This window comes from Electrophorus electricus, chromosome 2 (genome assembly GCF_041902795.1).
Source record: "Electrophorus electricus isolate QZ-2024a chromosome 2, ASM4190279v1, whole genome shotgun sequence".
Lineage (NCBI taxonomy): Eukaryota > Metazoa > Chordata > Actinopteri > Gymnotiformes > Gymnotidae > Electrophorus > Electrophorus electricus.
In genome coordinates this window covers 3,033,296-3,104,702 of record NC_137498.1, presented here as the reverse complement: position 1 = coordinate 3,104,702, position 71,407 = coordinate 3,033,296, and the positions used below count along the sequence as shown (strand labels likewise).

General features: G+C 39.4%; 6 protein-coding genes and 2 long non-coding RNA genes across 9 annotated transcripts in view; 4 read left to right on the top strand and 4 right to left on the bottom strand.

The window, feature by feature from the left end:
- The window catches only part of LOC118241851 (uncharacterized), a 4,907-nt gene extending 2,018 nt beyond the window's left edge, over window positions 1-2,889 (bottom strand). Inside the window, exons 1-3 of the mRNA XM_035529159.2 lie at window positions 2,835-2,889; window positions 2,500-2,693; window positions 928-1,082 (exon numbers count right to left, since the gene is read on the bottom strand). Coding sequence (XP_035385052.2) covers window positions 928-1,082; window positions 2,500-2,693; window positions 2,835-2,850 — 365 coding nt within the window. The 5' untranslated portion in view covers window positions 2,851-2,889. The remainder of the gene's footprint in view (window positions 1-927; window positions 1,083-2,499; window positions 2,694-2,834) is intronic.
- Window positions 2,890-7,978: 5,089 nt separating this feature from the next.
- Window positions 7,979-10,402, top strand: LOC145659957 (uncharacterized). The gene is made up of 2 exons (XR_014126153.1): window positions 7,979-8,385; window positions 8,820-10,402. It is a non-coding gene; the product is annotated as an uncharacterized LOC145659957 (long non-coding RNA).
- Window positions 10,403-14,552: 4,150 nt separating this feature from the next.
- LOC118241929 (uncharacterized) lies at window positions 14,553-22,206 on the bottom strand. The gene is made up of 7 exons (XM_035529491.2): window positions 22,122-22,206; window positions 21,954-22,008; window positions 21,619-21,812; window positions 17,499-17,653; window positions 15,654-16,117; window positions 15,156-15,361; window positions 14,553-14,981 (listed from the first exon to the last, which is right to left on the bottom strand). The coding sequence occupies exons 2-7, from the start codon at window positions 21,967-21,969 to the stop codon at window positions 14,784-14,786; spliced, it is 1,233 nt and encodes a 410-aa protein (XP_035385384.1). The 5' UTR covers window positions 21,970-22,008; window positions 22,122-22,206; the 3' UTR covers window positions 14,553-14,783.
- A 6,410-nt stretch (window positions 22,207-28,616) lies between these two features.
- LOC145659956 (uncharacterized) lies at window positions 28,617-30,724 on the top strand. Its single transcript, XR_014126148.1, has 3 exons — window positions 28,617-28,733; window positions 29,196-29,518; window positions 30,535-30,724. It is a non-coding gene; the product is annotated as an uncharacterized LOC145659956 (long non-coding RNA).
- Window positions 30,725-34,863: 4,139 nt separating this feature from the next.
- On the bottom strand, window positions 34,864-39,303 carry LOC145643404 (uncharacterized). Its single transcript, XM_081694546.1, is given in 7 exon segments — window positions 34,864-35,292; window positions 35,466-35,671; window positions 35,960-36,212; window positions 36,214-36,409; window positions 37,776-37,930; window positions 39,061-39,254; window positions 39,300-39,303. Coding segments are annotated over 7 exon segments (1,206 nt in total). The 3' UTR covers window positions 34,864-35,094.
- Window positions 39,304-43,972: 4,669 nt separating this feature from the next.
- On the bottom strand, window positions 43,973-49,476 carry LOC118241892 (uncharacterized). The gene is made up of 7 exons (XM_035529357.2): window positions 49,100-49,476; window positions 48,932-48,986; window positions 48,601-48,794; window positions 46,921-47,075; window positions 45,074-45,537; window positions 44,576-44,781; window positions 43,973-44,401 (listed from the first exon to the last, which is right to left on the bottom strand). Exons 2-7 carry the CDS (start codon window positions 48,945-48,947, stop codon window positions 44,204-44,206), a joined length of 1,233 nt encoding a protein of 410 aa, XP_035385250.2. The 5' UTR covers window positions 48,948-48,986; window positions 49,100-49,476; the 3' UTR covers window positions 43,973-44,203.
- A 6,504-nt stretch (window positions 49,477-55,980) lies between these two features.
- LOC113569286 (uncharacterized) lies at window positions 55,981-60,977 on the top strand. The gene is made up of 7 exons (XM_035528775.2): window positions 55,981-56,041; window positions 56,155-56,209; window positions 56,351-56,544; window positions 57,892-58,046; window positions 59,429-59,892; window positions 60,183-60,388; window positions 60,564-60,977. The coding sequence occupies exons 2-7, from the start codon at window positions 56,194-56,196 to the stop codon at window positions 60,759-60,761; spliced, it is 1,233 nt and encodes a 410-aa protein (XP_035384668.1). The 5' UTR covers window positions 55,981-56,041; window positions 56,155-56,193; the 3' UTR covers window positions 60,762-60,977.
- Window positions 60,978-70,024: 9,047 nt separating this feature from the next.
- The window catches only part of LOC118241850 (uncharacterized), a 5,534-nt gene continuing 4,151 nt past the window's right edge, over window positions 70,025-71,407 (top strand). The window contains exon 1 of one of the 2 annotated variants that reach the window (XM_081695375.1): window positions 70,025-70,947. The gene's annotated coding sequence lies outside the window, so the exon portion shown is untranslated. The other variant, XM_081695374.1, reaches the window with a different exon arrangement.

Sequence of the window (71,407 nt, the reverse complement as noted above, 5' to 3'; positions counted from 1 at the left end):
TATGGAGACATCAGAACGGCAACCCCAGTCATCCTCTGCAGCATTACCCGCATGTGACTCCTACACATTGTGTTGACTTTTCAGGGGTGGCAACAGCCTGCAGGGGTTCAGGAATGTTGGTTTATTTTTGATTGCTGAACAGGTACATTATGTTGGTGGTTTGCTAGCTAGCAAGCAAACAAGCAATTTATTATTGATTTGGAATTTAATGTTATCTTGTGTATTGTACAAGGTAAATGTTAAGCTGTTTTAGCTATGTAGCCAATGTTAGCTGGCAAATTCGCTAATGTTATGATATAATCACTTTGCTGACAGTGTCTTTTTTGTTTCAGAGTTTGTCCTCTTATGTCTGAACAAGGAAAGCCTTTAAACTCTCAGATTATTTCCAGTGCTACCATCTCTCTCATTTCATGTATGCAACGATAACTTTAAATGAAACTTGGCTAACATTTCACCTGTGCTACCAGGCTGTCGCGTACCTGCTGGATGATTACAAGAGTAAGTTAGATAATGCACTTACATCCTGACAGAGCATTCCAGAGAGATCTGATCAAATTCTCTGTGAACACTCCTTTAACATGAATGCTCTCGCAATCATCAGATAAATTCACTTGGGGAAATGGAAGGCAGCACAACCAACTTTACAAAATGTTCATGATTCATGCGGTTGCATACTTCCACCAGAGTGGTCGCCAATTCTAAAAATCTACATAGTGCAGCTTTAAAGTACTACATATCAATCTTCACATCAGCACAGGCGTCACAGACACCAGAATAAAACTGAAATTGAAGAACTCTAAAAGCTAATAATTATTTAACTTTCAAACTATTAATCTGACATGCATTTCTCTACTAACAGAACAGCACTGCTTCACACCATTTCTATACATCATGGTGATCTAGGCTGCAAAAAATACATGTTGTTACCTTTGCACCATCTTGTCCGCATCTGCAATAAGTTCATCAATCCAGGTTCTTGCTTTTTCCAGGTACTTTACTGCCAGTGTTGGTTTGTTTTTTTCAATAGCATGTATCAGCATTGGAAACAGTGATGAAACCAGGGTATGACTGGTGCCCATACACTGTGGTTGAAGGAATAACATAAGATATGCAGAATGTAATTTAGCATTTACCTCCCACCTTATATGACCTTTGCTGCTGCTGTTCCTCCATGTGATGGACATATTGGCTACAACCCAGTTACTGAGCTCATTAAGGATTCAGAGACATTTATGGTGATGTGATTACAAACATCTCGCCTCCTGCCTTTCAAATTGGTTCTGTGGTACTTGAGCAGGTCTGATTACTGAAGATCATCACAGTTTCTGTTCTGGAGCGTCAGTTACTGAGGCAGTAGAGTAGCAGCTTTTATTATGTCTCTCTTGTAAAACATTTTAACTTGATATGGACTGTGAAGCACTGAGGTGCATAGTTTATTAAAGTGGTGAAATAATTTGATCATACTGATTGGTTAAACCTTTTTCCTTAATGTACTCTGACACTTTGTGACCTTGTAGCTGTAGTACTTTTAACTCTTTGTCTAGATTGATCATATAAGAATAAGTACACAGCAGATCACATCAATCTCCTAATAACATGAAGAATTTACACGGAACCATCAACCCCATCCGCCTCACCTAATGAGGTGGGGATTATCACCCCACCTGTTATGATAATCAGCCCCAAGAGGAAGGAGTTTATAGACTTTTGACCAAGGCAGAGGGTCTGTCTCATCTTACACCACTCTTTCTCCTGAATTGTAAAAGCAGACTTCCAGCTAACAGAGAACATGCTCTGATTACATGCTCTTCAAATATAGAAACAGATGCTATTATGTTACAAAACCTCTACTACTGAACATGTGTCAAAATTGTGATCTTCATTTACTTTGTTTTTCTTCCATTGATAACACTTTTAAAATAAACTGTCAGTTTAAGGATTTTTATTTCAATCTGTAATTACATTTTTTTTTTCCCAAATGAGAAGACCATAATTTTATTTAATGTGTCATTATGGCAATGAGAGAGTCCTTTTGAAATAATCAAATTTGTTCTATGGAGCAAAAGAGATTGTACAAAATAAATCGATTGTACAAAATGGACAGGTTGATTCCAGAGTTCTGACTCTATTTTGTTATTCTGAAAATGTAGCGTTCTACTAATAAGAATGCTTTCAATTTGTAATATTTCTCTTCTAAGGCTAATGTTAATTATGGTTGCATGTAGTTTTGAATATCGCTTTATATTAATTTGCAAAATAATTTATCAACACATTTTCTAGAAAACTTTAAACTATCAGTTTGATATTTTTTTTTGCTATGTCTGATATTTTAAGGTGAAGTGTTGCTGTAAGTTCACTAGAATATCCAATCTGTCATTATAACTTTGGATTCCAGTGTTTTACACAATACAGTCATTGATTGTTATTAATTCATTATAAATTATTTTCTTCCTGACAGACAGAAACGACCAGAGATCTCACCCTACACTGACACCATACCTTCAGCAGAAGAGCTTCAGAGGATCCAAAGAGAAGTTGGGTTTCCACAGCACGCTTCCTGAGGAGCCTCTCCAAGTTTGGAAACTTAGCCAGACACAGGTAGGAGATGTGGTACAGCAGGGATATCTGCTTAGAAGTTGGGAGAAGCTCCTCTGTGAATCCTGGACTCCATACGGAGTTGGTTGGCACAAGTTCTGTGAATCGGTTAAAACATATTTGAATGAAACATGTGGTCAACCACCCTTGCTGGTATAATGTCTAAAACGTCTCATGTCCTAAAGAATTGGAAAAAGTACAATCAATCACTCTGAAAAAAATAATAAATTAAAACTTGCCTTTGCTGTTAGCCATTGTATGTAAGACCAGGTAAGACTTGTATACAGTGTTATCCTATAATTCAGTAAAAGAGATTAGAATGAGATCATCAAACAGAACAACTGGACTATGTTTTGGTTCGTGAACCTAAAATAAAAAATGTGCAAATACTAAGAAGGTTACCTTACCTGTAACTCTTTGTACGTCTTGCTGGTTGAGTGTGTTGAGGTCTCACTGGAGAACCTTTATACCACGCACACCCCGCCTCTTACACAGAAAGAAATTGCTGTCAAAGGTCTGAGGAAATCCAAGACAAGGTGATGAAAGATAAAGAAAAAGGAAGTTTCCCTATAAAACTCTACTTTCTCCAAACTTCTGTACATTTGCATTACATTTCTGTACTTGGAAAAGGCACATCTTTGTCTGAATAGTTAACTGGAATGTTGATAATGCTCATATTGAATGACTGATTGCATAATCAATGTTGTTGGGTAGGTGTGGTTCCTGGCTGAAGACATAAAGCCAAGGTAGAACTTTTTGGCTTAAATGAAAAGCATTTTTTATTTTAATAATGTGTAATATTGTATTATTTGCCTTTAGGTTAATATAGGAAATACACCAGAAATTTAATCCCCCCTCCCCATAAAGTCCTGTGCATTATTTAAACAAAACCTTTTGCAGGCTTGCCACAATGACCTATTTCAGATATCATATTGTTACAAAAGTGAGGAGGACCAGTCTAACTAGAAAATAGAGGCGACACCTTCTGCACCTCGTTTGTCAACAGGTTCACTGGAAGACATGCTGAGGGATGCATTTCTTACATTTTTTCTATCAAGTCCTATAGATAATTCAAATATGAGGTTGTGCTGGACTGCCACAAACCGCCTATTTCAGATTTGTCACGTTATATATTTATTTGTTTATTTGCTTCGTTCTTAATAAATTTAATCCATTTAGTAAATATAATACAATCATCCACTTTGCACCATTGTAGATTCTATGACATTACTGACTTTCCACATTCAGCTGAAAATGGTCAATTGTGAAGTTTATATCTGTGTATCCCACAAACTCCTGAAGGACAAAGCCTTGTGTTTGAAGATGTTTACTATACAAAGACATCTACAGGACACTCATTCACTCATTCAGGACACTCATTAACACAGGACACAGGTCTTTTTATCTCATGGATATGCGTGGGAGGAATATGATGCAATTTAATTTATGTTTAAGGAGTGTTTGCCATTGCAACTTTTTCAGAATCACACAGTAAGATGGGAGTGATAAAATGGAACTGCGAATTTAATGCAACTTGTACAAAAACAGAATATCATAAATGATATCATGAAAGTAATAATGTGATGGCAAGAACAGCTCTTTGATCAGGAAATAGACTTGGCAGATGCTAAAAGTCTCTGTTAAAGTTCTTATCAGTTAAAGGTCTGAAGAAAACCAGAAGTTCTGAAAGAAGTTCTGAAGAAAGGCCACCTGGTCTTTGAAGTTTGATTAGTCTCAGATGCACTTGTTACTGTCACAGTGGCATCAAAAGAAACCATTTTGAACAGTTTTGCTTGTGCAGTTAGTGTTGGGCTGTCGAGCTGATGCAGGGGTTTCTCATGAGCAGGTCGTCTGAAGCACAAGAACAGTTTACGTTGTGCATTTTCTCAGGATTCTTTAACAATCAATCTGGTTTGGTCTTAAACTGGCTCTCTTTGTGCATAAATTCTGCTCTTCATTTAAAAATCAAAGTGTCTATTATGATTTCTACATAAATCCAAGGTAGAACTTTTTGCCATAAATGAAAAGCAATTTTTATTTTAATAATGTGTAATATTGTATTATTTGCCTTTAGGTTAATATAGGAAATACACCAGAAATTTAATCCCCCCTCCCCATAAAGTCCTGTGCATTATTTAAACAAAACCTTTTGCAGGCTTGCCACAATGACCTATTTCAGATATCATATTGTTACAAAAGTGAGGAGGACCAGTCTAACTAGAAAATAGAAGCGACACCTTCTGCACCTCGTGTGTCAACAGGTTCGCTGGAAGACATGCTGAGGGATGCATTTCTTACATTTTTTCTATCAAGTCCTATAGATAATTCAAATATGAAGTTGTGCTGGACTGCCACAAACCGCCTATTTCAGATTTGTCACGTTATATATTTATTTGTTTATTTGCTTCGTTCTTAATAAATTTAATCCATTTAGTAAATATAATACAATCATCCACTTTGCACCATTGTAGATTCTATGACATTATCGACTTTCCACATTCAGCTGAAAATGGTCAATTGTGAAGTTTATATCTGTGTATCCCACAAACTCCTGAAGGATAAAGCCTTGTGTCTGAAGATGTTTACTATACAAAGTCATATACAGGACACTCATTAACACAGGACACAGGTCTTTTTTTTAAAAGAAACCATTTTAAACAGTTTTGCTTGTGCAGTTAGTGTTGGGCTGTCGAGCTGATGCAGGGGTTTCTCATGAGCAGGTCATCTGAAGCACAAGAACAGTTTACGATGTGCATTTTCTCAGGATTCTTTAACAATTAATCTGGTTTGGTCTTAAACTGGCTCTCTTTGTGCATAAATTCTGCTCTTCATTAAAAAATCAAAGTGTCTATTATGATTTCTACATTGCAACTATATTTCCTTGATTCATAGTGGGCAGTGAAGTCAGGCTAGTCTACCTTCTATAGGCCTAGTTAGCCTTAATGTCCAGGTGGCAGGTTAACTGTGAATAGCAGGGATGTATGCATTTCTCTTCTGGGGAAGAAAAGCACACCTCTGATGAAACAACATGTCTTTCCAGTGAACCTGATACAATCTAGATGCAGGTGAGAGGTTGCTCATTCTACTATCTAGTTATTCCGGACTTCCTCCCATCTGTAGAATCCATACATCACTCTGTAACTCATGACGCAAGTCACCTGTCAAAACTAGATAGGACAAGGCTAAACTCCTGCTGAACCTGATCCAGACTAAGTAAGGAAGTAGTGGCGAAACAAGCAGGCCTTGTGATGGTGGATAAGATGCAGAAAACAGAAGTGCTAATAGATGTAAAGTACGACAGGACAGGTAACCTAGTGGGGGATGGAATGTGGCCCTTTCATAGTGTTTAGATTAGTTTTTTGTTCTGTGTTTGTATTTCACATAAGTCCTATGTGAAATAGAATTAGAAACATTTCTGAAATGAAGGATACCACGCTACAAATATAATAGCACAGCGATACCTGGTGAAAATGGCAAACCCAAAGTAAACCGCTTGCTTGTTTAAAAACAACAGATCACAAAGATCTTCCACAGTGGGCACGGATGTTCTCTAAACTTCAAGAGATCGAATGTTTGTCTCATGGGCTTCCTAACAGAGAAACAAACACATTTTCTTACATCCATGTTAATACCATAAAAAACCCCAAATCTTTGACCTTAATATTGCAGAACACTGCATAATACTTAAATGTGAAAATTATTTCATTGGAATCAGTTTATTACTCTATTAGCTATGTCCTAAATTTTATTCTTTGACTGTTTACATTTATCTGACTCTTTTATCCAAAGCAACTTACAATTATATAAGAATACAACTTGGGCAATTGAGGGTCTTCTCAGGGGCCCAACAGTGGTGGAGCTTGAACCAGCAACCTTCCAAGTTTCAAGTTTCAAGTTTCAAGTTTGGTTTATTTGTCACATACATAGTCATACACAGTACAACACGCAGTGAAATGGTGGAGAGTGCTCTGTCCAAACTGAGGAAGAGAACCAGGGGTGCATAGAGAAAAAAATATATATACAGATAAATATATATATTCTATGTATGTAAGAATTCTATGTATATTCCGATTACAAGTCAAGTACCATAACCACTGAGCTACCATTACCCACTGTTGTTGTTACTCAATCTAAATAACTCTTACAGTTTCGCTTATATTTATAGTTTTTTGGTCAGTTCTCATTGCCACTGAATACGTCTTTTATCACAAAGGTGTCTTGTCATGTTTTATCATCTAACAATTAATTATGTGAACACAGAAACTTGTGGCAAGTTGAACTAAAGGACTCTTTGACTAACTTGATCAACACACTGTTTAAGTTTAAATTAAAAATAATAAAACCCTCTAAAATGAAACAAAAAGAAACATCTATATTTTCCAATGCCCAGCAGTATGTTTGACCTTTGACCCAGGAGATCTTGTAGTAACCAATGCAAAGCCATGAAAACACACACAGTGTGATCACTTTGTCAGGCTGCCCTACCCAACAGCTGCACCAAACAGGCTGACAACCGTATTACAGTCAGCATTTCATACACAAAATTCCAACAACCTTGAGATTTCTTTTTGTACTTTGACTTCTCCCTACAATTTCCTTTCAGTGCTTAGGAGAAAAGTGTAAGCAACACACTGCTGCTGTTTCAGTGTTCAGTTTCCGATTCTATTTACTTAAAACACAAAGAGGACATGATCAGACTGCCGTTTGTTTCTCTGATGGGCTGATGAGTGGTACAGACTGACACGATTGTCCTCAAATTATATCCTAGCATGTCTCTCTCTAGTCCACAGAGGTTGGAGTTAAGACACAGGCCAGATGCATGAAAGGAAGAACCAGGAGACACAATGACAGAAATGAGTAAAAGCCCTCCATGTATTAAATGACCAAATGTAAAACAGTGTAGTATTTGGCCAAGCTGTTACTGCCATGTTAGTGCAGTTGTAGGCCAAAGGGCTGAATAAGGTTAAGCAAACACTAAATCTATTCAGGTCATCACAGGTTACTTACATGGAGTCCAAGGTTCACAACACACACACACACACACACACACACACACACACAGAGTAAGAGAGAGCATTTCAGCTGTGGGATGAGCCATGTCAGAACCAGGAGACACAATGACAGAAATGAGTAAAAGCCCTCCATGTATTAAATGACCAAATGTAGAACAGTGTAACAATCACAGATGGAATATGCATCAAATACCATATGTGCAATGGTGGAATACATTATATCATTTCACTGAATATTCTGAGAGACCGAATGTCCATTCATATGTACAATATGTTTTACTATTGTAGTTGCCTTCCTTAGATATAATTGTTGATATATAGGGTATTAAAATGATGTGTGGAATTCTTGATTTGGCAAGATTTGGGATAAACTGACTGTCCCACTAAATCTCTATACACTAAATAAATGTGGGTACATATAAACTAAAGGCTGATTAATTCAGGGAGTACTCTAATGAACTGACAGAACACATTTTATTGCAATTTGGCCAAGCTGTTACTGCCATGTTAGTGCAGTCTTGTAGGGCAAAGGGCTGAGTGAGGTTAACCAAACACTAAATCTATGCAGGTCATCACAGGTTACTCACATGGAGCCCAAAGTTCACAACACACACACACAGAGTGAGAGAGAACATTTCAGCTGTGGGATGAGCCATGTCATCGCTGGCTGTGCTCCTGAAACACGTACCGGCCTGGTTCCTCTGTGGTGGAGTTTTTCTACCTGTGACTCTTCTTTTTCTGCTGGTGATTGCTCACCTGAGATGGAAACTCCAGGAAGGTACCAAACGCAACACATCAACACTTATTGTAACGTGTGTGTGTACGTGTGTGTGTGTGTGTGTGTGTGTGTGTGTGTGTGTGTGTGTGTATAGTAGTAGTAAGAGTAGTAGTAAGTCTGTACTTTTACCAAACTACTATGGGCGGAAAATGGCTTTAGTAATGACTAGCACAGCCTTGGCTAGGTGTCACCCAAGTGATTAAAACTGAATACAAGCTGTTTAATAGTCACCACGTGTCATATTGTAGGTTTGAATGTCCACAAATTAAAGATCTCGGTCTGCTTCAACAGTCTTTAACTATGTTCTACTGACAGAGAGAGAGAGAGAGAGAGAGAGAGAGAGAGAGAGAGAGAGAGAGAGAGAGAGAGAGAGAGAGAGAGAGAGAGAGATGTAATGTATAGAAATTGTGTGTCCATGTCCATTTTTGTCTTAGTGGAGGTGGAGATGTCTGTACTTCAAGACCCACGTGAGGCAGCACACCAGCTGTTCTGCAGGCCCAGACACAGACCAGTGGAGAGGAAGCACCCCTGCCCCACTCACACACCCACGCAGAGGCCCAGACACAGACCAGTGGAGAGGAAGCAGCCCTGCACCACTCACACACCCACGCAGAGGCCCAGACACAGACCAGTGGAGAGGAAGCACCCCTGTGCCACTCACACACCCACGCAGAGGCCCAGACACAGACCAGTGGAGAGGAAGCACCCCTGCACCACTCACACACCCACGCAGAGGCCCAGACACAGACCAGTGGAGAGGAAGCACCCCTGCAAATGAGTGACTGCATTGCACTTATTACATTATACCTACTTCAGTGTAAGTTACTTTTGGGTATGAAATACTATGAAGCCTATTTTGGTGTTTTAATGTTTGGTAGGCCATCCAAGGCTGATCTAAGCTTTCTAAGAGTTTATGAACAGATAGCAGTCAGAAGAGGATAGATTTAGTGTGTTTGGTTCCTCCCCCTTTGAATCTTGATGCCTCTCAAGGTTTCTTCCTCCTGCTCTAGGGAGTTTTTAATTGTCACTGTCACCCTTGGTTTGCTGACTGGGGGTTTGGACTTGGACATTTGTAAAGCTGCTTTGTGACATCTGTTGTAAAAAGTGCTATATAAATAAATTTGATTTGATAGTTAAGTGCAGGAAGTGAAAAACATGATTTGACTGATGTGTTGTAATTCTTACTCAAAGTAACTCACAAACAAGGTAAAGTGTTCCACAGGTCTATATAATATGCACGAGAGAGAGAGCATGTGAAGCTAGGTGAAGTTAGCGCTCAGCGCCGAGCACCTCTGAGACTGCTGCAAGTGCGCTCTCTGGTGGAGCAGCAGCAGAACTGCAGGGATTCCCCAGACCAGAGAAACAGGCTTTACTCAAAAACAGACGTGAGGTCCTTTTCTAAACTCTACAGGGTTATACAGTGGAAAAAGAAGGAGGAGTGGAGAAGAGCTGGGGGGGGAGGGAGGGAGGGAGAGAGAGAGAGAGAGAGAGAGAGAGAGAGACAGACAGACAGACAGACAGACACACAGACAGACACACACAGACACAGAACACAACACACAAAGAGAGTGTGTGAAAGATGTGTGTGAATGAGAGAGAGGTAGGTGTACTTCCATCAGATAGAGCAAAGACCAAACTAAAAGACAAAGGTAAAGGATATTCAGGCAAAGAGACTGTGTCTCTAACAGCCACTAGTGTAATGCTGATGTCCATGTGCAGTGAAAGCATACAGCTGTGAAGAAGTCCCAGTATGAGCCAGACACTAGGTTAGATTAGCAGGTCCCTCAAACATGCACGCGTTGTTTGAATATTCTGAATCTTCTGTAGCGCTGCACAGCTGAGAACACAGAGCACCACGCACTGTCCAGACGGCTTTCACTGTCTCTGTGATGAGGTCTCCTGTCTCATGTAGGACTCCACTGATCTTTTCAACCAGAATGACTCCGGATGGTGACTCTGTAATTCTTGTTAACGTTAACCTGCAATAAAGGATTGACCAGCAGTTCTCTTCTATTAATTCTGAAGTCTGCATCATCATTTTCTATTTGAATGATTAATTTTAAAACTAGCTGACTGGGGATTTAGGAACGACATTTATCGGTGGCCCGTACTACGGGAACTTTGTCTGTGGACCCACACTGTTATCAGCACAAACTGACAGATCACCTAAAAACTGCATTGTTCTGTGTGTGATGGCTGAAATTGACAGAAGCGCACGTTTTGAAGGTAAGATGATGCCTTTTAAAAGTTCTGCATAGTTGGAAATTTCAGACTTTTGTTCAGCGAGTTTTGTAGTGGTTGGGTCTCGGGATCATAGAAAGTGCGGACTGAGTGTTGGTGAATGAGAATAGATTGTTAACGTTATAAAAACAATTAAAAGGAGTAACAGTGCACAAAAATGAAAGTGAGACCTTATGCAAACTTAAATGATTGTGTGTGAAAAAAATCTGTATGACAAATAACTATGAAAAAGCCATCCTATAAAAATTTTAAAAAGTAATAGCAAACACCAGCTTGATAAAAAACATACAACTATGAGATGAACAACTGCTCAGAGAGAGATACATACAAAAGAGCTCAGAGTAAAAAGGCAAAAGCACACAAAGAGATAAATGTTAAATGTAGTTGATTGTGTTTGTCTAAAGTGTTCACCTAAGTGTTTGTCGTTTTGTTTGTCTAAAGTGAAGTTAAAAGCGAATTAGGTCATCTAAACGGCTTAGAATTCTTGGTTTTGAAGAACATATGAAAAATACTTATGCATAGTAATTTATTGATTGAAACACTGGGAACTCAAACTCATATCAGACTTTGGCTATTGAGCGAGTGACATACCTTAAATAACGCGGAAAACCGCTTTTCTTCACTTGAGGAAAAAGAAAAGCTATTGCTACCAATGTTTAACTTGTTGTTATCTAGCCATTTATCATTAAGGGCAATATTAGGTTTGGAACTTTTGCCATGGGGGCAGGTGAACCGCTGCCAACTCCAGCAAACAGGTGATGAGCAAACAAATCCAACAAGGAGCAGAAAAAAGAGTTGACCTTTAATGACCTTATAAAATGCAAAAACATTTTGTGAGGCTGTGAGGCCGTAACAAGGAAAAAGAAGGAGAAATGGCTAATGTAATGGAAGTTGTGAAAAAGTGAGCAGCAGCAAAACAAACAGAAGCACAAATGGAAGGGGTTTTCAGTGTATTTTACAGAGCTTATCATTCATAAACAAACAATCATACTGGTGCAACTGTCTTCAGGAGTGATGCAAGCCAAAATAGCAAACAAAACCCAGACTAATTAAATAAAACTACACACTAACTAATCATAACAACACAACTCCCTAACTCCCTAACACAAAAACAGAAACAAAACAAACGGCCAACAAAAATAGCAGTCACTCCCTACCACTAGTGTCCAACACCAAAATACCAAACAAACGATATTTACACAATCTATATATATGTATATAGGTATATATACACAACTGCCGAAGCAGGAAGGGCGAAGCCAAAGACGAAGTCCAAAAATGAGGAAACACTCACTCACTCACTCACTCATTCATTCATTCATTCACACACTCTCTCTCTCTCTCTCTCTCTCCTGGGAGGGGCCTTTAAATAGCCAACACAGTTGGTTGGGAAAGCCGGCAAGGAAAGGGGCGGAGTCTCAATCAGGGTGGAAATCCTGGCAGTGGATCTGGAGCACACACACACATCCATCTTTCCGTAACACATATGTGACAGGAATTATGTGGAATCCATTCTAAATCCACTCTTATTCGTTATATAAGTCTAAACAGTGGTTTGAATGTTTTTTATATCTTTTTTATAGATTTGGTCAGCTTTTGGTGGTTTCTGTTATAAAGTCGCTAAAATATTCACAATACAGTGAAAAGAGGCCTATCTGTTCTGGGAGATCAATCCATCATCCCTCAGACGCCGTGTGGCAGAAAGAGTCTGACAGTTTTATGGAACAGCTAAGGAAAACAAAAGTTTTGGACCAGACTTCAGCAACCATCCAACACTAATACACTAAATGCTACTTTGCATTTCCCCTGTGAGGCTGTCAAATCAAATAAACTGTTAATTGGTGGTGGACATGATCAGTCAAGACATTAAAGTTTAACTTGGACACATGAAATTGACTAATGGTCAAAATAACAAAACAGTTACAGAAATTTCAGACCACAAATAATGCAAAGAAAACAAGCTCATAATCATTTATAAACAACACAGTACTAATATTTCAACTTAGGATGAGTCAACAAATCAATATTTGGTGGAATAACCCTGATTTTTAATCACAGCTTTCATGTGTCTTGGCATGCTTTCCACTAGTCTTTCACATTGCTGTTGGGTAACTTTATGCTACTCCTGGCACAGAAATTCCAGGAGCTCGGTTTTGTTTGATGGCTTGTGATCATCCTTCTTCCTCTTGATCACATTCCAGAGGTTTTCATTGGGGTTCAGGTCTGGAGATTGGGCTGGCCATGATAGGATCTTGATTTGGTGGTCTCTCATCCACACTTTGATTGGCCTGGCTGTGTGACATGGAGCATTGTCCTGTTGAAAAAAACAACCATTACAGTTGGGGAACATTGTCAAAGCAGAAGGAAGCAAGTTTTCTTCCTGCACAGTTTTGTAAGTTGCTTGATTCATGCGTCCTTCACAAAGACAAAGCTGCCCGATTCCAGCCTGGCTGAAACACCTCCAGATCATCACCAATCCTGCACCAAATTTCACAGTGGGTGTGAGATACTCTGGCTTGTAGGCCTCTCCAGGTCTCCGTCTAACCATTACACGACCAGGTGTTGGATAAAGCTTAAAATTGCACTCATTGGAGAAGATGACCGTATTCCAGTCCTCTACGGTCCAGTCGTAATGGTCTTTTACTAACTTCAGTCTGGTTCTTCTTTGCTTCTCATTGATGAAGGGCTTTTTTCTAGCTTTGCACAACTTCAGCCCTGCCTCCAGAAACCTGTTTCTCACCGTCCTCGCTGTGCAATTCACCCCAGCTGTTGCATGCCACTTTTTGTAGGTCACTTGACATCATTAAGTGACATTTGAATGAGGTGGCGATCATCACAGTCGGTAGATAGTCGAGGCTGCAAGTGCGGGTTAGGAAAGTGTTCTATTCGGCGCGAACAGACACAGGAAAACAGCAGCGGTGCAGCAGTTAGTGATTCGGGTGTTTTCTTTTTAACGTGACCCGATCCCGGGGCTGGTATGGAGTCGAGTTTGTTTAAGGTGCTGATGTATTTGTTTTATAGGCAACTTGGGAGCAGCTTGCATCCTGAATGAAAGGAGGGCGGTGGGAAAAGTAAAAACGTTTTGAGCGGGTGAACGCAATTTTGGTAAAAATGGAGTATGATGTAATGTGTTTTGTTTGTTGATTTTGTGCTTACTTTGTCGTGATGTGGGATAATCTGTTGTGTATTTTGTGTGCAGGGAGCTGAGTCACGTTTTTGTTCCCACTATGAGTATTTCCTGATTCTGAGTTTTTCAGTAATGTAAGGTTTTATTGGGTGTGGTGTGGAAATATTTATCAGGAATTGTACTGATGAAGTGATTCATGTACGTGTGATGGTGACCACGTTAAAAGTCATTGAAGCCATTTGTGCTTAAACTCAGAACCAGATTTTCCACTCATTGTGTGTTTTAGTGTTATGGTTTTTAAATTGTATTAAACTTGTGTGACCTGGTACTGGTGGTGTTGCTGTTTTTTTTTAAAAAAAAGGTGATACCTGTTGCACATACACAGATGGAATTTGCATAAAATACTGTTTAATGGTGGAACTCTCCCAAAAAGGCAACTTCTGTTCTTAAAGACTCAAGGTAATCTTTCACTGATATGGGTATTTTGTGTTATTTTCATGTTATGTGGCTTCATGTGACCTGTCATACTACAGTTGTCATAGCAACACCAGGTCTGTTTACAACACTACTACATTAGTTGGAGCACTTGGAGCTGTTGCGTCTATATGCTCCTGGATTTCCTCACACATGATCTACTGCCACCTCATGATTTACACAAGCGCTGGCCACAAAGATTTGGAAGTAGGTGGCTCTGAAAAACAGATTCATTGAGCTGCTGTAATGGCCAGTTTCACATGGCAGTAAAGTTCATTATGGGAAATTAAAAGAGGAGAAAGATTTTTTTTTCAGCCTTGAATGATTTGAGGCTTAAATGAGAAAGCTACGCTATTTTAATCAGGTACACATACATTGTAAATTGTGTATGACTGACTACAAGGTCATATAGTTCTGATTAAAAAAGGAATGACTGATTGTACCTAAATACAGAAAATCAATATTATCTATAAAAATTACCAATATATGACCACCAATTAACAGAGTATTTGATTTGACAGCCTCAGAGGAGAAATGCACAGTAGTATTTAGTGCTTTAGTTTTGGATGGCTGCTGGAGTCTGGTTCAAGACTTTCATTTCCTGTAGCTGTCCCATAACACTGTTATACTCTTCCTGCCACACGGCGTCTGAGAGAGACGATGGATCAATCTCCAGGAACGCATAGGCATCCTTGGACTGTATTTTGAATATTTCAGCAGCTTTACCACAGGAACCACCAAAATTTGACCAAATCTGTAAAAGAGATACAAAAACCATTTGGACAACTGTTCTGACTTACATAATGAACAATAGATTCCACAATATACTTATCAAGCATTACTCTAATGTGCAGTGTTTTTGAATTTTAAAAAATGTCATTGTATATTGTAATTTTACTTTACTGTAACTGTTTCATATATCAGTTACCTCTGAAGCCTTTTGGATTGAATTCACAAATTCTTCTTTAAGTTCAGGTTCATCAACAAGATCTTCATTAACAAATGTCTTTTTCTGCATGACACCCAACATACTGTGCACCTTTTGCCAGAAGTTTTTGATCTGAATCAGAATGTTCTGGATTTTAGTCAGATATCGCTGGACCTCGTTCAGGTGGACAGGGCTGGGTATAGAGCCTGGTACACACAAACAGAAACACAGACTGCTTATTTAAACCAACAATGAGTACAGGACAGGAAAATTGTGCAGTGTTTTGCTATGGAAGTGTTTTCAGAGCTCTGTGTACTTTTGTATTCTTAAAAATAGATTGTTTACAGTCTCATTTACTAATGTACATGTGTGGAGATGAACTGGTCCAGTAACACTACACACAGAACCCATGAGCTTATTCAAAAAACTGTTAACAGACAGACAAGCATACATAACCAAAAACAGTCATCCAGCAGACATCACCCAATCATCACTCACCCTTGTCGATTTTTACTTTGGCCAGTTTCATCTGTAAGTCAATCTGCTGGACCTCAATGCTCCACTGTTGGTTCATCAGAGCCGTCTTTTGAGAGGTGAGCTGATTCAGCTGGTTTTCAAGAGCTTTGATTTTTGCAGCAGCAGCGGGGGATGTTGCGGCATCGTAAATGGACTTGACGATTGGCCCAATGAACGGCACAATCGCAGCGAAGATTCCGAGGCCTGAGCTTTTGCTTGTCACGTCCCTTACATAACTCTCAAGTTCCAGGTTTTTGGCATCTATCTTCCTTTTGGTGTCTTCAAGCTCGTTCCTAACTCCGGCAAGCTTTTCTTCAAGGGTCTTTATAGCTCCCTCCATTTCCTGAACTTCCTTGGAAAGCTGCTCAGACTTGGCCTCAGTGTTTGCCTTTTCAGTGATGATGTCACTGGTAGTTGTGGCCACATCTTCGTTGTGTTGAACATAGCTAAATATTAAAAGTGTGAAAATAGTCAACATTCATTTACTTTGTGTGTCTGTAGGTTGAGAAGATTCCAGCTATTTGTTATCAGTCTATGTCACTGTGTCATTAAAGCTGCACTAGGTAACATTTGTTTGTTAAAATTGAAAGAAGTCACATTACTAAGCCAAGAGGAAAAACCTTCTGCTAAAATATAGTGTCTTTCTGCAAGTCACCCTATAAAGCATGAAATATTCATTCAGATTCAGAACTGTTGGGGCGGATTTGGCAAGTGTTTTCTGAACCACATCAGATGTTTTTATGAATTAACGAATCACACGCACAGGATCAAAAACAAGGTCCGGCTCGATTGGCCGTTTCCCTGAGTAATGTTACAGGGGGCGTGGCTCACAGTTCTGATATACCTGTGCATGTGTACAGTGCTGAAAGTCAGTGAATTGAAGGATAGAGATACTGCCTCATATGGAGACATCAGAACGGCAACCCCAGTCATCCTCTGCAGCATTACCCGCATGTGACTCCTACACATTGTGTTGACTTTTCAGGGGTGTCAACAGCCTGCAGGGGTTCAGGAATGTTGGTTTATTTTTGATTGCTGAACAGGTACATTATGTTGGTGGTTTGCTAGCTAGCAAGCAAACAAGCAATTTGTTATTGATTAGGAATTTATTGTTATCTTGTGTATTGTACAAGGTAAATGTTAAGCTGTTTTAGCTATGTAGCCAATGTTAGCTGGCAAATTCGCTAATATTATTATATAATCACTTTGCTGACAGTGTCTTTTTTGTTTCAGAGTTTGTCCTCTTATGTCTGAACAAGGAAAACCTTTAATCTCTCAGATTATCTCCAGTGCTACCATCTCTCTCCTTTCATGTATGCAACTATAGCTTTAAATTAAACTTGTCTAACATTATGCCTGTGCTACCAGGCTGTAGCGTATCTGTTGGATGATTACAAGAGTAAGTTACATAATTCACTTACATCCTGAGAGAGCATTCCAGAGAGATCTGATCAAATTCTCTGTGAACACTCCTTCAACATGAATGCACTCGCAATCATCAGATAAATTCACTTGGCAAATGGAAGGCAGCACAACCCACTTTACAAAATGCTCATGATTCATGCGGTTGCATACTTCCACCAGAGTGGTCGCCAATTCTAAAAATCTACATAGTGCAGCTTTAAAGTACTACATATCAATCTTCACATCAGCACAGGCGTCACAGACACCAGAATAAAACTGAAATTGAAGAACTCTAAAAGCTAATAATTATTTAACTTTCAAACTATTAATCTGACATGCATTTCTCTACTAACAGAACAGCACTGCTTCACACCATTTCTATACATCATGGTGATCTAGGCTGCAAAAAATACATGTTGTTACCTTTGCACCATCTTGTCCGCATCTGCAATAAGTTCATCAATCCAGGTTCTTGCTTTTTCCAGGTACCTTACCGCCAGTGTTGGTTTGTTTTTTTCAATAGCATGTATCAGCATTGGAAACAGTGATGAAACCAGGGTCTGACTGATGCCCATACACTGTGGTGGAAGGAATAACATAAGATATGCAGAATGTAATTTAACATTTACCTCCCACCTTATATGACCTTTGCTGCTGCTGTTCCTCCATGTGATGGACATATTGGCTACAACACAGTTACTGAGCTCATTAAGGATTCAGAGATATTTATGGTGATGTGATTACAAACATCTCACTTCCTGAATTCCATATTGGTTCTGTGGTACTTGAGCAGGTCTGATTACTGAAGATCATCACGGTTTCTGTTCTAGAGCGTCAGTTACTGAGGCAGTAGAGTAGCAGCTTGTATTATGACTCTCTTGTAAAACATTTTAACTGTTTAACTGTTTACTGGTGTACTGTGAAGCACTGAGGTGAATAGTTTATTGAAGTGGTGAAATAATTTGATTATACTGATTGGTTAAACCTTTTTCCTTAATGTACTCTAACACTGTGTGACCTTGTAGCTGTAGTACTTTTAACTCTTTGTCTAGATTGATCATATAAGAATACACAGCAGATCACATCAATCTCCTAATAACATGAAGAATTTACACGGAACCATCAACCCCATCTGCCTCACCTAATGAGGTGGGGATTATCACTCCACCTGTTATGATAATCAGCCCCAAGAGGAAGGAGTTTATAGACTTTTGACCAAGCCAGAGGGTCTGTCTCATCTTACACAACTCTTTCTCCTGATATGTAAAAGCAAACTTCCAGCTAACAGAGAACATGCTCTGATTACATGCTCTTCAAATATAGAAACAGATGCTATTATGTTACAAAACCTCTACTACTGAACATCTGTCAGTTGTGATCTTCATTTATTTCATTTTTCTTCCATTGATCATATGTTATGCAAGTGAATTGATGATGTTACTGTCTCCAAGACCATCACCACATGCCCCAACCAGAAGCCATGGATGCCTGCTGAGGTGCGCATGCTACTGAGCACCCGTGACTCAGCCTTTAGAACAGGTGACAGAAAGGCTCTCAGAAAAGCGAGAGCCAAACTGTCATGTGCGATCAGGGAAGCAAAGCGTGCACACGCACAGAGGATCCATGGACACTTCAAAGACACGGGTGACACACGGCGCATGTGGGAGGGCATTCAGGCCATTACTAACTACAGGAAAACATCACCTTCCTGTGACAGTGATGCCACCCTCCCAGATGCACTGAATGACTTCTATGCACGGTTTGAAGCGCAGAACAACGTTGCAGCAGAAAAGCCCATCCCTCCGCAAAACGACCAGGTGCTGTGCCTGACGGCGGCTGATGTGAGGTGTACTCTGCGTGGAGTTAACCCATGGAAAGCTGCTGGACCAGACAACATCCCAGGTCGTGTGCTCAAAGAATGTGCTGACCAGCTTGCAGATGTCCTGACAGACATCTTCTATATCTCTCTGAGCTGCGCCATGGTCCCAACATGCTTCAAGATCACCACCATCGTCCCCGTGCCTAAGAAGCCCGTGGTGTTGTGTCTCAACGACTACCGTCCCATTGCACTCACATCCATCATCACGAAGTGCTTCGAGAGACTTGTCATGAGACACATCAAGACCCAGCTTCCCCCTTCTCTGGACCCCCTGCAGTTCGCGCACCGCTCCAACCGCTCTACAGATGATGCCATCTCTACCACACTTCATCTGGCACTCACACACCTGGATAAAAAGGGCACCTATGTAAGAATGCTGTTCATAGACTTCAGTTCAGCATTCAACACCATTGTTCCTCAGCATCTGATTGGAAAGTTGAGCTTACTGGGCTTGAACACCTCCCTCTGTAACTGGATCCTGGATTTCTTGACTGGTAGACCTCACTCAGTCAGTCCGGATTGGGAGCAGCACTTGCAACACCACCACACTGAGTACTGGTGCTCCCCAGGGCAGCGTACTCAGCCCTCTGCTGTTCACACTGCTGACTCATGACTGTGCAGCGATGCACAGTTCGAATCACATCATCAAGTTCGCCGCTGACACGACCGTGGTGGGTCTCATCAACAAAGACAACGAGTCAGCATACAGAGAGGAGGTGCAAGAACTGGTGAACTGGTGTAAGGCCAACAACCTGTATCTGAATGTTGACAAGATAAAAGAAATGGTTGTTGACTTCAGGAGAGCAAGGCAAGATCACTCCCCGCTTACCATCAACGGCTCCTCAGTGGAGATCATCAAGAACATCAAGTTCCTTGGTGTTCACTTAGCGGAGAACCTCACCTGAACCCTGAACACCAGTTCCACCACCAAGAGAGCCCAGCAACATCTTTACTTCCTTCGGAAGCTGAGGGAAGCCCATCTCCCATCACCCATCCTCACTACCTTCTACAGAGATACTGTAGAAAGCATTCTGAGCAGCTGCATCATTACCTGGTTTGGGAACTGCACCGCCTTTGACCGCAAGACCCTCCAGAGAATAGTGAGAACAGCTGAGAAGATCATTGGGGTCTCTCTTCCCTCCATCACGAACATCTACATAACACGCTGCATCCGGAAAGCCACCAACATTGTGAAAGACCCCACACACCCCTCACATGAACTGTTCACCCTTTTGCCATCTGGAAGAAGGTACCGCAGCATCCAGTCCCGCACCTCCAGACTGTGCAACAGCTTCTTCCCAGAAGCCATTAGACTCCTGAACACTGGCTAACTACAATTCCAATTCAGATTCCAAAATCGGCACTTTTATACATGCTTATACACAGTCACACACACATACACACACACACACACACACACACATACGCACTCACACACACACATACATACATACATATCTATACACACACTCACACATTGTTTTGCATCGGACTAGTGCTGAAGTCAAACCTCACACAAATAAACTATGCACTCCTGTTGCAGTCTTGCACATTATCCTACTTGCTGCTAGAGTACTGTACTAAACCAGCACTGTACTCTGAACTGTTCTGGCTGCTACTGGTGACTGCTATGTTCAGGGTAGCATGTCACTGATTCCTATGCACAACTCGCTTTACATATGCCCAGTACTGTGTACTGCACTAAATAATTGCACTGTCTACTCATTTTGTATTTGTCCTGTTCTGTATTTATTATTGTTTATTTAATGTTTATTTAATGACATTTTTGCACTATATTGGAGTGTTTGCACTTGTGTAGCATGTTGTCTGTTGCACTGTTGTTTCATGTTGCACTATGGTCCTGGAGGAACACTGTCTCATTTTTGTTGTGTATTTGTATATAGCTGAAATGACAATAAAACCTCTTTGAATTTGAACTTTGAACTTGAACTTTTAAAATAAACTGTTTGTGTTATTTTAAGGATTTGGATTTCAATCTGGAATTAAATTTTTTTTTCCAAACGGGAAGGCTATAATTTTATTTAATGTGTCATTATGACAGTGAGAAAGTCCTTTTGAAATAATCACATTTGTTCTATGGAGCAAAAGAAATTGTACAAAATAAATCGTTTTGTATTTTTAATATTTGGTTTGTTCATTTTATATATTTAGTTAATCAGCTATTTAAATCTATTGGATATTTCATTACATTTTCTTTAGTGTTTTAGAGGTCACTGATTCAGTTCCTGGACAGGTTGGTTCCAGAGTTCTGACTTTATTTTGTTATTCTGAAAATGTAGCGTTCTACTAATAAGAATGCTTTCAGTTGGTTATATTTCTCTTTTAAGGCTAATGTTAATTATGGTGGCATGTAGTTTTGAATATCGCTTTATATTAATTTGCAAAATAATTTATTAACACATTTTCTAATAAGAAAACTTAAAACTTTCAGTTTGATATGTTTTTGCTATGTCTGATATTTTAAGGTGAAGTGTTGCTGTAAGTTCATTAGAATATCCATTCTGTTCATCAAATCTGTTATTATAACTTTGGATTCCAGTGTTTTACACAATACAGTCATTGATTGTTATGAATTAATTCTAAATAATTTTTTTCCTGACGGACAGAAACGACCAGAGATCTCACCCTACATTGACACCATACCTTCAGCAGAAGAGCTTCAGAGGATCCAAAGAGAAGTTGGGTTTCCACAGCACGCTTCCTGAGGAGCCTCTCCAAGTTTGGAAACTTAGCCAGACACAGGTAGGAGATGTGGTACAGCAGGGATATCTGCTTAGAAGTTGGGAGAAGCTCCTCTGTGAATCCTGGACTCCATACGGAGTTGGTTGGCACAAGTTCTGTGATTCAGTTAAAACATATTTGAATGAAACATGTGGTCAAACAACCATGCTGGTATAATGTCTAAACCTTCTCATGTCCTAAAGAATTGGAAAAAGTACAATCAATCACTCTGAAGAAAATAATAACTTAAAGCTTGCCTTTGCTGTTAGCCATTGTATGTAAGACCAGGGAAGACTTGTAAACTGTGTTATCCTATAATTCAGTAAAAGAGATTAGAATGATATCATCAAACAGAACAACTGGACTATGTTTTGGTTCGTGAACCTAAAATAAAAAATGTGCAAATACTAAGAAGGGAACCTTACCTGTAACTCTTTGTACGTCTTGCTGGTTGAGTGTGTTGAGGTCTCACTGGAGAACCTTTATACCATGCACACCCCGCCTCTTACACAGAAAGAAATTGCTGTCAAAAGTCTGTCAAGATGAGGCAAGAAAAGAGAAAAGACATGTTCGAACAAAACTCTACTGGAATGTTCATAATGCTCATGTTGAACAGTCATTGCATAATCAGTGTTGTTGCATATGGGGTGATTCCTGTCTGAAGATATAAAGTCAAGGTAGAACTTTTTTCCTTAAATGAAAAGCATTTTTTATTTTAAAAAAGAAATGTGTAATATTGTGTTATTTGCCTTTGGGTTAATATAAGAAATACACCAGAAATGTTATCCTTAATAAATTTGATCCATTTCCTAAAAATAATACAATCATCCACTTTGCACCATTGTAGATTTTATGACATTATTGACTTTCCACATTCAACTGAAAATTGTGAAGTTCATATCTGTATATCCCACAAAATCCTGAAGTGCAATGCCTTGTGTCTGGAGATGTTCCCTAGACACGGACATTTAAAACAGGACACTCATTCTCTGGGAGGAAGTGAGGGCATTGCTAAAGGAATTACACAAAAGCAACTCCCTGTCCTTTTATTTTTGTAAAGAAGACACTTTTCCTTTCAATTTAAAAAAAGGAATAATAAATGAACATAGGATGTAATTTAATTGACTTTTAAGGAGTGTTTTCCATTGTGACCTTTTCAAAATCAAACAGTAATATGCATGTAATGAAATGGAATTTGGAATTTAATGCAGTTTGTATAAAAAAATCGTAAATGATATCAGGAAAGTAATAATGTGACGGCAAGAACAGCCCTTTTATCAGGAAGCAGACTTGACAGATGCTCACCAAACTCGAATGCAAAGCACTGGAGGGAGGCAACTGTGGGACTGAAATATGTAACAGGAAATGTGAAATAGGTGAAGGGCATAACTATTAATAAATAAATATGAAAGTGTAAGTGGAATGACTAATAATAAACAAATATTAAAGTGTAAAGGGAATGACTAATAATCAGGTGATTGTGATGGGAGAATTGAACGTGGATGACCTTTCGTGGATGGTTGGATAATTGGTGACTAAATTCTCACTGGCCACTTAATTAGAAACACCTACTGGTTAATACAATGTAGGTGTTTGTAATAAAGTTGCCAGTCAGTGTATGCATATACATATATATTGTTGAACGTAAAACTTAAAAATGTGCAAACACTATGAAGTGAAAGTTACCTGTAAGGTTTTGTGCTTCTTGGTGGTGCAGTGTGTTGAGTCCTCACTGGAAGACTTTTATACTGTGTGTCCTTCACATCTTACATGACCAGAAATTAAAAGTCTCTGTTAAAGTCCTTATCAGATAAAGTTCTGAAGAAAAAACCAAGGCAAAGCAAAGGCAACCTGCTCTTTGAAGTTTGATTAGTCTCAGATGCACTTGTTACTGTCAAAGTGGCATCAAAAGAAAACATTTTGAAGAGTTTTGCTTGTGCAGTTAGTGTTGGGCTGTCGAGCTGATGCAGGTCGCCTGAAGCACAAGAACAGTTTACGCTGTGCATTTTCTCAGGATTCTTTAACAGTTAATCTGGTTTGGTCTTAAACTGGCTCTCTTGGTGCATAAATTCTGCTCTTCATTTAAAAATCAAAGTGTCTATTATGATTTCTACATTGCAACTATATTTCCTTGATTCATAGTGGGCAGTGAAGTCAGGCCAGTCTACCTTCTATAGGCCTAGTTAACCTTAATGTCCAGGTGGCAGGTTAACTGTGAATAGCAGGGATGTATGCAATGATCATTCGATATAGGTGATAAAGTGTTAGTGCTTTTACCAGTGCCTGGTTCAACCCTTCAGACCCGTTTTTCTGGTCCATATGTAGTTCAACAGAAACCCACAAATTATGTTGTGAGATCGAAGACGTAAATCTCGTGTTTGTCACATAAATATGTTAAAGCCATATGCTGATCGTAATGCTGAGTTGAAGGTTACTGCCACTGCTACTGTAGCTCATTCTTCGCCCTTTCCGAATTCAACCACTGTAATGTCAGATTACATTCCAGAACAAGGTGGTCTTAGTTTGGGTAGAAACAGCATTCCTACTGCCAGATTACCAAATTCAGAAGCATTGAAACAATTGTCTACTAAGTTATCATATTTATCTTTAATGGCTCAGTCTGATCTCTTCGCATTCATTGACTGGTACCCTTCTCTTTTTGTTGATGTACCTACCCGTACATCGGTTTTAGAGCATGATATTGATGTACAAGGTCATTCGCCAATTAAACAGCATCCCTATCGTGTGAGCTCTCAGAAACGATTGTTGCTGAATAAAGAGACTTAATATTTGTTGGCAAATAATCTTGCTAAGCCCAGTAGTAGTTCCTGGTGCTCACCATGTCTGTTAGTAACAAAGTTTGACGGTACTTTCATTTTTTGCATGGAATACCGGAAAGTGAATACCGTTACAGTACCGGATTAATTCCCTCTCCCCAGAATGGAAGATTTTGTAGATAGAGTGGGTTCTGCAAAGTTTGTCAGCAAATTAGATTTACTTAAAGGTTATTGGCAGGTCCCTCTTACTGATCGTGCATCAGAGATCTCCACTTTTGCTACACCGGATACCTTTCTGCAATACACGCCTTTTGGATTGCGTAATGCCCCTGCTACCTTCCAAAGGCTTATGACTATTATTTTGAAAGGTGTATTAAATTGCGAAACTTATCTCGATGACCTTGTTGTATATTCAGATACATGGCAACAGCATTTGAGGAAACTGGAGACTGTATTCTCTAGGTTGCGAGGTGCTTCGTTAGTCTTAAAGTGTGAATTTGGGAAAACCGTGATTAGCTACCTTGGAAAAATGGTGGGTCATGGACAGGTGCGTCCCTTGGATGCTAAGGTACAAGCCATCAAAAGTGTTCCGGTTCCTAGGACAAAACGGGACCTACGTCGGGGATGACTTTTGGGGATGGCTGGCTACTACCGTTGCTTCTGTAAAAACCTTTCAGATGTTGTCTTAACGTCGACTCCTACAGGAGGATTCAGCTGGTATTGACCACCCTGTTTGTTATTTTTCAAGAAGTTTGTAAAACATCACTTAGCTTATAGTACCATTGAGAAAGAAACCCCTGTACTGCTTTTTGCTCTGCAACACTTTGAAGTTTATCTTGATGGTAGTTCAGATCTAATCACTGTTTATACTGATCCTAATCCTTTGGTGTTTTTGAACCAGATGTGTAACTCTAACCACGACTCATGCGATGGTCAATATAATACAGGGATTTCCTCTCAAGATAGTTCATAAAAAAGGTTTAGAGAATGTGATTGCTGACAACTAGTTGAGAATTTAAGGTATGCTGGAGTCTGTTTTTTTTTTTCCCCTACAGGTCTCACACATAATGGGGTGGGGGGTTACACTCCTGGAGTGCTGCAGTGTGCTCCTGGTCAAGTTCGGGATTTGTGGCTGTCTGTGCACCTTGTTGCTGGTCCCGCCCATCGTTGAGTGATTGCTGTGATTGCTGTGGCTTATATAAGGACCCTGCTGCTGGAAAACGACGGTGGCTTGCCCAAGCTCATTCTTGAATTGGTGCACTGCTGTATGATTTGTGAGTTTGTAATCTTTGCTGTGCTTACCTTGTCTTGTGATACCCCTAGTTAGCTTGTGTTTGCGTATGTGTAGATCTGTATGTGAGCATTCCCTGTGTTTTGCTTATTATTGTGATCCCTGTGATAGATGAAAGGTTTTTGTGTATGTTTATATGTATAATTGCTGATTGTAGGGAGTGGTGCCAGTTTGTTTGGGTTCGGGGTTATTGTCTGTTTATTGTCAGGGAGTTAGTGTAGGATTGTATTTTATTTTTGTCCTGTAAAGTGTAGTTAGTTGTGGTGCTTCTTTTGGTAGTGTGGGTTTTGTTTGTTGTGTTGGCAATTAGCCACTCCTATATATATTAGTGTGTGTGTGTGTTCACCATTGAAATACACAAAATTTCACCTCGTCTGCCAGTTCAGTCCAGTGATTAATCATTCCACATGCCATCCTGCTACCAATATTTTCACAGTGCTGTTGCGACCTCACCACCTAGAGAGAGTCATAACACAAGGCTAAACTCCTGCTGAACCTGATCCAGACTAAGTAAGGAAGTAGTGGCGAAACAAGCAGGCCTTGTGATGGTGGATAAGATGCAGAAAACAGAAGTGCTAATAGATGTGACGGTGCCAAGTGATGGAAACATCTAAAGAAGGAAAATGAGGAGTGAGAAAATACCAGTGACTGAAAAAAGAAACAGATTGTGGAGGGTTAACACCAAGAATGTCCCAGTGTAACTTTATTTATCCTTTTTTAATCAATCTTAACTTTATTTTTGATAGTCCATTTAAATTTGAGGATCAACTTAGCACTGTTGTCAATTGCTCAACATCCAGCCTTTGCAATACTCCTTCGCAAAACAGGAACCTGCTTGTCCAAACGCGTCTGTTGCACCATCCATATGTTGAAATATTGTCTCCTTGGTATGTAAGTCATTACAGCCACAGGCCCATCTCCATGGAGATGTAAAGTATGACAAGACAGGTAACCTAGTAAGGGATGGAATGTGGCCCTTTCATAGTGTTTAGATTCCTTTTTTGTTCTGTGTTTGTATTTATGTGAAATAGAATTAGAAACATTTCCGAAATGAAGGACACCACACTACAAATATAATAGCAGAGCGATACCTGGTGCAGGTGATAAACCCAAAGTAAACAGCTTGCTTATTTAAAAACAGAACAGATCACAAAGATCTTCCACAGTGGGCAGGGATGTTCTCTAAACTTCCAGAGATTGAATGTTTGATTCATGGGCTTCCTAACAGAGAAACTAACACATTTTCTTACATCCATGTTAATACTATAAAACCCCCCAATTCTTTGACCTTGATATTGCAGAACACTGCATAATACTTAAATGTGAAAATTATTTCATTGGAATCAGTTTATTACTCTATTAGCTATGTCATAAATTTTATTCTTTGACTGTTTACATTTATCTGACTCTTTTATCCAAAGCAACTTACAATTATATAAGAATACAACTTAACAATTGAGGGTCTTGCTCAGGGGCCCAACAGTGGTGGAGCTTGAACCAGCAACCTTCCGATTACAAGTCAAGTACCATAACCGCTGAGCTACCATTACCCACTGTTGTTGTTACTCAATCTAAATAACTCTTACAGTTTCGCTTATATTTATAGTTTTTTGGTCAGTTCTCATTGCCACTGAATACGTCTTTTATCACAAAGGTGTCTTGTCATGTTTTATCATCTAACAATTAATTATGTGAACACAGAAACTTGTGGCAAGTTGAACTAAAGGACTCTTTGACTAACTTGATCAACACACTGTTTAAGTTTAAATTAAAAATAATAAAACCCTCTAAAATGAAACAAAAAGAAACATCTATATTTTCCAATGCCCAGCAGTATGTTTGACCTTTGACCCAGGAGATCTTGTAGTAACCAATGCAAAGCCATGAAAACACACACAGTGTGATCACTTTGTCAGGCTGCCCTACCCAACAGCTGCACCAAACAGGCTGACAACCGTATTACAGTCAGCATTTCATACACAAAATTCCAACAACCTTGAGATTTCTTTTTGTACTTTGACTTCTCCCTACAATTTCCTTTCAGTGCTTAGGAGAAAAGTGTAAGCAACACAATGCTGCTGTTTCAGTCTTCAGTTTCTGATTAAAATATAGTTGACAATCAGATTCTATTTACTTAAAACACAAAGAGGACATGATCAGACTGCCGTTTGTTTCTCTGATGGGCTGATGAGTGGTACAGACTGACACGATTGTCCTCAAATTATATCCTAGCATGTCTCTCTCTAGTCCACAGAGGTTGGAGTTAAGACACAGGCCAGATGCATGAAAGGAAGAACCAGGAGACACAATGACAGAAATGAGTAAAAGCCCTCCATGTATTAAAAGACCAAATGTAGAACAGTGTAGCAATCACAGATGGAATATGCATCAAATACCATATGTGCAATGGTGGAATACATTATATGATTTCACTGGATATTCTGAGAGACCGAATGTCCATTCATACATACAATATGTTTTACTATTGTAGTTGCCTTCCTTAGATATAACTGTTGATATATAGGGTATTAAAATAATGTGTGGAATTCGAGATTCGGGATAAACTGACTGTCCCACTAAATCTCTATACACTAAATAAATGTGGGTACATATAAACTAAAGGCTGATTAATTCAGGGAGTACTCTAATGAACTGACAGAACAAATTTTATTGCAATTTGGCCAAGCTGTTACTGCCATGTTAGTGCAGTCTTGTAGGGCAAAGGGCTGAGTGAGGTTAACCAAACACTAAATCTATGCAGGTCATCACAGGTTACTCACATGGAGCCCAAAGTTCACAACACACACACAGAGTGAGAGAGAGCATTTCAGCTGTGGGATGAGCCATGTCATCGCTGGCTGTGCTCCTGAAACACGTACCGGCCTGGTTCCTCTGTGGTGGAGTTTTTCTACCGGTGACTCTTCTTTTTCTGCTGGTGATTGCTCACCTGAGATGGAAACTCCAGGAAGGTACCAAACGCAACACATCAACACTTATTCTAACGTGTGTGTGTACGTGTGTGTGTGTGTGTGTGTGTGTGTGTGTGTGTGTGTGTGTGTGTGTGTGTGTGTGTGTGTATAGTAGTAGTAAGAGTAGTAGTAAGTCTGTACTTTTACCAAACTACTATGGGCGGAAAATGGCTTTAGTAATGACTAGCACAGCCTTGGCTAGGTGTCACCCAAGTGATTAAAACTGAATACAAGCTGTTTAATAGTCACCACGTGTCATATTGTAGGTTTGAATGTCCACAAATTAAAGATCTCGGTCTGCTTCAACAGTCTTTAACTATGTTCTACTGAGAGAGAGAGAGAGAGAGAGAGAGAGAGAGAGAGAGAGAGAGAGAGAGAGAGAAAGAGAGAGAGAGAGAGAGAGAGAGAGAGAGAGAGATGTAATGTATAGAAATTGTGTGTCCATGTCCATTTTTGTCTTAGTGGAGGTGGAGATGTCTGTACTTCAAGACCCACGTGAGGCAGCACACCAGCTGTTCTGCAGGCCCAGACACAGACCAGTGGAGAGGAAGCACCCCTGCCCCACTCACACACCCACGCAGAGGCCCAGACACAGACCAGTGGAGAGGAAGCAGCCCTGCACCACTCACACACCCACGCAGAGGCCCAGACACAGACCAGTGGAGAGGAAGCACCCCTGTGCCACTCACACACCCACGCAGAGGCCCAGACACAGACCAGTGGAGAGGAAGCACCCCTGCAAATGAGTGACTGCATTGCACTTATTACATTATACCTACTTCAGTGTAAGTTACTTTTGGGTATGAAATACTATGAAGCCTATTTTGGTGTTTTAATGTTTGGTAGGCCATCCAAGGCTGATCTAAGCTTTCTAAGAGTTTATGAACAGATAGCAGTCAGAAGAGGATAGATTTAGTGTGTTTGGTTCCTCCCCCTTTGAATCTTGATGCCTCTCAAGGTTTCTTCCTCCTGCTCTAGGGAGTTTTTAATTGTCACTGTCACCCTTGGTTTGCTGACTGGGGGTTTGGACTTGGACATTTGTAAAGCTGCTTTGTGACATCTGTTGTAAAAAGTGCTATATAAATAAATTTGATTTGATAGTTAAGTGCAGGAAGTGAAAAACATGATTTGACTGATGTGTTGTAATTCTTACTCAAAGTAACTCACAAACAAGGTAAAGTGTTCCACAGGTCTATATAATATGCACGAGAGAGAGAGCATGTGAAGCTAGGTGAAGTTAGCGCTCAGCGCCGAGCACCTCTGAGACTGCTGCAAGTGCGCTCTCTGGTGGAGCAGCAGCAGAACTGCAGGGATTCCCCAGACCAGAGAAACAGGCTTTACTCAAAAACAGACGTGAGGTCCTTTTCTAAACTCTACAGGGTTATACAGTGGAAAAAGAAGGAGGAGTGGAGAAGAGCTGGGGGGGGAGGGAGGGAGGGAGAGAGAGAGAGAGAGAGAGAGAGAGAGAGAGAGAGACAGACAGACAGACAGACAGACACACAGACAGACACACACAGACACAGAACACAACACACAAAGAGAGTGTGTGAAAGATGTGTGTGAGTGAGTGAGAGGTAGGTGTACTTCCATCAGATAGAGCAAAGACCAAACTAAAAGACAAAGGTAAAGGATATTCAGACAAAGAGACTGTGTCTCTAACAGCCACTAGTGTAATGCTGATGTCCATGTGCAGTGAAAGCATACAGCTGTGAAGAAGTCCCAGTATGAGCCAGACACTAGGTTAGATTAGCAGGTCCCTCAAACATGCACGCGTTGTTTGAATATTCTGAATCTTCTGTAGCGCTGCACAGCTGAGAACACAGAGCACCACGCACTGTCCAGACGGCTTTCACTGTCTCTGTGATGAGGTCTCCTGTCTCATGTAGGACTCCACTGATCTTTTCAACCAGAATGACTCCGGATGGTGACTCTGTAATTCTTGTTAACGTTAACCTGCAATAAAGGATTGACCAGCAGTTCTCTTCTATTAATTCTGAAGTCTGCATCATCATTTTCTATTTGAATGATTAATTTTAAAACTAGCTGACTGGGGATTTAGGAACGACATTTATCGGTGGCCCGTACTACGGGAACTTTGTCTGTGGACCCACACTGTTATCAGCACAAACTGACAGATCACCTAAAAACTGCATTGTTCTGTGTGTGATGGCTGAAATTGACAGAAGCGCACGTTTTGAAGGTAAGATGATGCCTTTTAAAAGTTCTGCATAGTTGGAAATTTCAGACTTTTGTTCAGCGAGTTTTGTAGTGGTTGGGTCTCGGGATCATAGAAAGTGCGGACTGAGTGTTGGTGAATGAGAATAGATTGTTAACGTTATAAAAACAATTAAAAGGAGTAACAGTGCACAAAAATGAAAGTGAGACCTTATGCAAACTTAAATGATTGTGTGTGAAAAAAATCTGTATGACAAATAACTATGAAAAAGCCATCCTATAAAAATTTTAAAAAGTAATAGCAAACACCAGCTTGATAAAAAACATACAACTATGAGATGAACAACTGCTCAGAGAGAGATACATACAAAAGAGCTCAGAGTAAAAAGGCAAAAGCACACAAAGAGATAAATGTTAAATGTAGTTGATTGTGTTTGTCTAAAGTGTTCACCTAAGTGTTTGTCGTTTTGTTTGTCTAAAGTGAAGTTAAAAGCGAATTAGGTCATCTAAACGGCTTAGAATTCTTGGTTTTGAAGAACATATGAAAAATACTTATGCATAGTAATTTATTGATTGAAACACTGGGAACTCAAACTCATATCAGACTTTGGCTATTGAGCGAGTGACATACCTTAAATAACGCGGAAAACCGCTTTTCTTCACTTGAGGAAAAAGAAAAGCTATTGCTACCAATGTTTAACTTGTTGTTATCTAGCCATTTATCATTAAGGGCAATATTAGGTTTGGAACTTTTGCCATGGGGGCAGGTGAACCGCTGCCAACTCCAGCAAACAGGTGATGAGCAAACAAATCCAACAAGGAGCAGAAAAAAGAGTTGACCTTTAATGACCTTATAAAATGCAAAAACATTTTGTGAGGCTGTGAGGCCGTAACAAGGAAAAAGAAGGAGAAATGGCTAATGTAATGGAAGTTGTGAAAAAGTGAGCAGCAGCAAAACAAACAGAAGCACAAATGGAAGGGGTTTTCAGTGTATTTTACAGAGCTTATCATTCATAAACAAACAATCATACTGGTGCAACTGTCTTCAGGAGTGATGCAAGCCAAAATAGCAAACAAAACCCAGACTAATTAAATAAAACTACACACTAACTAATCATAACAACACAACTCCCTAACTCCCTAACACAAAAACAGAAACAAAACAAACGGCCAACAAAAATAGCAGTCACTCCCTACCACTAGTGTCCAACACCAAAATACCAAACAAACGATATTTACACAATCTATATATATGTATATATACACAACTGCCGAAGCAGGAAGGGCGAAGCCAAAGACGAAGTCCAAAAATGAGGAAACACTCACTCACTCACTCACTCATTCATTCATTCATTCACACACTCTCTCTCTCTCTCTCTCTCTCCTGGGAGGGGCCTTTAAATAGCCAACACAGTTGGTTGGGAAAGCCGGCAAGGAAAGGGGCGGAGTCTCAATCAGGGTGGAAATCCTGGCAGTGGATCTGGAGCACACACACACATCCATCTTTCCGTAACACATATGTGACAGGAATTATGTGGAATCCATTCTAAATCCACTCTTATTCGTTATATAAGTCTAAACAGTGGTTTGAATGTTTTTTATATCTTTTTTATAGATTTGGTCAGCTTTTGGTGGTTTCTGTTATAAAGTCGCTAAAATATTCACAATACAGTGAAAAGAGGCCTATCTGTTCTGGGAGATCAATCCATCATCCCTCAGAGGCCGTGTGGCAGAAAGAGTCTGACAGTTTTATGGAACAGCTAAGGAAAACAAAAGTTTTGGACCAGACTTCAGCAACCATCCAACACTAATACACTAAATGCTACTTTGCATTTCCCCTGTGAGGCTGTCAAATCAAATAAACTGTTAATTGGTGGTGGACATGATCAGTCAAGACATTAAAGTTTAACTTGGACACATGAAATTGACTAATGGTCAAAATAACAAAACAGTTACAGAAATTTCAGACCACAAATAATGCAAAGAAAACAAGCTCATAATCATTTATAAACAACACAGTACTAATATTTCAACTTAGGATGAGTCAACAAATCAATATTTGGTGGAATAACCCTGATTTTTAATCACAGCTTTCATGTGTCTTGGCATGCTTTCCACTAGTCTTTCACATTGCTGTTGGGTAACTTTATGCTACTCCTGGCACAGAAATTCCAGGAGCTCGGTTTTGTTTGATGGCTTGTGATCATCCTTCTTCCTCTTGATCACATTCCAGAGGTTTTCATTGGGGTTCAGGTCTGGAGATTGGGCTGGCCATGATAGGATCTTGATTTGGTGGTCTCTCATCCACACTTTGATTGGCCTGGCTGTGTGACATGGAGCATTGTCCTGTTGAAAAAAACAACCATTACAGTTGGGGAACATTGTCAAAGCAGAAGGAAGCAAGTTTTCTTCCTGCACAGTTTTGTAAGTTGCTTGATTCATGCGTCCTTCACAAAGACAAAGCTGCCCGATTCCAGCCTGGCTGAAACACCTCCAGATCATCACCAATCCTGCACCAAATTTCACAGTGGGTGTGAGATACTCTGGCTTGTAGGCCTCTCCAGGTCTCCGTCTAACCATTACACGACCAGGTGTTGGATAAAGCTTAAAATTGCACTCATTGGAGAAGATGACCGTATTCCAGTCCTCTACGGTCCAGTCGTAATGGTCTTTTACTAACTTCAGTCTGGTTCTTCTTTGCTTCTCATTGATGAAGGGCTTTTTTCTAGCTTTGCACAACTTCAGCCCTGCCTCCAGAAACCTGTTTCTCACCGTCCTCGCTGTGCAATTCACCCCAGCTGTTGCATGCCACTTTTTGTAGGTCACTTGACATCATTAAGTGACATTTGAATGAGGTGGCGATCATCACAGTCGGTAGATAGTCGAGGCTGCAAGTGCGGGTTAGGAAAGTGTTCTATTCGGCGCGAACAGACACAGGAAAACAGCAGCGGTGCAGCAGTTAGTGATTCGGGTGTTTTCTTTTTAACGTGACCCGATCCCGGGGCTGGTATGGAGTCGAGTTTGTTTAAGGTGCTGATGTATTTGTTTTATAGGCAACTTGGGAGCAGCTTGCATCCTGAATGAAAGGAGGGCGGTGGGAAAAGTAAAAACGTTTTGAGCGGGTGAACGCAATTTTGGTAAAAATGGAGTATGATGTAATGTGTTTTGTTTGTTGATTTTGTGCTTACTTTGTCGTGATGTGGGATAATCTGTTGTGTATTTTGTGTGCAGGGAGCTGAGTCACGTTTTTGTTCCCACTATGAGTATTTCCTGATTCTGAGTTTTTCAGTAATGTAAGGTTTTATTGGGTGTGGTGTGGAAATATTTATCAGGAATTGTACTGATGAAGTGATTCATGTACGTGTGATGGTGACCACGTTAAAAGTCATTGAAGCCATTTGTGCTTAAACTCAGAACCAGATTTTCCACTCATTGTGTGTTTTAGTGTTATGGTTTTTAAATTGTATTAAACTTGTGTGACCTGGTACTGGTGGTGTTGCTGTTTTTTTTTTTAAAAAAAGGTGATACCTGTTGCACATACACAGATGGAATTTGCATAAAATACTGTTTAATGGTGGAACTCTCCCAAAAAGGCAACTTCTGTTCTTAAAGACTCAAGGTAATCTTTCACTGGGTATTTTGTGTTATTTTCATGTTATGTGGCTTCATGTGACCTGTCATACTACAGTTGTCATAGCAACACCAGGTCTGTTTACAACACTACTACATTAGTTGGAGCACTTGGAGCTGTTGCGTCTATATGCTCCTGGATCTCCTCACACATGATCTACTGCCACCTCATGATTTACACAAGCGCTGGCCACAAAGATTTGGAAGTAGGTGGCTCTGAAAAACAGATTCATTGAGCTGCTGTAATGGCCAGTTTCACATGGCAGTAAAGTTCATTATGGGAAATTAAAAGAGGAGAAAGATTTTTTTTTTCAGCCTTGAATGATTTGAGGCTTAAATGAGAAAGCTACGCTATTTTAATCAGGTACACATACATTGTAAATTGTGTATGACTGACTACAAGGTCATATAGTTCTGATTAAAAAAGGAATGACTGATTGTACCTAAATACAGAAAATCAATATTATCTATAAAAATTACCAATATATGACCACCAATTAACAGAGTATTTGATTTGACAGCCTCAGAGGAGAAATGCACAGTAGTATTTAGTGCTTTAGTTTTGGATGGCTGCTGGAGTCTGGTTCAAGACTTTCATTTCCTGTAGCTGTCCCATAACACTGTTATACTCTTCCTGCCACACGGCGTCTGAGAGAGACGATGGATCAATCTCCAGGAACGCATAGGCATCCTTGGACTGTATTTTGAATATTTCAGCAGCTTTACCACAGGAACCACCAAAATTTGACCAAATCTGTAAAAGAGATACAAAAACCATTTGGACAACTGTTCTGACTTACATAATGAACAATAGATTCCACACTATACTTATCAAGCATTACTCTAATGTGCAGTGTTTTGAATTTAAAAAAATGTCATTGTATATTGTAATTTTACTTTATTGTAACTGTTTCATATATCAGTTACCTCTGAAGCCTTTTGGATTGAATTCACAAATTCTTCTTTAAGTTCAGGTTCATCAACAAGATCTTCATTAATAAATGTCTTTTGCTGCATGACACCCAACAGACTGTGCACCTTTTCCCAGAAGTTTTTGATCTGAATCAGAATGTTCTGGATTTTAGTCAGATATCGCTGGACCTCGTTCAGGTGGACAGGGCTGGGTATAGAGCCTGGTACACACAAACAGAAACAGACTGCTTATTTAAACCAACAATGAGTACAGGACAGGAAAATTGTGCAGTGTTTTGCTATGGAAGTGTTTTCAGAGCTCTGTGTACTTTTGTATTCTTAAAATAGATTGTTTACAGTCTTATTTACTAATATACATGTGTGGAGATGAACTGGTCCAGTAACACTACACACAGAACCCATGAGCTTATTCAAAAAACTGTTAACAGACAGACAAGCATACATAACCAAAAACAGTCATCCAGCAGACATCACCAATCATCACTCACCCTTGTCGATTTTTACTTTGGCCAGTTTCATCTGTAAGTCAATCTGCTGGACCTCAATGCTCCACTGTTGGTTCATCAGAGCCGTCTTTTGAGAGGTGAGCTGATTCAGCTGGTTTTCAAGAGCTTTGATTTTTGCAGCAGCAGCGGGGGATGTTGCGGCATCGTAAATGGACTTGACGATTGGCCCAATGAACGGCACAATCGCAGCGAAGATTCCGAGGCTTGAGCTTTTGCTTGTCATGTCCCTTACATAACTCTCAAGTTCCAGGTTTTTGGCATCTGTCTTCAAGCTCGTTCCTAACTCCGGCAAGCTTTTCTTCAAGGGTCTTTATAGCTCCCTCCATTTCCTGAACTTCCTGGGAAAGCTTCTCAGACTTGGCCTCAGTGTTTGCCTTTTCAGTGATGATGTCACTGGTAGTTGTGGCCACGTCTCCGTTGTGTTGAACATAGCTAAATATTAAAAGTGTGAAAATAGTCAACATTCATTTACTTTGTGTGTCTGTAGGTTGAGAAGATTCCAACTATTTATCAATCTATGTCACTGTGTCATTAAAGCTGCACTAGGTAACATTTGTTTGTTAAAATTGAAAGAAGTCACATTACTAAACCAAGAGGAAAAACCTTTTGCTAAAATATAGTGTCTTTCTGCGAGTCACCCTATAAAGCATGAAATATTCATTCAGATTCAGAACTGTTGGATCAGATTTGGCAAGAGTTTTCTGAACCACATCAGATGTCTTTATGAATTAACATCACACGCACAGGATCAAAAACAAGGTCCAGCTCGATTGGCCGTTTCCCTGAGTAATGTTACAGGGGGCGTGGCTCACAGTTCTGATATACCTGTGCATGTGTACAGTGCTGAAAGTCAGTGAATTGAAGGATAGAGATACTGCCTCATATGGAGACATCAGAACGGCAACCCCAGTCATCCTCTGCAGCATTACCCGCATGTGACTCCTACACATTGTGTTGACTTTTCAGGGGTGGCAACAGCCTGCAGGGGTTCAGGAATATTGGTCTATTTTTGATTGCTGAACAGGTATATTATGTTGGTGCTTTGCTAGCTAGCAAGCAAACAAGCAATTTATTATTGATTTGGAATTTAATGTTATCTTGTGTATTGTACAAGGTAAATGTTAAGCTGTTTTAGCTATGTAGCCAATGTTAGCTGGCAAATTCGCTAATATTATTATATAATCACTTTGCTGACAGTGTCTTTTTTGTTTCAGAGTTTGTCCTCTTATGTCTGAACAATGTCTCTCAAATTATTTCCAGTGCTACCATCTCTCTCATTTCATGTATGCAATGATAACTTTAAATGAAACTTGGCTAACATTTCACCTGTGCTACCAGGCTGTCGCGTACCTGCTGGGTGATTACAAGAGTAAGTTAGATAATGCACTTACATCCTGACAGAGCATTCCAGAGAGATCTGATCAAATTCTCTGTGAACACTCCTTCAACATGAATGCTCTCGCAATCATTAGATAAATTCACTTGGGGAAATGGAAGGCAGCACAACCCACTTTACAAAATGTTCATGATTCATGCGGTTGCATACTTCCACCAGAGTGGTCGCCAACTCTAAAAATCTACATAGTGTAGCTTTAAAGTACAACATATCAATCTTCACATCAGCACAGGCATCACAGACACAAGAATAAAACTGAAATTGAGGAACTCTAAAAGCTAATAATTATTTAACTTTCAAACTATTAATCTGACATGCATTTCTCTACTAACAGAACAGCACTGCTTCACACCATTTCTATACATCATGGTGATCTAGGCTGCAAAAAATACATGTTGTTACCGTTGCACCATCTTGTCCACATCTGCAATAAGTTCACCAATCCAGGTTCTTGCTTTTTCCAGGTACCTTACCGCCAGTGTTGGTTTGTTTTTTTCAATAGCATGTATCAGCATTGGAAACAGTGATGAAACCAGTGTCTGACTGGTGCCCATACACTGTGGTGGAAGGAATAACATAAGATATGCAGAATGTAATTTAACATTTACCTCCCACCTTATATGCCTTTTGCTGCTGCTGTTCCTCCATGTGATGGACATATTGGCTACAACCCAGTTACTGAGCTCATTAAGGATTCAGAGACATTTATGGTGATGTGATTACAAACATCTCACCTCCTACCTTCCAAATTGGTTCTGTGGTACTTGAGCAGGTCTGATTACTGAAGATCATCACGGTTTCTGTTCTAGAGCGTCAGTTACTGAGGCAGTAGAGTAGCAGCTTTTATTATGTCTCTCTTGTAAAACATTTTAACTTGAGGTGGACTGTGAAGCACTGAGGTGCATAGTTTATTAAAGTGGTGAAATAATTTGATTATACTGATTGGTTAAACCTTTTTCCTTAATGTACTCTGACACTGTGTGACCTTGTAGCTGTAGTAATTTTAACTCTTTGTCTAGATTGATCATATAAGAATAAGTACACAGCAGATCACATCAATCTCCTAATAACATGAAGAATTTACACGGAACCATCAACCCCATCTGCCTCACCTAATGAGGTGGGGATTATCACTCCACCTGTTATGATAATCAGCCCCAAGAGGAAGGAGTTTATAGACTTTTGACCAAGGCAGAGGGTCTGTCTCATCTTACACCACTCTTTCTCCTGTTTTGTAAAAGCAGACTTCCAGCTAACAGAGAACATGCTCTGATTACATGCTCTTCAAATATAGAAACAGATGCTATTATGTTACAAAACCTCTACTACTGAACATCTGTCATAATTGTGATCTTCATTTACTTTGTTTTTCTTCCATTGATAACACTTTTAAAATAAACTGTCAGTTTAAGGATTTTTATTTCAATCTGTAATTACATTTTTTTTTTCCCCAAATGAGAAGGCCATAATTTTATTTAATGTGTCATTATGGCAATGAGAAAGTCCTTTTGAAATAATCAAATTTGTTCTATGGAGCAAAAGAGATTGTACAAAATAAATCGATTTATAACTTTGGATTCCAGTGTTTTACACAATACAGTCATTGATTGTTATTAATTCATTATAAATTATTTTCTTCCTGACAGACAGAAACGACCAGAGATCTCACCCTACACTGACTCCATACCTTCAGCAGAAGAGCTTCAGAGGATCCAAAGAGAAGTTGGGTTTCCACAGCACGCTTCCTGAGGAGCCTCTCCAAGTTTGGAAACTTAGCCAGACACAGGTAGGAGATGTGGTACAGCAGGGATATCTGCTTAGAAGTTGGGAGAAGCTCCTCTGTGAATCCTGGACTCCATATGGAGTTGGTTGGCACAAGTTCTGTGAATCGGTTAAAACATTTGAATGAAACATGTGGTCAACCACCCATGCTGGTATAATGTTTAAAACGTCTCATGTCCTAAAGAATTGGAAAAAGTACAATCAATCACTCTGAAAAAAATAATAAATTAAAACTTGCCTTTGCTGTTAGCCATTGTATGTAAGACCAGGTAAGACTTGTATACAGTGTTATCCTATAATTCAGTAAAAGAGATTAGAATGAGATCATCAAACAGAACAACTGGACTATGTTTTGGTTCGTGAACCTAAAATAAAAAATGTGCAAATACTAAGAAGGGAACCTTACCTGTAACTCTTTGTACGTCTTGCTGGTTGAGTGTGTTGAGGTCTCACTGGAGAACCTTTATACCACGCACACCCCGCCTCTTGCACAGAAAGAAATTGCTGTCAAAGATCTGAGGAAATCCAAGACAAGGTGATGAAAGATAAAGAAAAAGGAAGTTTCTCTATAAAACTCTACTTTCTCCAAACTTCTGTACATTTGCATTACATTTCTGTACTTGGAAAAGGCACATCTTTGTCTGAATAGTTAACTGGAATGTTGATAATGCTCATATTGAATGACTGCATAATCAGTGTTGTTGGGTAGGTGTGGTTCCTGGCTGAAGACATAAAGCCAAGGTAGAACTTTTTGGCTTAAGTGAAAAGCATTTTTTATTTTAATAATGTGTAATATTGTGTTATTTGCCTTTAGGTTAATATAGGAAATACACCAGAAATTTAATCCCCCCTCCCCATAAAGTCTTGTGCATTATTTAAACAAAACCTTTTGCAGGCTTGCCACAATGACCTAGTTCAGATATCATATTGTTACAAAAGTGAGGAGGACCAGTCTAACTAGAAAATAGAGGCGACACCTTCTGCACCTCGTTTGTCAACAGGTTCGCTGGAAGACATGCTGAGGGATGCATTTCTTACATTTTTTCTATCAAGTGCTATAGATAATTCAAATATGAAGTTGTGCTGGACTGATCTAAGCTTTCTAAGAGTTTATGAACAGATAGCAGTCAGAGGAGGATAGATTTAGTGTGTTTGGTTCCTCCCCCTTTGAATCTTGATGCCTCTCAAGGTTTCTTCCTCCTGCTCTAGGGAGTTTTTAATTGTCACTGTCACCCCTGGTTTGCTGACTGGGGGTTTGGACTTGGACATTTGTAAAGCTGCTTTGTGACATCTGTTGTAAAAAGTGCTATATAAATAAATTTGATTTGATAGTTAAGTGCAGGAAGTGAAAAACATGATTTGACTGATGTGTTGTAATTCTTACTCAAAGTAACTCACAAACAAGGTAAAGTGTTCCACAGGTCTATATAATATGCACGAGAGAGAGAGAGAGCATGTGAAGCTAGGTGAAGTTAGCGCTCAGCGCCGAGCACCTCTGAGACTGCTGCAAGTAATTTATTGATTGAAACACTGGGAACTCAAACTCATATCAAACTTTGGCTATTGAACGAGTGACATACCTTAAATAACGCGGAAAACCGCTTTTCTTCACTTGAGGAAAAAGAAAAGCTATTGCTACCAATGTTTAACTTGTTGTTATCTAGCCATTTATCATTAAGGGCAATATTAGGTTTGGAACTTTTGCCATGGGGGCAGGTGAACCGCTGCCAACTCCAGCAAACAGGTGATGAGCAAACAAATCCAACAAGGAGCAGAAAAAAGAGTTGACCTTTAATGACCTTATAAAATGCAAAAACATTTTGTGAGGCTGTGAGGCCGTAACAAGGAAAAAGAAGTACAAATGGCTAATGTAATGGAAGTTGTGAAAAAGTGAGCAGCAGCAAAACAAAGAGAAGCACAAATGGAAGGGGTTTTCAGTGTATTTTACAGAGCTTATCATTCATAAACAAACAATCATACTGGTGCAACTGTCTTCAGGAGTGATGCAAGCCAAAATAGCAAACAAAACCCACACTAATTAAATAAAACTACACACTAACTAATCATAACAACACAACTCCCTAACTCCCTAACACAAAAACAGAGACAAAACAAACGGCCAACAAAAATAGCAGTCACTCCCTACCACTAGTGTCCAACACCAAAATACCAAACAAACGATATTTACACAATCTATATATATGTATATATACACAACTGCCGAAGCAGGAAGGGCGAAGCCAAAGACGAAGTCCAAAAATGAGGAAACACTCACTCACTCACTCACTCATTCATTCATTCATTCATTCACACACACTCTCTCTCTCTCTCTCTCTCTCTCCTGGGAGGGGCCTTTAAATAGCCAACACAGTTGGTTGGGAAAGCCGGCAAGGAAAGGGGCGGAGTCTCAATCAGGGTGGAAATCCTGGCAGTGGATCTGGAGCACACACACACATCCATCTTTCCGTAACAAATATGTGACAGGAATTATGTGGAATCCATTCTAAATCCACTCTTATTCGTTATATAAGTCTAAACAGTGGTTTGAATGTTTTTTATATCTTTTTTATAGATTTGGTCAGCTTTTGGTGGTTTCTGTTATAAAGTCGCTAAAATATTCACAATACAGTGAAAAGAGGCCTTCAGACTTCAGCAACCATCCAACACTAATACACTAAATGCTACTTTGCATTTCCCCTGTGAGGCTGTCAAATCAAATAAACTGTTAATTGGTGGTGGACATGATCAGTCAAGACATTAAAGTTTAACTTGGACACATGAAATTGACTAATGGTCAAAATAACAAAACAGTTACAGAAATTTCAGACCACAAATAATGCAAAGAAAACAAGCTCATAATCATTTATAAACAACACAGTACTAATATTTCAACTTAGGATGAGTCAACAAATCAATATTTGGTGGAATAACCCTGATTTTTAATCACAGCTTTCATGTGTCTTGGCATGCTTTCCACTAGTCTTTCACATTGCTGTTGGGTAACTTTATGCTACTCCTGGCACAGAAATTCCAGGAGCTCGGTTTTGTTTGATGGCTTGTGATCATCCTTCTTCCTCTTGATCACATTCCAGAGGTTTTCATTGGGGTTCAGGTCTGGAGATTGGGCTGGCCATGATAGGATCTTGATTTGGTGGTCTCTCATCCACACTTTGATTGGCCTGGCTGTGTGACATGGAGCATTGTCCTGTTGAAAAAAACAACCATTACAGTTGGGGAACATTGTCAAAGCAGAAGGAAGCAAGTTTTCTTCCTGCACAGTTTTGTAAGTTGCTTGATTCATGCGTCCTTCACAAAGACAAAGCTGCCCGATTCCAGCCTGGCTGAAACACCTCCAGATCATCACCAATCCTGCACCAAATTTCACAGTGGGTGTGAGATACTCTGGCTTGTAGGCCTCTCCAGGTCTCCGTCTAACCATTACACGACCAGGTGTTGGATAAAGCTTAAAATTGCACTCATTGGAGAAGATGACCGTATTCCAGTCCTCTACGGTCCAGTCGTAATGGTCTTTTACTAACTTCAGTCTGGTTCTTCTTTGCTTCTCATTGATGAAGGGCTTTTTTCTAGCTTTGCACAACTTCAGCCCTGCCTCCAGAAACCTGTTTCTCACCGTCCTCGCTGTGCAATTCACCCCAGCTGTTGCATGCCACTTTTTGTAGGTCACTTGACATCATTAAGTGACATTTGAATGAGGTGGCGATCATCACAGTCGGTAGATAGTCGAGGCTGCAAGTGCGGGTTAGGAAAGTGTTCTATTCGGCGCGAACAGACACAGGAAAACAGCAGCGGTGCAGCAGTTAGTGATTCGGGTGTTTTCTTTTTAACGTGACCCGATCCCGGGGCTGGTATGGAGTCGAGTTTGTTTAAGGTGCTGATGTATTTGTTTTATAGGCAACTTGGGAGCAGCTTGCATCCTGAATGAAAGGAGGGCGGTGGGAAAAGTAAAAACGTTTTGAGCGGGTGAACGCAATTTTGGTAAAAATGGAGTATGATGTAATGTGTTTTGTTTGTTGATTTTGTGCTTACTTTGTCGTGATGTGGGATAATCTGTTGTGTATTTTGTGTGCAGGGAGCTGAGTCACGTTTTTGTTCCCACTATGAGTATTTCCTGATTCTGAGTTTTTCAGTAATGTAAGGTTTTATTGGGTGTGGTGTGGAAATATTTATCAGGAATTGTACTGATGAAGTGATTCATGTACGTGTGATGGTGACCACGTTAAAAGTCATTGAAGCCATTTGTGCTTAAACTCAGAACCAGATTTTCCACTCATTGTGTGTTTTAGTGTTATGGTTTTTAAATTGTATTAAACTTGTGTGACCTGGTACTGGTGGTGTTGCTGTTTTTTTTAAAAAAAAAGGTGATACCTGTTGCACATACACAGATGGAATTTGCATAAAATACTGTTTAATGGTGGAACTCTCCCAAAAAGGCAACTTCTGTTCTTAAAGACTCAAGGTAATCTTTCACTGATATGGGTATTTTGTGTTATTTTCATGTTATGTGGCTTCATGTGACCTGTCATACTACAGTTGTCATAGCAACACCAGGTCTGTTTACAACACTACTACATTAGTTGGAGCACTTGGAGCTGTTGCGTCTATATGCTCCTGGATCTCCTCACACATGATCTACTGCCACCTCATGATTTACACAAGCGCTGGCCACAAAGATTTGGAAGTAGGTGGCTCTGAAAAACAGATTCATTGAGCTGCTGTAATGGCCAGTTTCACATGGCAGTAAAGTTCATTATGGGAAATTAAAAGAGGAGAAAGATTTTTTTTTCAGCCTTGAATGATTTGAGGCTTAAATGAGAAAGCTACGCTATTTTAATCAGGTACACATACATTGTAAATTGTGTATGACTGACTACAAGGTCATATAGTTCTGATTAAAAAAGGAATGACTGATTGTACCTAAATACAGAAAATCAATATTATCTATAAAAATTACCAATATATGACCACCAATTAACAGAGTATTTGATTTGACAGCCTCAGAGGAGAAATGCACAGTAGTATTTAGTGCTTTAGTTTTGGATGGCTGCTGGAGTCTGGTTCAAGACTTTCATTTCCTGTAGCTGTCCCATAACACTGTTATACTCTTCCTGCCACACGGCGTCTGAGAGAGACGATGGATCAATCTCCAGGAACGCATAGGCATCCTTGGACTGTATTTTGAATATTTCAGCAGCTTTACCACAGGAACCACCAAAATTTGACCAAATCTGTAAAAGAGATACAAAAACCATTTGGACAACTGTTCTGACTTACATAATGAACAATAGATTCCACAATATACTTATCAAGCATTACTCTAATGTGCAGTGTTTTTGAATTTTAAAAAATGTCATTGTATATTGTAATTTTACTTTACTGTAACTGTTTCATATATCAGTTACCTCTGAAGCCTTTTGGATTGAATTCACAAATTCTTCTTTAAGTTCAGGTTCATCAACAAGATCTTCATTAACAAATGTCTTTTTCTGCATGACACCCAACATACTGTGCACCTTTTGCCAGAAGTTTTTGATCTGAATCAGAATGTTCTGGATTTTAGTCAGATATCGCTGGACCTCGTTCAGGTGGACAGGGCTGGGTATAGAGCCTGGTACACACAAACAGAAACACAGACTGCTTATTTAAACCAACAATGAGTACAGGACAGGAAAATTGTGCAGTGTTTTGCTATGGAAGTGTTTTCAGAGCTCTGTGTACTTTTGTATTCTTAAAAATAGATTGTTTACAGTCTCATTTACTAATGTACATGTGTGGAGATGAACTGGTCCAGTAACACTACACACAGAACCCATGAGCTTATTCAAAAAACTGTTAACAGACAGACAAGCATACATAACCAAAAACAGTCATCCAGCAGACATCACCCAATCATCACTCACCCTTGTCAATTTTTACTTTGGCCAGTTTCATCTGTAAGTCAATCTGCTGGACCTCAATGCTCCACTGTTGGTTCATCAGAGCCGCCTTTTGAGAGGTGAGCTGATTCAGCTGGTTTTCAAGAGCTTTGATTTTTGCAGCAGCAGCGGGGGATGTTGCGGCATCGTAAATGGACTTGACGATTGGCCCAATGAATGGCACAATCGCAGCGAAGATTCCGAGGCCTGAGCTTTTGCTTGTCACGTCCCTTACATAACTCTCAAGTTCCAGGTTTTTGGCATCTATCTTCCTTTTGGTGTCTTCAAGCTCGTTCCTAACTCCGGCAAGCTTTTCTTCAAGGGTCTTTATAGCTCCCTCCATTTCCTGAACTTCCTTGGAAAGCTGCTCAGACTTGGCCTCAGTGTTTGCCTTTTCAGTGATGATGTCACTGGTAGTTGTGGCCACATCTTCGTTGTGTTGAACATAGCTAAATATTAAAAGTGTGAAAACAGTCAACATTCATTTACTTTGTGTGTCTGTAGGTTGAGAAGATTCCAGCTATTTGTTATCAGTCTATGTCACTGTGTCATTAAAGCTGCACTAGGTAACATTTGTTTGTTAAAATTGAAAGAAGTCACATTACTAAGCCAAGAGGAAAAACCTTCTGCTAAAATATAGTGTCTTTCTGCAAGTCACCCTATAAAGCATGAAATATTCATTCAGATTCAGAACTGTTGGGGCGGATTTGGCAAGTGTTTTCTGAACCACATCAGATGTTTTTATGAATTAACGAATCACACGCACAGGATCAAAAACAAGGTCCGGCTCGATTGGCCGTTTCCCTGAGTAATGTTACAGGGGGTGTGGCTCACAGTTCTGATATACCTGTGCATGTGTACAGTGCTGAAAGTCAGTGAATTGAAGGATAGAGATACTGCCTCATATGGAGACATCAGAACGGCAACCCCAGTCATCCTCTGCAGCATTACCCGCATGTGACTCCTACACATTGTGTTGACTTTTCAGGGGTGGCAACAGCCTGCAGGGGTTCAGGAATGTTGGTTTATTTTTGATTGCTGAACAGGTACATTATGTTGGTGGTTTGCTAGCTAGCAAGCAAACAAGCAATTTGTTATTGATTAGGAATTTATTGTTATCTTGTGTATTGTACAAGGTAAATGTTAAGCTGTTTTAGCTATGTAGGCCAATGTTAGCTGGCAAATTCGCTAATATTATTATATAATCACTTTGCTGACAGTGTCTTTTTTGTTTCAGAGTTTGTCCTCTTATGTCTGAACAAGGAAAGCCTTTAATCTCTCAAATTATTTCCAGTGCTACCATCTCTCTCATTTCATGTATGCAACGATAACTTTAAATGAAACTTGGCTAACATTTCACCTGTGCTACCAGGCTGTCGCGTACCTGCTGGATGATTACAAGAGTAAGTTAGATAATGCACTTACATCCTGACAGAGCATTCCAGAGAGATCTGATCAAATTCTCTGTGAACACTCCTTCAACATGAATGCTCTCGCAATCATCAGATAAATTCACTTGGGCAAATGGAAGGCAGCACAACCCACTTTACAAAATGTTCATGATTCATGCGGTTGCATACTTCCACCAGAGTGGTCGCCAATTCTAAAAATCTACATAGTGCAGCTTTAAAGTACTACATATCAATCTTCACATCAGCACAGGCGTCACAGACACCAGAATAAAACTGAAATTGAAGAACTCTAAAAGCTAATAATTATTTAACTTTCAAACTATTAATCTGACATGCATTTCTCTACTAACAGAACAGCACTGCTTCACACCATTTCTATACATCATGGTGATCTAGGCTGCAAAAAATACATGTTGTTACCTTTGCACCATCTTGTCCACATCTGCAATAAGTTCATCAATCCAGGTTCTTGCTTTTTCCAGGTACCTTACCGCCAGTGTTGGTTTGTTTTTTTCAATAGCATGTATCAGCATTGGAAACAGTGATGAAACCTGGGTCTGACTGGTGCCCATACACTGTGGTGGAAGGAATAACATAAGATATGCAGAATGTAATTTAACATTTACATCCCACCTTATATGACCTTTGCTGCTGCTGTTCCTCCATGTGATGGACATATTGGCTACAACCCAGTTACTGAGCTCATTAAGGATTCAGAGACATTTATGGTGATGTGATTACAAACATCTCGCTTCCTGCCTTTCAAATTGGTTCTTTGGTACTTGAGCAGGTCTGATTACTGAAAATCATCACAGGTTCTGTTCTGGGGCGTCAGTTACTGAGGCAGCTTGTATTATGTCTCTCTTGTAAAACATTTTAACTTGAGGTGGACTGTGAAGCACTGAAGTGCATAGTTTTTTAAAGTGGTGAAATAATTTGATTATACTGATTGGTTAAACCTTTTTCCTTAATGTACTCTGACACTGTGTGACCTTGTAGCTGTAGTACTTTTAACTCTTTGTCTAGATTGATCATATAAGAATAAGTACACAGCAGATCACATCAATCTCCTAATAACATGAAGAATTTACACGGAACCATCAACCCCATCCGCCTCACCTAATGAGGTGGGGATTATCACCCCACCTGTTATAATAATCTGCCCCAAGAGGAAGGAGTTTATAGACTTTTGACCAAGGCAGAGGGTCTGTCTCATCTTACACAACTCTTTCTCCTGATATGTAAAAGCAGACTTCCAGCTAACAGAGAACATGCTCTGGATACATGCTCTTCAAATATAGAAACAGATGCTATTATGTTACAAAACCTCTAGTACTGAACTTCTGTCAAAATTGTGATCTTCATTTACTTTGTTTTTCTTCCATTGATAACCCTTTTAAAATAAACTGTTTGTCAGTTTAAGGATTTGGATTACAATCTGGAATTACATTTTTGTCCCAAATGAGAAGGCCATAATTTTATTTAATGTGTAATTATGGCAGTGAGAACGTCCTTTTGAAATAATTAAATTTGTTCTATGGAGCAAAAGAGATTGTACAAAATAAATCGTTTTGTATTTTGAATATTTGGTTTGCTCATTTTCTATATTTAGTTAATCAGCTATTTAAAACTATTGGATATTTTATTATATTTTCTTTAGTGTTTTAGAGGTCACTGATTCGGTACCTGGACAGGTTGATTCCAGAGTTCTGACTCTATTTTGTTATTCTGAAAATGTAGTGTTCTACTAATAAGAATGCTTTCAATTTGTAATATTTCTCTTCTAAGGCTAATGTTAATTATGGTAGCATGTAGTTTTGAATATCGCTTTATATTAATTTGCAAAAGAATTTATTAACACATTTTCTAATAAGAAAACAAAACTTTCAGTTTGATATGTTTTTGCTATGTCATATTTTACGGTGAAGTGTTGCTGTAAATTCAAGAGAATATCCATTCTTTTCATCAAATCTGTTATTATAACTTTGGATTCCAGTGTTTTACACAATACAGTCATTGATTGTTATTAATTCATTATAAATTATTTTCTTCCTGACGGGCAGAAACGACCAGAGATCTCACCCTACACTGACACCATACCTTCAGCAGAAGAGCTTCAGAGGATCCAAAGAGAAGTTGGGTTTCCCCAGCACACTTCCTGAGGAGCCTCTCCAAGTTTGGAAGCTTAGCCAGACACAGGTAGGAGATGTGGTACAGCAGGGATATCTGCTTAGAAGCTGGGAGAAGCTCCTCTGTGAATCCTGGACTCCATACAGAGTTGGTTGGCACAAGTTCTGTGATTCAGTTAAAATATATTTGAATGAAACATGTGGTCAAACAACCATGCTGGTATAATGTCTAAAACTTCTCATGTCCTAAAGAAAAAAAAAAGTAGAATCAATCACTGAAAAAATAATAACTTAAAGCTTGCCTTTGCTCTTAGCCATTGTATGTAAGACCAGGGAAGACTTGTAATCAGTGTTATCCTATAATTCAGTAAAAGATATTAGAATGACATCATCAAACCGAAAAACTTTACTACGTTTTGGTTCATGAACCTAAAATAAAAAATGTGCAAATACTAAGAAGTGAAACTTACCTGTAAATCTTCGTACTTCTTGGTGGTACGGTGTGTTGAGGTCTCACTGGAGAACCTTTATACCATGCGCACGCCACCTCTTACACGGAAAGAAATTCCTGTCAAAGTTCTGAGCAAAAACTGTACTACGTTTTGGTTCCTGAATCTAAAGTAAAAAATGTACAAATACTAAGAAGTGAACCTTGTAATCAGGAAATAGACTTGGCAGACGCTAAAAGTCTCTGTTAAAGTCCTTATCAGATAATGTTCTGAAGAAAACCAAGGCAAAGCAAAGGCAGCCTGCTTATTGAAGTTTGACTAGTCTCAGATGCACTTGTTACTGTCAAAGTAGCATCAAAAGAAACCATTTTGAAGAGTTTTGCTTGTGTAGTTAGTGTTGGGCTGTCGAGCTGATGCTGGGGTTTCTCATGAGCAGGTCGTCTGAAGCACAAAAACAATTTACGCTGTACATTTTCTCAGGATTCTTTAACAATTCCTCTGGTTTGGTCTTAAACTGGCTCTCTTTGTGCATAAATTCTGCTCTTCATTTAAAAATCAAAGTGTCTATTATGATTTCTACATTGCAACTATATTTCCTTGATTCATAGTGGGCAGTGAAGTCAGGCCAGTCTACCTTTTATAGGCCTAGTTAGCCTTAATGTCCAGGTGGCAGTTTAACTGTGAAGAGAATGTACCTGACTTCACTGACAGTTTAAGACCAAACCAGATGAAGAATGTTATAGCATCCTGATGTACAAACCTAGAAGCCATCTTGTGGGAGAAAATGGACAGCGTAAACTGTTCTTGTGCTTCAGATGACCTGCTCATGAGAAACCAATGCATCAGCTCGACAGCCCAACACTAACTGCACAAGCAAAAATGTTTTCCTTTGCTGTTACGTACCAATGAGACAATATTTCAAAATATGGATGGTGTAAGAGAGGTGTTGGCACAAGCGAGTTCCTGTTTTGTGGAGGGGGATTGCAAAGGCAGGATGTTGAGCAGTTCATGTGCATGTCAAATACTCCGCTGTGGCAAACCATTCTGCCCTGTGTGTGGGTGTTTTTAGCTCCCTTATACCCTGAGTTACAGTGGTCAAGATTGGGAAAAATGAAAGCAGGTTTTTAGGAGAGAGAAAGGAATATAATTGAGCTATTGCCTGTAACTGGAAAAAGCATGACTTCACAACAGTGCTAATTTGCTTATCAAATTTCACTGGACTATCAAAAATAAAGCTAAGATTGATTTATAAAAAGTTGAAGTTACAAAGGCAGTTGTCATCGCTTGGTTTTAGTGAAAGATACAAATGTGTATCATGTGCATAAATGTGGTTTGAAGGTGACATATGACTGTGCGCTGTCCCCAAAGAATACAGACAAACACAATTTTTTATGTGTTTTATGGATTTTGGAACTAGCCATACTTTATTGTAAGCATTTGCTGTGGAAATGATAGGATTTTCTGCTTATTTAAGTAATTCCATACAGCACTGATGAACACGGTATGAGTCACTGTCAGTGGTGCAGGGGTGCTTCCTCTCCACTGGTCTGTGTCTGGGCCTGCTGGACAGCTGGTGTGCTGCCTCACGTGGGTCTTGAAGTACAAACATCTCCACCAAGAATGGACATGGTATGATAACTATACAGATACATACACACACAATTTCTTTAAATTACCTCTCTTTTTCTTTCTCTCTCTCTCTTGCTCTCTCTCTCTCTCTCTCTCTCTCTCAGTAGAACATAGTTAAAGACTGTTGAAGCAGACCAAGACCTTTAATTTGTGGACATTCAAACCTACAATATGACACGTGGTGACTATTAAACAGCTTGTATTCAGTTTTAATCACTTGGGTGACACCTAGCCAAGGCTGTGCTAGTCATTACTAAAGCCATTTTCGTCCCATAGTAGTTTGGAAAAGTACAGACTTACTACTACTCTTACTACTACTATACACACACACACACACACACACACACACACACACACACACACACACACACACATACACACATACACACACACACACACACATACACACACACACACACACACACACACACACGTATACACACACACGTTAAAATAAGTGTTGATGTGTTGCGTTTGGTACCTTCCTGGAGTTTCCATCTCAGGTGAGCAATCACCAGCAGAAAAAGAAGAGTCACAGGTAGAAAAACTCCACCACAGAGGAACCAGGCCGGTACGTTTTTCAGGAGCACAGCCAGCGATGACATGGCTCATCCCACAGCTGAAATACTCTCTCTCACTCTGTGTGTGTGTGTTGTGAACTTTGGGCTCCATGTGAGTAACCTGTGATGACCTGCATAGATTTAGTGTTTGGTTAACCTCACTCAGCCCTTTGCCCTACAAGACTGCACTAACATGGCAGTAACAGCTTGGCCAAATCGCAATAAAATGTGTTCTGTCAGTTCATTAGAGTACTCCCTGAATTAATCAGCCTTTAGTTTATATGTACCCACATTTATTTAGTGTATAGAGATTTAGTGGGACAGTCAGTTTATCCCGAATCTCGAATTCCACACATTATTTTAACACCCTATATATCAACAATTATATCTAATGAAGGCAACTACAATAGTAAAACATATTGTATGTATGAATGGACATTCGGTCTCTCAGAATATCCAGTGAAATCATATAATGTATTCCACCATTGCACATACGGTATTTGATGCATATTCCATCTGTGATTGCTACACTGTTTTACATTTGGTCATTTAATACATGGAGGGCTTTTACTCATTTCTGTCATTGTGTCTCCTGGTTCTTCCTTTCATGCATCTGGCCTGTGTCTTAACTCCAACCTCTGTGGACTAGAGAGAGACATGCTAGGATATAATTTGAGGACAATCGTGTCAGTCTGTACCACTCATCAGCCCATCAGAGAAACAAACGGCAGTCTGATCGTGTCCTCTGTGTTTTAAGTAAATAGAATCGGAAACTGAAGACTGAAACAGCAGCAGTGTGTTTGCTTACACTTTTCTCCTGAGCACTGAAAGGAAATTGTAGGGAGAAGTCAAAGTACAAAAAGAAATCCCAAGGTTGTTGGAAGTTTGTTTATGAAATGCTGACTGTAATACGGTTGTCAGCCTGTTTGGTGCAGCTGTTGGGTAGGGCAGCCTGACAAAGTGATCACACTGTGTGTGTTTTCATGGCTTTGCATTGGTTACTACAAGATCTCCAGGGTCAAACTAGTTTCTGTGTTCACATACTTAACTGTTATATGATAAAACATGACAAGACACCTTTGTGATATAAGACGTATTCAGTGGCAATGAGAACTGACCACAAAACTATAAATATAAGTGAAACTGTAAGAGTTATTTAGATTGAGTAACAATAACAGTGGGTAATGGTAGCTCAGCAGTTATGGTACTTGACTTGTAATCGGAAGGTTGCTGGTTCAAGCTCCACCACTGTTGGGCCCCTGAGCAAGTCCCTCAATTGCTCAAGTTGTTTTCTTATATAATTGTAAGTTGCTTTAGATAAAAGAGTCAGATAAATGTAAACAATCAAAGAATAAAATTTATGACATAGCTAATAGAGTAATAAACTGATTCCAATGAAATAATTTTCACATTTAAGTATTATGCAGTGTTCTGAAATATCAAGGTCAAGGAATTGGGGTTTTTTATGGTATTAACATGGATGTAAGAAAATCTGTTTGTTTCTCTGTTAGTAAGGCCATGAGTCAAACATTCGATTTCTTGAAGTTTAGAGAACATCCCTGCCCACTGTGGAAAATCTTTGTGATCTGTTGTTTTTAAACAAGCAAGCTGTTTATTTTGGGTTTGCCATTTTCACCAGGTATCGCTGTGCTATTATATTTGTAGTGTGGTATCCTTCATTTCGGAAATGTTTCTAATTCTATTTCACATAGGACTTATGTGAAATACAAACATAGAACAAAAAACTAATCTAAACACTATGAAAGGGCCACATTCCATCCCTTACTAGGTTACCTGACCTGTCGTACTTTACATCTATTAGCACTTCTGTTTTCTGCATCTTATCCACCATCACAAGGCCTGCTTGTTTCGCCACTACTTCCTTACTTAGTCTGGATCAGGTTCAGCAGGAGTTTAGCCTTGTCCTATCTAGTTTTGACAGGTGAGTTGCGTCATGAGTTACAGAGTGATGTATGGATTCTACAGATGGGAGGATGTCTGGTATAACTAGATAGTAGAATGAGCAAACTCTCACCTGCATCTAGATTGTATCAGGTTCACTGGAAAGACATGTTGTTTCATCAGAGGTGTGCTTTTCTTCCCCACAAGAGAAATGCATACATCCCTGCTATTCACAGTTAACCTGCCACCTGGACATTAAGGCTAACTAGGCCTATAAAAGGTAGACTGGCCTGACTTCACTGCCCACTATGAATCAAGGAAATATAGTTGCAATGTAGAAATCATAATAGACACTTTGATTTTTAAATGAAGAGCAGAATTTATGCACAAAGAGAGCCAGTTTAAGACCAAACCAGATTAATTGTGAAAGAATCCTGATAAAATGCACAACGTAAACTGTTCTTGTGCTTCAGATGACCTGCTCATGAGAAACCCCTGCATCAGCTCGACAGCCCAACACTAACTGCACAAGCAAAACTGTTCAAAATGGTTTCTTTTGATGCCACTGTGACAGTAACAAGTGCATCTGAGACTAATCAAACTTCAAAGACCAGGTGGACTTTCTTCAGAACTTCTTTCAGAACTTCTGGTTTTCTTCAGACCTTTAACTGATAAGAACTTTAACAGAGACTTTTAGCATCTAAAAGGGCTGTTCTTGCCATCACATTATTACTTTCATGATATCATTTATGATATTCTGTTTTTGTACAAATTGCATTAAATTTGCAGTTCCATTTTATCACTCCCATCTTACTGTGTGATTGTGAAAAAGACACAATAGCAAACACTCCTTAAACGTAAATTAAATTGCATCATATTCCTCCCGCGCATATCCATGAGATAAAAAGACCTGTTTCCTGTGTTAATGAGTGTCCTGAATGAGTGAATGAGTGTCCTGTAGATGTCTTTGTATAGTAAACATCTTCAGACACAAGGTTTTGTCCTTCAGGAGTTTGTGGGATACACAGATATAAACTTCTCAATTGACCATTTTCAGCTGAATGTGGAAAGTCAGTAATGTCATAGAATCTACAATGGTGCAAAGTAGATGATTGTATTATATTTACTAAATGGATTAAATTTATTAAGAACGAAGCAAATAAACAAATAAATATATAACGTGACAAATCTGAAATAGGCGGTTTGTGGCAGTCCAGCACAACTTCATATTTGAATTATCTATAGGACTTGATAGAAAAAATGTAAGAAATGCATCCCTCAGCATGTCTTCCAGCGAACCTGTTGACAAACGAGGTGCAGAAGGTGTCGCCTCTATTTTCTAGTTAGACTGGTCCTCCTCACTTTTGTAACAATATGATATCTGAAATAGGTCATTGTGGCAAGCCTGCAAAAGGTTTTGTTTAAATAATGCACAGGACTTTATGGGGAGGGGGGATTAAATTTCTGGTGTATTTCCTATATTAACCTAAAGGCAAATAACACAATATTACACATTATTAAAATAAAAAATGCTTTTCATTTATGGCAAAAAGTTCTACCTAGGCTTTATCTAGAAATCATAATAGACACTTTGATTTTTAAATGAAGAGCAGAATTTATGCACAAAGAGAGCCAGTTTAAGACCAAACCAGATTAATTGTGAAAGAATCCTGATAAAATGCACAACGTAAACTGTTCTTGTGCTTCAGATGACCTGCTCATGAGAAACCCCTGCATCAGCTCGACAGCCCAACACTAACTGCACAAGCAAAACTGTTCAAAATGGTTTCTTTTGATGCCACTGTGACAGTAACAAGTGCATCTGAGACTAATCAAACTTCAAAGACCAGGTGGCCTTTCTTCAGAACTTCTTTCAGAACTTCTGGTTTTCTTCAGACCTTTAACTGATAAGAACTTTAACAGAGACTTTTAGCATCTAAAAGGGCTGTTCTTGCCATCACATTATTACTTTCATGATATCATTTATGATATTCTGTTTTTGTACAAATTGCATTAAATTTGCAGTTCCATTTTATCACTCCCATCTTACTGTGTGATTGTGAAAAAGACACAATGGCAAACACTCCTTAAACGTAAATTAAATTGCACCATATTCCTCCCGCGCATATCCATGAGATAAAAAGAACTGTGTCCTGTGTTAATGAGTGTCCTGTAGATGCCTTTGTATAGTAAACATCTTCAGACACAAGGTTTTGTCCTTCAGGAGTTTGTGGGATACACAGATATAAACTTCACAATTGACCATTTTCAGCTGAATGTGGAAAGTCAGAAATGTCATAGAATCTACAATGGTGCAAAGTGGATGATTGTATTATAGTTACTAAATGGATTAAATTTACTAAGAACGGAGCAAATAAACAAATAAATATATAACGTGACAAATCTGAAATAGGCGGTTTGTGGCAGTCCAGCACAACTTCATATTTGAATTATCTATAGGACTTGATAGAAAAAATGTAAGAAATGCATCCCTCAGCATGTCTTCCAGCGAACCTGTTGACAAACGAGGTGCAGAAGGTGTCGCCTCTATTTTCTAGTTAGACTGGTTCTCCTAACTTTTGGAACAATATGATATCTGAAATAGGTCATTGTGGCAAGCCTGCAAAAGGTTTTGTTTAAATAATGCACAGGACTTTATGGGGAGGAGGGATTAAATTTCTGGTGTATTTCCTATATTAACCTAAAGGCAAAGGAAACTTCCTTTTTCTTTATCTTTCATCACCTTGTCTTGGGTTTCCTCAGACCTTTGACAGCAATTTCTTTCTGTGTAAGAGGCGGGGTGTGCGTGGTATAAAGGTTCTCCAGTGAGACCTCAACACACTCAACCAGCAAGACGTACAAAGAGTTACAGGTAAGGTTCCCTTCTTAGTATTTGCACATTTTTTATTTTAGGTTCACGAACCAAAACATAGTCCAGTTGTTCTGTTTGATGATATCATTCTAATCTCTTTTACTGAATTATAGGATAACACTGTATACAAGTCTTACCTGGTCTTACATACAATGGCTAACAGCAAAGGCAAGTTTTAATTTATTATTTTTTTCAGAGTGATTGATTGTACTTTTTCCAATTCTTTAGGACATGAGAAGTTTTAGACATTATACCAGCATGGGTGGTTGACCACATGTTTCATTCAAATATGTTTTAACCGATTCACAGAACTTGTGCCAACCAACTCCGTATGGAGTCCAGGATTCACAGAGGAGCTTCTCCCAACTTCTAAGCAGATATCCCTGCTGTACCACATCTCCTACCTGTGTCTGGCTAAGTTTCCAAACTTGGAGAGGCTCCTCAGGAAGCGTGCTGTGGAAACCCAACTTCTCTTTGGATCCTCTGAAGCTCTTCTGCTGAAGGTATGGTGTCAGTGTAGGGTGAGATCTCTGGTCGTTTCTGTATGTCAGGAAGAAAATAATTTATAATGAATTAATAACAATCAATGACTGTATTGTGTAAAACACTGGAATCCAAAGTTATAATGACAGATTGGATATTCTAGTGAACTTACAGCAACACTTCACCTTAAAATATCAGACATAGCAAAAAAAAAATATCAAACTGATAGTTTAAAGTTTTCTAGAAAATGTGTTGATAAATTATTTTGCAAATTAAAATAAAGCGATATTCAAAACTACATGCCACCATAATTAACATTAGCCTTAGAAAAGAAAATGGAGTCAGAACTCGGGAATCAAACTGTCCATTTTGTACAATTGATTTATTTTGTACAATCTCTTTTGCTCCATAGAACAAATTTGATTATTTCAAAAGGACTTTCTGATTGCCATAATGACACATTAAGTAAAATTATGGCCTTCTCATTTGGGAAAAAAAAAATGTAATTACAGATTGAAATAAAAATCCTGAAACTGACAGTTTATTTTAAAAGTGTTATCAATGGAAGAAAAACAAAGTAAATGAAGATCACAATTCTGACACATGTTCAGTAGTAGAGGTTTTGTAACATAATAGCATCTGTTTCTATATTTGAAGAGCATGTAATCAGAGCATGTTCTCTGTTAGCTGGAAGTCTGCTTTTACAATTCAGGAGAAAGAGTGGTGTAAGATGAGACAGACCCTCTGCCTTGGTCAAAAGTCTATAAACTCCTTCCTCTTGGGGCTGATTATCATAACAGGTGGGGTGATAATCCCCACCTTATTAGGTGAGGCGGATGGGGTTGATGGTTCCGTGTAAATTCTTCATTATTAGGAGATTGATGTGATCTGCTGTGTATTTATTCTTATATGATCAATCTAGACAAAGAGTTAAAAGTACTACAGCTACAAGGTCACACAGTGTTAGAGTACATTAAGGAAAAAGGTTTAACCAATCAGTATAATCAAATTATTTCACCACTTTAATAAACTATGCACCTCAGTGCTTCACAGTCCACCTCAAGTTAAAATGTTTTAATACAAGCTGCTACTCTACTGCCTCAGTAACTGACGCTCCAGAACAGAAACTGTGATGATCTTCAGTAATCAGACCTGCTCAAGTACCACAGAACCAATTTGGAATGCAGGAGGTGAGATGTGTGTAATCACATCACCATAAATGTCTCTGAATCCTTAATGAGCTCAGTAACTGGGTTGTAGCCAATATGTCCATCACATGGAGGAACAGCAGCAGCAAAGGTCATATAAGGTGGGAGGTAAATGTTAAATTACATTCTGCATATCTTATGTTATTCCTTCCACCACAGTGTATGGGCACCAGTCAGACCCTGGTTTCATCACTGTTTCCAATGCTGATACATGCTATTGAAAAAAACAAACCAACACTGGCGGTAAGGTACCTGGAAAAAGCAAGAACCTGGATTGGTGAACTTATTACAGATGTGGACAAGATGGTGCAAAGGTAACAACATGTATTTTTTGCAGCCTAGATCACCATGATGTATAGAAATGGTGTGAAGCAGTGCTGTTCTGTTAGTAGAGAAATGCATGTCAGATTAATAGTTTGAAAGTTAAATAATTATTAGCTTTTAGAGTTCTTCAATTTCAGTTTTATTCTGGTGTCTGTGACGCCTGTGCTGATGTGAAGATTGATATGTTGTACTTTAAAGCTACACTATGTAGATTTTTAGAATTGGCGACCACTCTGGTGGAAGTATGCAACCGCATGAATCATGAACATTTTGTAAAGTGGGTTGTGCTGCCTTCCATTTCCCCAAGTGAATTTATCTGATGATTGCGAGAGCATTCATGTTGAAGGAGTGTTCACAGAGAATTTGATCAGATCTCTCTGGAATGCTCTGTCAGGATGTAAGTGCATTATCTAACTTACTCTTGTAATCATCCAGCAGGTATGCGACAGCCTGGTAGCACAGCTGAAATGTTAGCCAAGTTTCATTTAAAGTTATCGTTGCATACATGAAATGAGAGAGATGGTAGCACTGGAAATAATTTGAGAGATTAAAGGCTTTCCTTGTTCAGACATAAGAGGATAAACTCTGAAACAAAAAAGACACTGTCAGCAAAGTGATTATATAATAATATTAGCGAATTTGCCAGCTAACATTGACTACATAGCTAAAACAGCTTAACATTTACCTTGTACAATACACAAGATAACATTAAATTCCAAATCAATAATAAATTGCTTGCTTGCTTGCTAGCTAGCAAACCACCAACATAATGTACCCGTACACCAATCAAAAATAAACAAACATTCCTGAACCCGTGCAGGCTGTTGCCACCCCTGAAAAGTCAACACAATGTGTAGGAGTCACATGCGGGTAATGCTGCAGAGGATGACTGGGGTTGCCGTTCTGATGTCTCCATGTGAGGCAGTATCTCTATCCTTCAATTCACTGACTTTCAGCCCTGTACACATGCACAGGTATATCAGAACTGTGAGCCACGCCCCCTGTAACATTAGTCAGGGAAACAGCCAATCGAGCCGGACCTTGTTTTTGATCCTGTGCGTGTGATTCGTTAATTCTTAAAAACATCTGATGTGGTTCAGAAAACACTTGCCAAATCTGCCCCCACAGTTCTGAATCTGAATGAATATTTCATGCTTTATAGGGTGACTTGCAGAAAGACACTATATTTTAGCAGAAGGTTTTTCCTCTTGGCTTAGTAATGTGACTTCTTTCAATTTTAACAAACAAATGTTACCTAGTGCAGCTTTAGTGACACAATGACATAGACTGATAACAAATAGCTGGAATCTTCTCAACCTACAGACACACAAAGTAAATGAATGTTGACTATTTTCACACTTTTAATATTTAGCTATGTTCAACACAACGGAGACGTGGCTACAACTACCAGTGACATCATCACTGAAAAGGCAAACACTGAGGCCAAGTCTGAGCAGCTTTCCAAGGAAGTTCAGGAAATGGAGGGAGCTATAAAGACCCTTGAAGAAAAGCTTGCCGGAGTTAGGAACGAGCTTGAAGACACCAAAAGGAAGATAGATGCCAAAAACCTGGAACTTGAGAGTTATGTAAGGGACATGACAAGCAAAAGCTCAGGCCTCGGGATCTTCGCTGCGATTGTGCCATTCATTGGGCCACTCGTCAAGTCCATTTACGATGCCGCAACATCCCCCGCTGCTGCTGCAAAAATCAAAGCTCTTGAAAACCAGCTGAATCAGCTCATCTCTCAAAAGACGGCTCTGATGAACCAACAGTGGAGCATTGAGGTCCAGCAGATTGACTTACAGATGAAACTGGCCAAAGTAAAAATCGCCAAGGGTGAGTGATGATTGGTGATGTCTGCTGGATGACTGTTTTTGTTTATGTATGCTTGTCTGTCTGTTAACAGTTTTTTGAATAGGCTCATGGGTTCTGTGTTTAGTGTTACTGGACCAGTTCATCTCCACACATGTACATTAGTAAATTAGACTGTAAACAATCTATTTTAAGAATACAAAAGTACACAGAGCTCTGAAAACACTTCCATAGCAAAACACTGCACAATTCTCCGGTCCTGTACTCATTGTTGGTTTAAATATGCAGTCTGTGTTTCTGTTTGTGTGTACCAGGCTCTATACCCAGCCCTGTCCACCTGAACGAGGTCCAGCGATATCTGACTAAAATCCAGAACATTCTGATTCAGATCAAAAACTTCTGGCAAAAGGTGCACAGTATGTTGGGTGTCATGCAGAAAACCACGTTTGTTAATGAAGATCTTGTTGATGAACCTGAACTTAAAGAAGAATTTGTGGATTCAATCCAAAAGGCTTCAGAGGTAACTGATATATGAAACAGTTACAGTAAAGTAAAATTACAATATACAATGACATTTTTTTAAAATTCAAAAACACTGCACATTAGAGTAATGCTTGATAAGTATAGTGTGGAATCTATTGTTCATTATGTAAGTCAGAACAGTTGTCCAAATGATTTTTGTATCTCTTTTACAGATTTGGTCAATGTTTGGTTGTTCCTGTGGTAAAGCTGCTGAAATATTCAAAATACAATCCAAGGATGCCTATGCGTTCCTGGAGATTGATCCATCGTCTCTCTCTGACGCCGTGTGGCAGGAAGAGTATAACAGTGTTATGGGACAGCTACAGGAAATGAAAGTCTTGAACCAGACTCCAGCAGCCATCCAAAACTAAAGCATTAAATACTACTGTGCATTTCCCCTCTGAGGCTGTCAAATCAAATCCTGTTAATTGGTGGTCATATTTTGGTAATTTTTATAGATAATATTGATTTTCTGTATTTAGGTACAATCAGTCATTCCTTTTTTAATCAGAACTATATGACCTTGTAGTCAGTCATACACAATTTACAATGTATGTGTACCTGATTAAAATAGCGTAGCTTTCTCATCTAAGCCTCAAATCATTCAAGGCTGAAAAATAAATCTTTCTCCTCTTTTAATTTCCCATAATGAACTTTACTGCCATGTGAAACTGGCCATTACAGCAGCTCAATGAATGTGTTTTTCAGAGCCACCTACTTCCAAATCTTTGTGGCCAGCGCTTGGGTAAATCATGAGGTGGCAGTAGATCATGTGTGAGGAAATCCAGGAGCAAATAGACGCAACAGCTCCAAGTGCTCCAACTAATGTAGTAGTGTTGTAAACAGACCTGGTGTTGCTATGACAACTGTAGTACGACAGGTCACATGAAGCCACATAACATGAAAATAACACAAAATACCCATATCAGTGAAAGATTACCTTGAGTCTTTAAGAACAGAAGTTGCCTTTTTGGGAGAGTTCCACCATTAAACAGTATTTTATGCAAATTCCATCTGTGTATGTGCAACAGGTATCACCTTTTTTTAAAAAAAAGCAACTCCACCAGTACCAGGTCAGACAAGTTTAATACAATTTAAAAAACATAACACTAAAACACACAATGAGTGGAAAATCTGGTTCTGAGTTTAAGCACAAATGGCTTCAATGACTTTTAACGTGGTCACCATCACACGTACATGAATCACTTCATCAGTACAATTCCTGATAAATATTTACACACCACAACCAATAAAACCTTACATTACTGAAAAACTCAGAATCAGGAAATACTCATAGTGGGAACAAAAACGTGACTCAGCCCCCTGCACACAAAATACACAACAGATTATCCCACATCACGACAAAGTAAGCACAAAATCAACAAACATTAAAACACATTACATCATACTCCATTTTTACCAAAATTGCGTTCACCCGCTCAAAACGTTTTTACTTTTACCGTTTTACCTTTCATTCAGGACGCAACCTGCTCCCAAGTTGCCTATAAAACAAATACATCAGCACCTTAAACAAACACGACTCCATACCAGCCCGGGATCGGGTCACGTTAAAAAGAAAACACCCAAATCACTAACTGCTGCACCGCTGCTCTTTTCCTGTGTCTGTTCGCGCCGAATAGAACACTTTCCTAACCCGCACTTGCAGCCTCGACTATCTACCGACTGTGATGATCGCCACCTCATTCAAATGTCACTTAATGATGTCAAGTGACCTACAAAAAATGGCATGCAACAGCTGGGGTGAATTGCACAGCGAGGACGGTGCGAAATAGGCTTCTGGAGGCAGGGCTGAAGTTGTGCAAACCTAGAAAAAAGCCCTTCATCAATGAGAAGCAAAGAAGAACCAGACTGAAGTTAATAAAAGACCATTACGACTGGACCGTAGAGGACTGGAGTAAGGTCATCTTCTCCGATGAGTGCAATTTTAAGCTTTATCCACCACCTGGTCGTGTAATGGTTAGACGGAGACCTGGAGAGGCCTACAAGCCAGAGTATCTCACACCCACTGTGAAATTTGGTGCAGGATTGGTGATGATCTGGAGGTGTTTCAGCCAGGCTGGAATCGGGCAGCTTTGTCTTTGTGAAGGACGCATGAATCAAGCCACTTACAAAACTGTGCAGGAAGAAAACTTGCTTCCTTCTGCTCTGACAATGTTCCCCAACTCTAATGGTTGTTTTTTTCAACAGGACAATGCTCCATGTCACACAGCCAGGCCAATCAAAGTGTGGATGAGGGACCACCAAATCAAGATCCTATCATGGCCAGCCCAATCTCCAGACCTGAACCCCAATGAAAACCTCTGGAATGTGATCAAGAGGAAGAAGGATGATCACAAGCCATCAAACAAAACCGAGCTCCTGGAATTTCTGTGCCAGGAGTAGCATAGTGTTACCCAACAGCAATGTGAAAGACTAGTGGAAAGCATGCCAAGACACATGAAAGCTGTGATTAAAAATCAGGGTTATTCCACCAAATATTGATTTGTTGACTCATCCTAAGTTGAAATATTAGTACTGTGTTGTTTATAAATGATTATGAGCTTGTTTTCTTTGCATTATTTGTGGTCTGAAATTTCTGTAACTGTTTTGTTATTTTGACCATTAGTCAATTTCATGTGTCCAAGTTAAACTTTAATGTCTTGACTGATCATGTCCACCACCAATTAACAGTTTATTTGATTTGACAGCCTCACAGGGGAAATGCAAAGTAGCATTTAGTGTATTAGTGTTGGATGGTTGCTGAAGTCTGGTCCAAAACTTTAATTTTCCTTAGCTGTTCCATAAACTGTCAGACTCTTTCTGCCACACGGCGTCTGAGGGATGATGGATTGATCTCCCAGAACAGGTAGGCATCTTTTCACTGTATTGTGAATATTTTAGCGACTTTATAACAGAAACCACCAAAAGCTGACCAAATCTATAAAAAAGATATAAAAAACATTCAAACCACTGTTTAGACTTATATAACGAATAACAGTGATTGAGACTCCGCCCCTTTCCTTGCCGGCTTTCCCAGCCAACTGTGTTGGCTATTTAAAGGCCCCTCCCAGGAGAGAGAGAGAGAGAGAGAGAGAGAGAGAGAGAGAGAGAGAGAGACAGAGAGAGAGAGAGAGTGAGATTGAATGAATGAATGAATGAGTGAGTGAGTGAGTGAGTGTTTCCTCATTTTTGGACTTCGTCTTTGGCTTCGCCCTTCCTGCTTCAGCAGTTGTGTATATATACATATATACATATATTTAGATTGTGTAAATATCGTTTGTTTGGTATTTTGGTGTTGGACACTGGTGGTAGGGAGTGACTGCTATTTTTGTTGGGCGTTTGTTTTGTCTCTGTTTGTGTTAGGGAGTTAGGGAGTTGTGTTGTTATGATTAGTTAGTGTGTAGTTTTATTTAATTAGTCTGGGTTTTGTTTGCTATTTTGGCTTGCATCACTCCTGAAGACAGTTGCACCAGTATGATTGTTTGTTTATGAATGATAAACTGTAAAATACACTGAAAACACCTTCCATTTGTGCTTCTGTTTGTTTTGCTGCTGCTCACTTTTTCACAACTTCCATTACATTAGCCATTTGTACTTCTTTTTCCTTGTTACGGCCTCACAGCCTCACAAAATGTTTTTGCATTTTATAAGGTCATTAAAGGTCAACTCTTTTTTCTGCTCCTTGTTGGATTTGTTTGCTCATCACCTGTTTGCTGGAGTTGGCAACGGTTCACCTGCCCCCATGGCAAAAGTTCCAAACCTAATATTGCCCTTAATGATAAATGGCTAGATAACAACAAGTTAAACACTGGTAGCAATAGCTTTTCTTTTTCCTCAAGTGAAGAAAATTGGTTTTCTGCGTTATTTAAGATAAATCACTCGCTAAATACCCAAAGTTTGATATGAGTTTGAGTTCCCAGTGGTTCAATCAATAAATTACTATGCATAAGCATTTTTCATATGTTCTTCAAAACCAAAAACTCTAAGCCATTTAGATGACCTAATTCGCTTTTAACTTCACTTTAGACAAACAAAACGACAAACACTTAGGTGAACACACAGCCATCACACACAGAACAATGCAGTTTTTAGGTGATCTGTCAGTTTGTGCTGATAACAGTGTGGGTCCACAGAAAAAATTCCCGTAGTACGGGCCACCGATAAATGTCGTTCCTAAATCCCCAGTCAGCTAGTTTTAAAATTAATCATTCAAATAGAAAATGATGATGCAGACTTCAGAATTAATAGAAGAGAACTGCTGGTCAATCCTTTATTGCAGGTTAACGTTAACAAGAATTACCGAGTCACCATCCGGAGTCATTCTGGTTGAAAAGATCAGTGGAGTCCTAGATGAGACAGGAGACCTCATCACAGAGACAGTGAAAGCCGTCTGGACAGTGCATGGTGCTCTGTGTTCTCAGCTGTGCAGCGCTACAGAAGATTCAGAATATTCAAACAACGCGTGCATGTTTGAGGGACCTGCTAATCTAATCTAGTGTCCGGATCATACTGGGACTTCTTCACAGCTGTATGTTTTCACTGCACATGGACATCAGCATTACACTAGTGGCTGTTAGAGACACAGTCTCTTTGTCTGAATATCCTTTACCTTTGTCTTTTAGTTTGGTCTTTGCTCTATCTGATGGAAGTACACCTACCTCTCACTCACTCACACACATCTTTCACACATTCTCTTTGTGTGTTGTGTTCTGTGTCTGTGTGTGTCTGTCTGTGTGTGTGTCTGTCTGTCTGTCTCTCTCTCTCTCTCTCTCTCTCTCTCTCTCTCTCTCGCTCTCTCTCTCTCTCTCTCTCTCTCCCTCCCCCCCCAAGCTCTTCTCCACTCCTCCTTCTTTTTCCACTGTATAACCCTGTAGAGTTTAGAAAAGGACCTCACGTCTGTTTTTGAGTAAAGCCTGTTTCTCTGGTCTGGGGAATCCCTGCAGTTCTGCTGCTGCTCCACCAGAGAGCGCACTTGCAGCAGTCTCAGAGGTGCTCGCGCTGAGCGCTAACTTCACCTAGCTTCACATGCTCTCTCTCTCTCTCGTGCATATTATATAGACCTGTGGAACACTTTACCTTGTTTGTGAGTTACTTTGAGTAAGTATTACAACACATCAGTCAAATCATGTTTTTCACCTCCTGCACTTAACTATTAAATCAAATTTATTTATATAGCACTTTTTACAACAGATGTCACAAAGCAGCTTTACAAATGTCCAAGTCCAAACCCCCAGTCAGCAAACCAGGGGTGACAGTGACAATTAAAAACTCCCTAGAGCAGGAGGAAGAAACCTTGAGAGGAATCAAGATTCAAAGGGGGAGGAACCAAACACACTAAATCTATCCTCCTCTGACTGCTATCTGTTCATAAACTCTTAGAAAGCTTAGATCAGCCCTGGATGGCCTACCAAACATTAAAACACCAAAATAGGCTTCATAGTATTTCATACCCAAAAGTAACTTACATTGAAGTAGGTATAATGTAATAAGTGCAATAAGTGTCACTCATTTGTGGGGCGATCCAGATCCAGAACTTCCCATTCTCAGGAATGCAGGCTGCTCTCACGTCTCAGATCCAGAACTCTGCGTGGGTGTGTGAGTGGTGCAGGGGTGCTTCCTCTCCACTGGTCTGTGTCTGGGCCTCTGCGTGGGTGTGTGAGTGAGGCAGGGGTGTGTGAGTGGTGCAGGGGTGCTTCCTCTCCACTGGTCTGTGTCTGGGCCTCTGCGTGGGTGTGTGAGTGAGGCAGGGGTGTGTGAGTGGTGCAGGGGTGCTTCCTCTCCACTGGTCTGGGTTGAGGTCTGTGTCTGGGCCTCTGTGTGGGTGTGTGAGTGGCACAGGGGTGCTTCCCTCTCCACTGGTCTGTGTCTGGGCCTCTGCGTGGGTGTGTGAGTGGTGCAGGGGTGCTTGCTCTTCACTGGTCTGTGTCTGGACCTGCAGAACAGCTGGTGTGCTGCCTCACGTGGGTTTTGAAGTACAGACATCTCCACCTCCACTAAGACAAAAATGGATATGGACACACAATTTCTTTACATTACCTCTCTCTCTCTCTCTCTCTCTCTCTCTCTCTCTCTCTCTCTCTCTCTCTCTCAGTAGAACATAGTTAAGGACTGTTGAAGCAGACCTAGATCTTTAATTTGTGGACACTCAAACCTACAATATGACATGTGCTGACTATTAAACAGCTTGTATTCAGTTTTAATCACTTGGGTGACACTTAGCCAAGGCTGTGCTAGTCATTACTAAAGCCATTTTCTGCCCATAGTAGTTTGGTAAAAGTACAGACTTACTACTACTCTTACTACTACTATACACACACACACACACACACACACACACACACACACACACACATACACACGTACACACACACGTTAGAATAAGTGTTGATGTGTTGCGTTTGGTACCTTCCTGGAGTTTCCATCTCAGGTGAGCAATCACCAGCAGAAAAAGAAGAGTCACAGGTAGAAAAACTCCACCACAGAGGAACCAGGCCGGTACGTGTTTCAGGAGCACAGCCAGCGATGACAAGGCTCATCCCACAGCTGAAATGCTCTCTCTCACTCTGTGTGTGTGTGTTGTGAACTTTGGGCTCCATGTGAGTAACCTGTGATGACCTGCATAGATTTAGTGTTTGGTTAACCTCACTCAGCCCTTTGCCCTACAAGACTGCACTAACATGGCAGTAACAGCTTGGCCAAATTGCAATAAAATTTGTTCTGTCAGTTCATTAGAGTACTCCCTGAATTAATCAGCCTTTAGTTTATATGTACCCACATTTATTTAGTGTATAGAGATTTAGTGGGACAGTCAGTTTATCCCGAATCTCGAATTCCACACATTATTTTAACACCCTATATATCAACAATTATATCTAAGGAAGGCAACTACAATAGTAAAACATATTGTATGTATGAATGGACATTCGGTCTCTCAGAATATCCAGTGAAATCATATAATGTATTCCACCATTGCACATATGGTATTTGATGCATATTCCATCTGTGATTGCTACACTGTTCTACATTTGGTCATTTAATACATGGAGGGCTTTTACTCTTTTCTGTCATTGTGTCTCCTGGTTCTTCCTTTCCTGCATCTGGCTTGTGTCTTAACTCCAACCTCTGTGGACTAGAGAGAGACATGCAAGGATATAATTTGAGGACAATCGTGTCAGTCTGTACCACTCATCAGCCCATCAGAGAAACAAACGGCAGTCTGGTCGTGTCCTCTTTGTGTTTTAAGTAAATAGAATCGGAAACTGAAGACTGAAACAGCAGCAGTGTGTTTGCTTACACCTTTCTCCTAAGCACTGAAAGGAAATTGTAGGGAGAAGTCAAAGTACAAAAAGAAATCCCAAGGTTGTTGGAATTTTGTTTATGAAATACTGACTGTAATACGGTTGTCAGCCTGTTTGGTGCAGCTGTTGGGTAGGGCAGCCTGACAAAGTGATCACACTGTGTGTGTTTTCATGGCTTTGCATTGGTTACTACAATATCTCCTGGGTCAAAGGTCAAACATACTTCTGGGCATTGGAAAATATAGATGTTTCTTTTTGTTTCATTTTAGAGGGTTTTATTATTTTTAATTTAAACTTAAACAGTGTGTTGATCAAGTTAGTCAAAGAGTCCTTTAATTCAACTTGCCTCAAGTTTCTGTGTTCACATACTTAATTGTTAGATGATAAAACATGACAAGACACCTTTGTGATATAAGACGTATTCAGTGACAATGAGAACTGACCAAAAAACTATATATATAAGCGAAACTGTAAGAGTTATTTAGATTGAGTAAAAACAACAGTGGGTAATGGTAGCCCAGCGGTTATGGTACTTGACTTGTAATCAGAAGGTTGCTGGTTCAAGCTCCACCACTGTTGGGCTCCTGAGCAAGACTCTTAACCCTCAATTGCTCAAGTTGTATTTAGTCATAATTGTAAGTTGCTTTGGATAAAATAGTCAGATAAATGTAAACAGTCAAAGAATAAAATTTAGGACGTAACTAATAGAGTAATAAACTGATTCCAATGAAATAATTTTCACATTTAATATTATGCAGTGTTCAAGGTCAAAGAATTGGGTTTTTTTATGGTATTAACATGGATGTAAGAAAATGTGTTTGTTTCTCTGTTAGGAAGCCCATGAGTCAAACATTCGATCTCTTGAAGTTTAGAGAACATCCCTGCCCACTGTGGAAGATCTTTGTGATCTGTTGTTTTTAAACAAGCAAGCGGTTTACTTTGGGTTTGCCATTTTCACCAGGTATCGCTCTGCTATTATATTTGTAGTGTGGTATCCTTCATTTCAGAAATGTTTCTAATTCTATTTCACATAGGACTTATGTGAAATACAAACACAGAACAAAAAACTAATCTAAACACTATGAAAGGGCCACATTCCATCCCTTACTAGGTTACCTGACCTGTCGTACTTTACATCTATTAGCACTTCTGTTTTCTGCATCTTATCCACCATCACAAGGCCTGCTTGTTTCGCCACTACTTCCTTACTTAGTCTGGATCAGGTTCAGCAGGAGTTTAGCCTTGTCCTATCTAGTTTTGACAGGTGAGTTGCGTCATAAGTTACAGAGTGATGTATGGATTCTACAGAAGGCAGGAAGTCTGGTATAACTAGATAGTAGAATGAACAAACTCTCACCTGCATCTAGATTGTATCAGGTTCACTGGAAAGACATGTTGTTTCATCAGAGGTGTGCTTTTCTTCCCCAGAAGAGAAATGCATACATCCCTGCTATTCACAGTTAAACTGCCACCTGGACATTAAGGCTAACTAGGCCTATAGAAGGTAGACTAGCCTGACTTCACTGCCCACTATGAATCAAGGAAATATAGTTGCAATGCAGAAATCATAATAGACACTTTGATTTTTAAATGAAGAGCAGAATTTATGCACAAAGAGAGCCAGTTTAAGACCAAACCAGATTAATTGTTAAAGAATCCTGAGAAAATGCACATCGTAAACTGTTCTTGTGCTTCAGATGACCTGCTCATGAGAAACCCCTGCATCAGCTCGACAGCCCAACACTAACTGCACAAGCAAAACTGTTCAAAATGGTTTCTTTTAAAAAAAGACCTGTGTCCTGTGTTAATGAGTGTCCTGTATATGACTTTGTATAGTAAACATCTTCAGACACAAGGCTTTGTCCTTCAGGAGTTTGTGGGATACACAGATATAAACTTCTCAATTGACCATTTTCAGCTGAATGTGGAAAGTCAGTAATGTCATAGAATCTACAATGGTGCAAAGTGGATGATTGTATTATATTTACTAAATGCATTAAATTTATTAAGAACAAAGCAAATAAACAAATTAATATATAACGTGACAAATCTGAAATAGGAGGTTTGTGGCAGTCCAGCACAACTTCATATTTGAATTATCTATAGGACTTGATAGAAAAAATGTAAGAAATGCATCCCTCAGCATGTCTTCCAGCGAACCTGTTGACAAATGAGGTGCAGAAGGTGTCGCCTCTATTTTCTAGTTAGACTGGTCCTCCTCACTTTTGTAACAATATGACCTCTGAAATAGGTCATTGTGGCAAGCCTGCAAAAGGTTTTGTTTAAATAATGCATAGGACTTTATGGGGAGGGCGGATTAAATTTCTGGTGTATTTCCTATATTAACCTAAAGGCAAATAACACAATATTACACATTATTAAAATAAAAAATGCTTTTCATTTAAGGCAAAAAGTTCTACCTTGGCTTTATGTCTTCAGATAGGAATGACACCTACCCAACAACATTGATTATGCAATTAGTCATTCATTATGAGCATTATCAACATTCCAGTTAACTATTCAGCCAAAGATGTGCCTTTTCCCAGTACAGAAATGTAATGTAAATGTACAGAAGTAGAGAAAGTAGAGTTTTATAGGGAAACTTCCTTTTTTTTATCTTTCATCACCTTGTCTTGGGTTTTCTCAGACCTTTGACAGCAATTTCTTTCTGTGTAAGAGGCGGTGTGTGCATGGTATAAAGATTCTGCAGTGAGACCTCAACACACTGTACCAGCAAGAAGTACAAAGATTTACAGGTAAGGTTCACTTCTTAGTATTTGCACATTTTTTATTTTAGGTTCATGAATCAAAATGTAGTCCAGTTGTTCTGTTTGACGTCGTCATTCTAATCTCTTTTACTGAATTATAGGATAACACTGATTACAAGTCTTCCCTGGTCTTACATACAATGGCTAACAGCAAAAGCAAGTTTTAATTTATTATTTTTTTCAGAGTGATTGATTGTACTTTTTCCAATTCTTTAGGACATGAGAAGTTTTAGACATTATACCAGCATGGGTGGTTGACCACATGTTTCATTCAAATATGTTTTAACCGATTCACAGAACTTGTGCCAACCAACTCCGTATGGAGTCCAGGATTCACAGAGGAGCTTCTCCCCACTTCTAAGCAGATATCCCTGCTGTACCACATCTCCTACCTGTGTCTGGCTAAGTTTCCAAACTTGAAGAGGCTCCTCAGGAAGCGTGCTGTGGAAACCCAACTTCTCTTTGGATCCTCTGAAGCTCTTCTGCTGAAGGTATGGTGTCAGTGTAGGGTGAGATCTCTGGTCGTTTATGTCTGTCAGGAAGAAAATAATTTATAATGAATTAATTACAATCAATGACCATATTGTCTAAAACACTGGAATCCAAAGTTATAATGACAGATTGGATATTCTAGTGAATTTACAGCAACACTTAACCTTAAAATATCAGACATAGCAAAAAAAAAAAAAAATCAAACTGATAGTTTAAAGTTTTCTAGAAAATGTGTTGATAAATTATTTTGCAAATTAATATAAAGCGATATTCAAAACTACATGCCACCATAATTAACATTAGCCTTATAAGAGAAATATAACCAACTGAAAGCATTCTTATTAGTAGAACGCTACATTTTCGGGATAAAAAAATAGAGTCAGAACTCTGGAATCAACCTGTCCAGGTACTGAATCAGTGTCCTCTAAAACACTAGAAAAAATGTAATGAAATATCCAG

Excerpts from the sequence above, each read along its gene's own strand:
- LOC118241929 (XM_035529491.2), bottom strand. Across the intron at positions 17,654-21,618 it reads CTGAAGCTCTTCTGCTGAAG|TGTATGGGCATCAGTCAGAC; the intron begins GTATGGTGTCAA and ends CTTCCACCACAG. Across the intron at positions 16,118-17,498 it reads GCGGACAAGATGGTGCAAAG|CTATGTTCAACACAACGAAG; the intron begins GTAACAACATGT and ends TTTAATATTTAG.
- LOC118241892 (XM_035529357.2), bottom strand. Across the intron at positions 47,076-48,600 it reads CTGAAGCTCTTCTGCTGAAG|TGTATGGGCACCAGTCAGAC; the intron begins GTATGGTGTCAG and ends CTTCCACCACAG. Across the intron at positions 44,782-45,073 it reads CAAAGTAAAAATTGACAAGG|GCTCTATACCCAGCCCTGTC; the intron begins GTGAGTGATGAT and ends TGTGTGTACCAG.
- LOC113569286 (XM_035528775.2), top strand. Across the intron at positions 56,545-57,891 it reads CTGAAGCTCTTCTGCTGAAG|TGTATGGGCACCAGTCAGAC; the intron begins GTATGGTGTCAG and ends CTTCCACCACAG. Across the intron at positions 60,389-60,563 it reads CAATCCAAAAGGCTTCAGAG|ATTTGGTCAATGTTTGGTTG; the intron begins GTAACTGATATA and ends TCTCTTTTACAG.